This window comes from Castanea sativa, chromosome 5, assembly GCF_040712315.1.
Source record: "Castanea sativa cultivar Marrone di Chiusa Pesio chromosome 5, ASM4071231v1".
Taxonomy (NCBI): Eukaryota; Viridiplantae; Streptophyta; class Magnoliopsida; order Fagales; family Fagaceae; genus Castanea; species Castanea sativa.
This window is the reverse complement of record NC_134017.1, coordinates 51,629,261-51,701,349: the sequence shown is the minus strand read 5'-3', so window position 1 is coordinate 51,701,349 and position 72,089 is coordinate 51,629,261. Positions and strand designations below refer to the sequence as shown.

General features: G+C 33.4%; 2 protein-coding genes across 2 annotated transcripts; both read left to right on the top strand.

Annotated features, from left to right (window-relative positions):
* The first annotated feature begins 32,861 nt into the window (after positions 1-32,861).
* On the top strand, positions 32,862-53,058 carry LOC142636002 (uncharacterized). Its single transcript, XM_075810060.1, has 5 exons — positions 32,862-32,952; positions 34,425-34,530; positions 34,996-35,044; positions 52,085-52,636; positions 52,741-53,058. The coding sequence occupies exon 4, from the start codon at positions 52,102-52,104 to the stop codon at positions 52,594-52,596; it is 495 nt and encodes a 164-aa protein (XP_075666175.1). The 5' UTR covers positions 32,862-32,952; positions 34,425-34,530; positions 34,996-35,044; positions 52,085-52,101; the 3' UTR covers positions 52,597-52,636; positions 52,741-53,058.
* Positions 53,059-55,409: 2,351 nt separating this feature from the next.
* On the top strand, positions 55,410-64,487 carry LOC142635385 (cytochrome P450 71B26-like). Its single transcript, XM_075809549.1, has 2 exons — positions 55,410-55,505; positions 63,858-64,487. Exons 1-2 carry the CDS (start codon positions 55,410-55,412, stop codon positions 64,485-64,487), a joined length of 726 nt encoding a protein of 241 aa, XP_075665664.1.
* Positions 64,488-72,089: the final 7,602 nt, after the last annotated feature.

Below are 72,089 nucleotides of genomic sequence, written 5' to 3'. Positions count from 1 at the left end.
CATGCTTGTACCTCTGCCTCATATGCTTGCTTCCTATCACATGCTAGATTAGGGTTTTCTTTCATTTTGATACCATGCCATTCATTCACATGCCCATTCATCAATGCCATAGGTGTTGTACTGTTGAGAGGTAAGTAAAGGGTAAGTCATGCATTAGAAATGTCCATGCATTCGCATTTTGGTTTTATTTTGATGATATGATGAAACATGCTTAGATGTATGATTAGGGTTTCTAATGTGTTAATGCCTGGTTTATGATATATGTTGTGCTTAATGATATGCTTGCTGCCTTGTTTTAGATATATGATAGGGTTATCACATGCTAGATGAATGCTAGGGCTTCTTTTGTATGTTTGGCTCTCTTTTGTTTGGTGGATAGATAAATATGTTTGTTTGGGATGAAAGATGTCATATTGTATGCTAGATGCATATTAGCGTGTGTGTGAGTCTAGGATATAATTGTTGAGTTATTTTTTTAAAGGGTTAAGGTATTAGACAAAATGATGGGAGGCCAACCTTAGAGTTGGACGATTTTGGGTGCCTAACACCTTCCTAAGAGCGTACCTAAACTCTGAACCTATACTCTAGTAGTAAGATCAAAAGGTCTTTCCTTGAAGAGATGCTATATATATGGTTCTTAGACCATTGCCAAAATTAGGTGGTGACTCCCCCCTAGTGTCCACATTTGGTAACGACCTTAAAAATGAGCTTAAGAATATTTTTTGGTGTTTGGTATGCAATTTTAAAAAAAAATATTTTTTGTATAATTTCAAACATATGTATTATGTAAACCAACTAATGCAATCAATATAAATAAAAAAAACCAAGAATGAATTTGGTTTTCATACTAAAATTTTGAAAATAGATATAATCAAAATTAGTTGCCAAATTTTCATGATCTCTACCACTCATCTTGCTCAAATATACGGACAATAACGTACACACACACACACACACACACACACACACACACACACATATATATATATATCAACCATTTGTCTATAAATATAAAATTGATAGGGGAATACATCTTCAATAAGTACAAATAACAATAGCTTTTAATTATCTACTCTTTTTGCTGGTACCTTAATTGTCTACTATGGTCAACCACAAGTTTTCAATATTACTCTAAATTATGTATTTACATAATGTATTTGCTAACAAATGCAATTCCCCTATACAATTATTATTCATTATACAACAATATTATTAATTTACTGTAAAGATTGTCTTATGTAAAAGCAATTTAGAGCTATATTGGCACTATTCTTAAAATTTTTGTCTTTTACTTTATTCATTCTTTCTTCTTCTTCTTTTTAATTTTTTTTGTACTTTTATGTCCGAAAAAGAAGTAATTTCTGCTTGGAATCCATCAAACTGAAAATTTCTTAGAGAAAAAAGAAAATCAAGCTCGAAATTCAAAGCAAAGAATTGGGAGTTTAGTAGAGAGGAATGAAATAATTATCATTGCAAATCTATTTTCCTTTGTGATAGGCCAAGAATGTATTGACCCATTGTGATAAATTAACTAATTAATTAACCAAGTGAATTAATTAAATTAATTAACATGCAATATGCATGGTAGCACAAACAAATCACCAACTAAGTTAAATGCAGTGGAAAATAAAGTTGACACGGTGATTTGTTTACGAATGAAGAAAACCTCCAAGGCAAAAACCTCACCGAGTGATTTTAAGATCACCACTCCCGAGAATCTACTATTATCACAACAAGCGGTTATAAGTAAAGCAATTCCAGTATCTTATACCAACTTATAGTTGAACCCTTACTCCAATACAAAATTGGACTTATTCTGTAGTGACAATCTCTCATTTTCAATGCATGGCTCCAGTACGTGACTAACCAATCGATGCACGGATCCAAGTACGTGACTAACACATCAACTTGAGAAGGATGTTGGTTGCAAAGTTCTTCAGTTTATCAACACGATGAAGATCACTAAGCTCTTTGGTTACAAAACTTTATGGCGTAGAAACGCAGTAGTTTCTTCAAGAGCAAGATGAACTAGGGCATAAGTCTTCGGTCACAACATGCTTGAATAAAACCTTTGCATTCACTTGCATCAACTGAGACGACCCTTAAAATAATCCTTATATATGTTTAGGGTTGTGAGAAAAGAAAACCTAAACACATACACATGAATATGCATGAAATTTGATCTGAAAAACTGATTTTTGTAAATCTCGATAGATAGATTATTTATCGAGCAGCTGTCGAGCATCGGGCTAAAACTGCCTTCTAAACCTAGATAGATGCCATCTGTCGAGCTTTAAAATTCAATACTTCTTCACTTGTTTCTTGGACAGATTTGTATGGCTTTGACTCTTGACTTGAACAACATGTTTCTTGAAGACTTAAACCATTCTAGATTTACCCAATTACAAGTAAAGTACATTTTGTCAAAAGATTAGCCAATTCTAAATAACATGTTCTTAACATGATTCACATATGTCCCAACACTTTGCAAGTCAGAGCTATTGATCAATTAGTAAGGGGAAAAAAATCTAATCAGGGAGCGATGTTATAGATTGGAAGAGAAACATGGAGGAGAGAGAGAGAGAGAGAGATCTATGGGAAAAGGAGAGACTAGAGTTAGTGACTGTGAGGGTGTGAGGATAGAAAAAGTAAAAGGAAGAGAGAAAAAGTGAGAGAGCTAACCGTGAGAGAGGGAAATCGCCAAAAAATTATGTTTCTAACGGCTACAAACTAAGATAATATTTATAAGAGATGCAACACGTGAAATAGAGATTGTTTTCCAAAAAATAAATTTTGGAAAATAACGTATAGAAAATAAACCTTATTTTTATTAGGGTTTTCCATTGACTAAAAATAATTTTCCATTGACCATTTTTTTTTTGTGTTACCAAAAACTGAAAAATGTGAAAAACTATCTTTATATAAGGTTTTCCAGCGAAACAAGTTAAGTTCATATACCCAAGATTTCAAGGCACAAACAATTAGCATAAATCACACAATTTGGATTACAATAATTTACGAACAAATATGTAAACAACAACTAAATATTCTTTCTTTTTTTTTCTTTTTTAATTCATTTAAAGGTAATAGAATAATCCACTTGACAGATCTTGATTATGACATACATTCGGTTAATAGAATTATCATAGGGATTTCCTCCATAATTCTAGTCCCAAATTTTAAATTTTAAATTTGGCATGGCATCTGACATATTGGATAGCATCCCATGATTTTATAGCACAAATTCATGGGTAGAACTTACCTTTGATAACCGGCTCACAAGAGAAGAGTGCTCAAGAGCTTATATACACATGATTAAGCTAACACTTTATCCATGTGAGACACTAAGATCATAACATTTTAATCATTGAAATGTTTAATATGAATGTTTCGATACTAAACTAAGGTTAACTACCTTACTAGCAAATTTTTACTGGATCTCATCTGTGCCTACCACTAGCATCACTATTGTACTTGCTAATAACCACTCAACACATCCACACTTTATAAAAACATTTTCAGCTATTGCATTTTCATTGTTGTGAATGGTGTGCTATCATCTAATTATTACCAAGCAGCCAGCTAAACAAAGCCAAGGTGTCATATCAGCACTATACTCCAAGGTGCCACGTTAGAGTTGTGCTCATCAAAGATCATGTATTTGTACATGAAATCATAAAATGAGAATTTCTATTTATAATATGGCTTAAATTATTAATTTGGTCCCTCAACTATTTGTTAAAGTTCAATTTCACCTTTAACTCCCCTTTCCATTTAAATTTTAACAAGAATATGTTGCTGAAATTTATTTGATTTTGAAATTTTTACATTTTTCTGAATAACTTGTTTAAGATCTTTTCTATTTGTCAATGTGGCTGATTTTGTTAAAGTTCTAAAAAGGAGAAGATCAAATGACGAAATTGACTTGATTTTGAAAGGGTTAGGGATAAAATTAACACAATAAATTGTTCAAGAAAAAAATTGATATAAGTAATAGTTGAGGTACAAAATTGATATTAAGTCAGTAGTTGAAGGACCAAATTATTAATTTAACTTATAGTATACTGTCCTGGCTTTGTTAAATGGACATTCTCTTCTTATTTTTCAACACGTTTTACCAAATAAACGTAGTTAAGATTTCCATCCCAACTAATAAAAGAGTCTTCACGACACTATAAGTATATTAAATTAATAAATTAATCCTTTTTTTTTATAGAGTTTCAACCTATAACGTCCGCTTCTGATGATAGCTCTTTATTATTAGCCCAATACACCAATCGGTTTTTAGTGTAGGAGGGGATTGAATTCCAGATCTCTTATTTAACCATTATAGACTTTACTAGTTGAGCTAATTGGAACCCACAATTAAACTAATCTTATTCTACATGAAACTCTATTACCAAAATTTCAGGATGTTTAAATTATCATTTCTCATAAAATTCAATAAATAAAATTCCTATTTTAGTAATTTACAATGTATTTTTTTGAGAATCATTTTAGTAATCTGCTATAATTTACTGTTTTGAAAAAAGAAAAAGAAAAAATCTAACACAATAGTAATGGCTTCCATCATATATCTTAAAAGGAAAAGAAAAAAAAAATGATGTTAAATTGTAGGCTTCCATTATATTAGCTGATTTTTGTTATGAGTTTTATGGGTGTGAAAGCTCACTTAGTGTATAAAACACTTGTGAATGTTTAGACCCCCAAACACAAATTTCCAAAGCAAGCTTATATTCAAACAATATATGTGCAGAATAAGAAATATAAGCAACACCCAAATTATCAAACTACTCTAAGCCATATTTTAATCACAACTCAGGAGTAATTAAAAGCAAAGAGTAAGGGAAAGAGAGATGCAGACACAAGATAACACTGGCATGTGTTATCGAAGAGGAAACCGAAGAACTCGGCGAAAAACCTCTCTGCCGCCCTTAAAGTGGTAAATGATCCACTAGAAAATCAGTTGGGCTACATGAATAGCAATAGACCCTCCAAGCCTAATCTACCCAACGCACCTAAGCCCTCCAAGCTTCTTGCTCCAACAAGGTTACGCCAAACCATGTATTCTCTAGCTTACCAAATCCCGCAATTAGCCCATTGCATCAACCAATATGAATTGTTTCTCTCTTGAACTGCTTCCCAAACACCAAGAACCTTCTCTCTACACTAAATTTGGTGAGGTAATGATTTGATTTATGATCCTCTCATGGGTATGACAATGGAGAGGGTGAGAATAGAGGAATTTGGAGAATCAAATGTATAAGATTGTGGATGAATCAATCTTGTTTATCTCTAGGGTTTCTCTCTCAAAATTCTCTCTGGAAGCTCTTTACGTTTCGTGGGTATAAGGGTATTGATAGTAAGGTATGAGATGGAATGTGAAATGTCAGTTTTCAGCAAAATAGGGTACACTAGCGAGTCACTCGCGACTAGGATGAGTCGCGAGTTCTAGTCGCTAGTTAACAGAAAGGCCAGACTGTACTTTTTGTCCTATAGTGATCCAGTTGTCGTGACCCTTCAACTTCTTGCATGCTTCACACGTATGCCACATTTTGGTGGGTCGCTACTCATGAGTTAGTCACAAGTTCCAGTCGGCAGTTGCTTCTTGTTGCATACACTTGATCAATTCTTCACACTCTCTCACACTCTCTCACACACAACCCTTACATTATTCCACCTAAATACAGGGTTTCTAAATACTGAATTACAAACAAATTTGGCACGGAATAAAGTCAACACATAGTTGAATAAATTCAACTTTACAACCTCCCCCTTTGGCTATTTCATGACAAAACCTTAAAACAGACTCTAGGCTTAAAATATGAGTTGGGAACAGTTGCCAAAACTCACTCACACCTAATTCTAGATCTATGAAACTCTTGAACCATATGAACAAGTCTCTTGAAAACAATATCAGAAATTGCACTCATTAAGTTCATTGTAAATAGAAAACTTAGAATGCATATGTAGCAAGCACAATACAATCAAGCAAGTATGAATATGATAATGAAGCATAACTTGACCATACACGAATAATCACTATAACTAGTGACTACAATGAACATTCACACGGTGAATGAACATCTGGACATGCAAGCAAATAAGCTCAATGCAATTTATCATTTGCATGTCCAACACAGGCAAGAACACTAAAGCACGAAGCATTAGGTTTGAATTGCATCAAGGATACAAGATCCAATAAGGGCACAAGAGTACAAAAGGAAATGCAAAACATTAACTAATGTTATGTTTGGAAGTTTTGAGAGAGAGGAGAGTAGAGGGAAGTGGAGGGGAGTAGAGGGAAGAAGAGTAGTGGAAAGGAGAGTAGAGGGGAATGGTTATCCTTCACTTTATTTGGATGTTTTTAAAATTAAGTAAGGGGGTGGGGAGTAATTAGTCTTTTCATTTGTAATTTTGTTAATATGATAAGGGTAAATTTGATAATTCATTTGGTCAAGCATTTTTATGCTCCACTCTCCCTCCAAATCTCTCCAATTTGGGAGAATTAAAAATGAGGAGTTACAAGTAGTTCAAACCCTTCCAAACTCCTCAAAATCTCTCCCCATCTTTCCTTAAAAAATTCAATAAGGTAATTAATTATTTTCCCTCCCTCTACTCTACTCCCCCTCCTTCCCCTAACATGTAAGCCACATATGGAAAAGTGTGCATATAAAGGGCATGAAAACATGCAAGGGGTAAAGTGTAAAACATATAACCATTAGTTGTTCCAAATATGGAAACATGATTATCCCCTAATATTGTACTCAACAGAGTCCAACATTGCACATAAGAACATCTAAATAGACATTTTCTCAACAAGATGATATGCACATCACAACACAAAGTATTGTAATGCATGAGCATGTAGTAAAAACATGTAAAACAAGCATTATACCATCCGTTGGGTTCTAAGAATTTAGGTTTAAATGTATTAGAACTTCAATTTGTAATGTTGGCAAACCATGATTAAAACGTTTAGTCTTGTTTTAGACTTGCTCAAAGTATGTTTAAGTTGTAAAGTTGGAATTGAGTATTCTGCAGGATTTACTGTGTAAATTTGCCTGGCTCGATCAATCAAAAATTAGACTCAATCGATTGAAGCTCGTGCAGATTGTTTTTCTGCAAAATTTTTCAACTTAGCCCACGTCCATTTTATGTGTAGGGTTTTATGTTTTGTCCTAGGTATAAAAGGGAAAACCTTAGCCATGTTTTAAGTATGCTTTTTATGCTGTGTGTGTGAATCTTTTGTGAGCTCTAGAGGTGTTTGCCCTCACATACACTTAGGGTTATCAAGATCTAGATTGATGTCAAGAGCTTGGTGATCAATTCAGTTACAGATTCAAGAGCTTAAAGATATACAAGCAGGAGTGCTTGTGAAAGCACTCCATGCTGGGAATACAAGCAGGAGTGCTTTCACATGGTCGTGGTAGTAAGTTTCCTACTCGAGGTAACAATAGGATGCTAGTGGTCTAAGTCGCTATTATGTAAACTTCAATTCTTTCATAGCGGATTCAGTTTTACCTTTAGGATAACTAGGTTAAATCCTCCCCAGATTTTTTATCGGTTTGGTTTTCCTGGATTATCATATTGTTGTGTACTTTATTTTCCGCACTTTACAATGATATGATTTATAGGTGTTAGCCTAGATCTGTATAATTTACCTAAATTAATTACTTGGTTAAATAACTAGGTTAATCTAGTTGTATTTAAGGGGTTTAAAAACGAACAAGTGGTATCAGTGAAGGAAAATAACATATTTGTATCACATACAAAACATACGCAGCGGAAAAATAACGAATCTACTTCATTCATAAATGTTAACATGTACTATGTAAATTTCAGAATTTGAGAACAAGAGAGTGTACCTTGGAGCGGTGAATTTCAAAACCAAATATCAGAAGCACTTGGGAATACTTTCAATCTTCACTCCAATTCCACTAACACCCAAGATGTGTGGTCTCTCAGTCAATTTTCAAAGGGAGAATGTTAAAGTGTCTAACACTTCTTACACACCTTTTCACAATAGTGTTCTTGTTGTTCACAACAGAAAATTCTGTATGTTTCTCCCTTTGTGTCTAACTGATTATCTAATTGGGCTGGCCTTTTGGGTCTTTCCAATTGGGCTTAAGTGTGTGGCTTGGAGTGAGACCAAAAAGGACCAATAAGACACTAGCTCCAATGGGCCTTGGGCTTTTCTGTCAACTCTTGACAAGTCCAAAGTTACCATTAACTATATTTAATACTACTATATAAATATAGTTGCACTCTAGGCCTTATTTATTAATTATATCCCAAGACTTTATTGTACATGCAACCCCTTCATAAAATATTCATAGTAATACAAAGTCATGAAAGTAGACTGCCACTTTGTAAATTACTGCCACTTTGTAAATTACTGCCACTTTGTAGATTACTACATCTTAATTCCTTGAATATCCGATTTAAACCTTTAAATTATTCATCATATATTTATAAAATCCAATTCCATAAATATATACTTTAGTAACTTCTTACCAAAGTGGTTAGGCCTAACTCTCTGAATAACAAACCCATTAAACTTATCTCAAAGGAATATATTGTATCTCCGTTAAGAGACTATGAATTTCATCTTGAAAATATATGTTCCATCAACACTAAATGTGGTTGCCTAACATACTGAGGTTTTGACCGTAACTTTAAATCTCACTCCTGATATATCAAAGCAACCTACACGTCATGATCAGGTCCATTATTCTCTCAGGATTAAGAGTTCATGTAAATATAAGTCGTGAGTTTATTATTCATTTGACAGTCGTTAGGAGAATAGTAAATCTCACAGCGGTCCAGTTCAATATGTCTTAACTCTTAAAACATATCAACAAACCAACTAGAAATCTCCATTTCCATGATCAAGACAAATCATCTTCGTTGAAATGTTATAGTCTTCGCAGATGAAATGCCCAATTTCATCACCGACTATGAACTACAATTCTAAGTGTACAAAGAACTTGTGATTTATATCTTCTGTGACTTTTCACATAAATCACATACTATGCATCTCATGGACTATATGATAATGTCTCAATATTCATGTTACAATTATTTTTAGATAATAATTAAAACAACTTTATTAAACACAACATTAAGTCATAAATAATGTCATACATAATAACATACATAGCATCATATAATAGGATTTAAGGGCACTAATCCTAACAATCTCTTACTTTCCCTAAAGACTATTGTGCACTAATCTAACTCTCATCTTCTCCAAATGTGTCTCGAAAGTCCTTTGCGGCAAGGCTTTGGTAAAGGGATCCCCTAAATTCTTTGCACCATCAATCTTTGCTACAACCACATCTCCTTGAGCAACAATGTCTCGAATGATGTGGTACTTTCTTTCAATGTGCTTTCTTTTCTTGTGATTCTTTGGATCTTTGGATTGTGCAACCGCTCCACTATTGTCGCAGAACAATGTAATAGGAACTTTCTCAATTCTCACAACACCAAGATTAGAAAGAAATTTCTTGAGCCAAACAGCTTCCTTTGCTGCTTCACAAGTAACAACATATTCAGCTTCCATGGTGGAGTCAACAATACAAGATTGCTTAACACTCCTCCAACTTATGGCTTCACCTCCTAAGGTGAATACACAACCCGATGTGGATTTTCTGAAATCTAGATCCGATTGAAAATCTGAATCTGTATAGCCAATGGGAATCAAATCCTCACAACGGTGAACAAGTATATAATCTCTCGTTCTCTGTAAATACTTGAGAATATGCTTTACAGTTTGCCAATTTTTTGGTCCTGAATTTGATTGATATCGGCTGACCATGCCAACTAAATAACAAATATCCGGTCTAGTACAAAGCATGACATACATGAGACTTCCTACTGCAGAAGCATAAGGAACTTGTCTCATCATGTTTTTAATCTCAAGAGTCTTAGGCCTTTGGTCATCAGACAGAGAAACTCCATGTGTAAATTGAAGTAATCCTTTCTTGGAGTTTTGCATGCTAAACCATTCTAGAACCTTGTTTATATATCCAGCTTGTGACAAACCCAACATCCTATTCTTTCGATCACGCCAAAGCTTGATCCCTAGAATATAGTTAGCTTCGCCTAAGTCCTTCATATCAAATTAGCTTGACAACCAAACTTTAACCGATGACAGTACTCCTATATCATTTCCAATGAGTAGAATACCATCAACACAAAGCACTAGGAACATCACTACTTTGTCTCGATGTCTTTTGTACACACATGGTTCATCAAGATTTTGTTCAAAACCAAATGACTTGATTGCTTGATCAAATCTGATGTTCCATGACTTAGATGCTTGCTTAAGTCCATAAATGGACCTTTTCAACTTGCATACCATATGCTTTTGGTTCTTTGCTATGAAACATTTCGGTTGCATCATATAGATTTCTTCTTCAAGATTGCCATTAAGAAATGTAGTATTGACATCCATTTGCCAAATCTCATAATCATAATGAGCAGCAATGGATAAGAGAATTCTGATAGATTTAAGCATTGCTACTGGTGAAAAGGTTTCTTCATAATCAATACATTCTTTTTGTGTATACCCTTTCACCACTAGCCTTACTTTAAAGGTTTCAACATTTCTATCTATCCCTCTCTTCCTCTTGTAAACCCATTTGCAACCAACAGGTTTAATGCCGTTAAGCGCCTCTACAAGATCCCAAACTTGATTGGAATACATAGAATCTAATTCAAATTTCATAGCTAGGACCCAATGATATGCATCTTTATCATTTATTACCCCGTCATAAGTGTAGGGATCCGATTCAGCCTCTTCTAGGATAGCTTCATAAGTTTCTCCCAAACCTATAAATCTCATAGGAGGCCGAACAATTCTCCTACTACGACGAGGCACCTGTGTACTAGACATATCATGAGTAGTACCTTGTGGTGTATCTAATACAACCACAACATCCCTAGTTTCATCCATTGGTTATTTAACTACAGGTTCATTCATTTCAGCCAAGACAACTCTACTTTTAAGAGTAAAATTATTCATATAGTCATTTTAAACCTCCAATAGTTCCTTTTGGATACCCTACAAAAAATACTACTTCTGTTTTAGACTGTAACTTGTCAGACTTTCCTTTCAACACATGTGCTGGACAACCCCAAATGTGGAGATGTCTCATACTAGGCTTACGCCCATTCCACAAATCTACAAGTGTTTTAGGAATAGACTTCGAAGGTACTAAATTCAGAAGATACATTACAGTGCTTAAGGCATATCCCCAAAAGGAAATTGGTAGAATTGAATAACTCAACATAGATCAAACCATATCTAAAAGAGTCATATTCCTTCTTTTTGCTACATCATTTTGTTGTGGAGTTCTAGGTGCAGTCAACTGGGATATAATCCTATTTTCAGTCAAGTAATCCTTGAAATTCCCAAGAATGAATTTGCCACTTCGATCAGATCGAATGGCTTTTATGTGTCTACCCAATTTATTTTCAACTTCAACCTTAAACTCTTTGAACTTTTCAAAGGTTTCGGACTTCCGTTTCATTAGGTACACAACCAAATCTAGAGTAATCATCAGTGAAAGTAATGAAATACTCATAGCCACCTCTTACTTGGATTGACATAAGACCACATACATCTGAATGTACTAGTTCTAGTAAATCTTGGGCTCTTCTACCTTTTGCATTAAAAGGTCGTTTGGTCATTTTACCTTCCAAACAAGATTCACAAACTGAAAAACCATCAAAGTCCATGGGCCCTAAGAGTCCATCTTTGATAAGTCGTTGAATTCTGTTTGAATTGATATGACCTAAACACAAGTGCCAAAGATATGCTTCATTAGTAGAAGGACACTTTCTCTTTAATAATTTTACATGAGAGTTATTATCTAATTCAGAATTATATAATTCATGCTTATCAGGAGTTAAAATATAAAGACCATCCACAATATTGCCAAAACAGATAAAAACTTTACATTTCTTTATTACAACATTGTCTTTAAGGATAACACAATATCCATCTTTACCTAAATAAGTTATAGAAATTAAATTCCTACGAACATTAGGTACATAAAGACAGTCTTTCAATATTAAAACCCTAGACTCAAAGTACAAATTAACAACACCAACAGCTACAACCGAAATTCTGCTCCCATCAGCCAAAGTAAGAAACAATTCCCCTTCATTCAGCTTTCTGGTCTCCTAAAATCCCTACAAAGAATTGCAGATATGATTAGTACAACTTAAATCCACACACTAGGAATCCGTGGGATTCTGTACTAAACATATTTCAAGAAAAAATGAACTTTTCATACCTTTATTCTTGGCAGCTTTAAACTTTAGACAATTCCTCTTCCAATGTCCTCTCTCACCACAACGGAAACACTTTTTTTTGGTCTTCTTTTCTTTGTCAGCAACCCCTAAGGTAATTGTTTACCCTCTTGCTTAGTGAAGTTCTTCTTTTTCTTCTTCTTACCCTTGCCTTTCGACTTAGATTGAGAAGTAGAAGTTTCACCCACATTAGTTTCAACACTAGAAGTACCAAGGATGTCTTCCGCCGCTACTAATTCATTCATCAATTCAGACAAAGAATAAATCTTTTTGTTCATGTTATAATTAAGTCTGAATTCCTTGAATGATTTTGGTAGTGACTAGAGTATCATATCCACTTGGGATTCTTTATCAATGTTGGCACCTAAAACCTCCAATGTATTCAGATTAGAAATCATTGTAAAACAATGCTCCCTCACTGAAGTACCTTCAGCCATTTTGATATTATAAATTTGCCTCATGATTTCTTACCTTGCTAACGACCTTGCTCACCAAACATCTCCTTCAGACTTAGCATAATGTCCGAAGCTAGTTCTACATCCTGCATTTGATGCTGTAGAACATTTAAGATAGATGCTAGGATGTAGCATTTGACCATCTTATTAGATTTCTACCAACGATCATATTGCTATTTTTCCTCAAGAGGAGCATCTAATGAAAGAAAGCTAGGACATGGTTGAGTAAGCAGATATTTGTGCTCTTCAGCTGTAAGAACAATGTCAAAATTTCTTTTCTAGTCAACATAGTTGGATCCAGTCAATTTATTTTGATTAAGAATAGAAACAAATGGGCTAAAAGATGCCATGTTCAAATCTGAAAATAATACATGAATATGATAAGTAAACTAGACATTATCAATTTAGTATATAAACATATAGTATGGAACCTTAATAAAACCATAACATAATATATTCAACGACAATCCAATCACATATCCAATATCTCTCAGTATAGAGTGAACATTAAATACCATGATTGATTGAGAACTATTCTCATTATTAGTGCTATCATGATAACTCTTATCAAACATTAATAATATGTCGTTTTACATTTAGCCTCTAAATAATAATAGCAATAACTCAGCATAGAGGATACTATAATACTTAATCTAGTGTATACCATTATCTAGAATCATGTGTAGCCACATTTCATCCATTTAACAGACTTATTTTGTAGTATCATGATAAAAACACTATCCACTTGGAATGCAAACCTCAAGGCTAAAATAAGGTGTTTCATCAAACCACTATAAACCAAGAAATTCAATCTTGTAGGATTATCAAATAAATACTCTCCACATGAAATGCTAAGCTCGAGGCAAAGACAAAGTATGTATTTCACGCTACTATGAACCAATAATGGAGGCCGTGAGATGCAACCCTTGTATCTCTCTCCCACTAGATGTTTTAAAATAAAGGTTTTTATCAACTGAAACACGCATAAACAAATTACACATAGCCTTGCTCTTTATATATATGTAAAAAACACTTTAAGAAAATTCTGGATCCCTAGTCCTCAATCGATCGAGAATGTACCTCGATCGATTGAGAAAAGTTCTGGCTGCTCGATTGAACCTCGACAGATACTCGATCAATCGAGAAAAAATTCTGCGAAGCTCGATCAATGATCGCAGATCCTCGATCAATTAAGAAAACTTCTGTTAGCTCGATCAACTCTCGATAGATTCTTGATTGATCGAGCGTCACAAATTTCAAATATTCCAGAATTTTTTAAAGACAGTTTTTTAACGTTTTCATGAACAAAATAACCATCATATGATACTAATGGACATAAATTGATATCAAAATTGAATTTCATTGATACTATAGCCTTAAAGTTCAGTTTAACATACTTAAACTAAAATTTAAACAATATCATAACATCAATATCAGTTTTTATCAAACAATAATTTCAACAACCATGTAGAAAATTAATTTCTAACAACATGAAACTATTGTTAATAATTCCAAAACTCAAAACATGTTTAACAAATAAGAAATGAAGACCGCTCTAATACCATTTCAAGGAAAATAAAATGTTTGTATCGCATACAAAACATACGCAGTGAAAAAACAACAGATTTACTTCATTTATAAATATTAACATGTATTATGTAAGTTTCAGAATTTGAGAACAAGAGAGTATACCTTGGAGCGGTGAATTTCAAAACCAAATATCAGAAGCACTTGGGAACACTTTCAATCTTCACTCCAATTCCACTAACGCCCAAGATGTGTGGTCTCTCAATCAATTTTCAAAGGGAGAATGTTAAAATGTCTAACACTTCTTACACACCTTTTCACAATAGTGTTCTTATTGTTCACAACAGAAAATTCTGTGTGCTTCTCCCTTTGTATCTAACTGATTATCTAATTTGGCTGGCCTTTTGGGCCTTTCCAATTAGGCTTAAGTGTGTGGTTTGGAGTGGGACCAAAAGAGACCAATAAGACACTAGTTCCAATGGGCCTTAGGATTTTCTGTCAATTCTTGACAAATTCAAAGTTACCATTAACTATATTTAATACCACTGTATAAATATAGTTGCACTTTAGACCTTATTTATTAATTATATCCCAAGACTTTATTGTTCATGCAACCCCTTCATAAAATATTCGTAGTAATACAAAATCATAAAAGTAGACTGCCACTTTGTAGATTACTACATCTTAATTCTTTGAGTACCCGGTTTAAAGCTTTAAGTTATTCATCATATATTTATGAAATCTAATTCCATAAATATATACTTTAATAACTTCTTACCAAAGTGGTTAGGCCTAACTCTCTGAATAACAAACCCATTAAACCTATCTCAAGGGAATATTTTGTATCTCTGTTAAAATATTATGAATTTCATCTTGAGAATATATGTTCCATCAACACTAAATGTGGTTGCTCAACATACTGAGGTTTTGACCGTAACTTTAGATCTCACTCTTGATATATCAAAGCAACTTACACGTCATGATTAGGTCCATTATTCTCTTAGGATTAAGAGTTCATGTAAATATAAGTCGTAAGTTTATTATTCATTTGAAAGTCGTTAGGAGAATCATAAATCTCACAGCTGTCCAGTTCATTATATCTTAACTCTTAAAACATATTAACATATCAGCTAGAAATCTTCATTTCCATGATCAAGACAAATCATCTTAGTTGATATGTTATAGTCTTCGCAAATGAAATGCCCAATTTCATCACCGACTACGAACTACAATTCTGAGTTTACAAAGAACTAGTAATTTATATCTTCTATGACTTTTCACATAAATCACATACTATGCATCTCATGGACTATATAATAATATCCTAATATTCATGTTACCATTATTTTTAGATAATAATTAAAACAACTTTATTAAACATAATATTAAGTCATACATAACAACATACCTATCATACAATAGGATTTAATGGCACTAATCCTAACAATCAGAGTGGGTTAGCTCTAGTGTTTAGATCTTTTGATCTAAGAGTTGATCCTTGACCTCTGTTGTCATGGATTCTTGGAAGATCTTTTTACTAACATGCCAACTATTAGGATTAATGCCCTTAAATCCTATTGTATGATGCTATATATGTTATTATGTATGTTATTATGTATGACTTAAGGTATTGATTAATAAAGTTGTTTTATTATAATCTAAAATAATGGTAACATGAATATTCAGACATTATTATATAGTCCATGAGATACATAGTATGTGATTTATGTGATTTAGTCACAGAAGATATCAGTCACAAGTTCTTTGTAAACTCAGAATTTTAGTTCGTAGTCGGTAATGAAATTGTGCGTTTCATCTGCGAATACTATAACATATCAACTAAAATGATTTGTCTTGATCATGGAAGTGGAGACTTCTAGTTGATGTGTTGATATGTTTTAAGAGTTAAGACATATTGAACTGGACCGCTGTGAGATTTATTATTCTCCTAATGACTATCAAATGAATAATAAATCTCACGACTTCTATTTACATGAACTCTTAATCCTAAGAGGATAATTGACCTGATTATGAAGTGTAGGTTGCTTTGATATATCAGGAGTGAGATCTATCTTAACGGTCAAAACCTCAGTATGTTAGGTAGCCACATTTAGTGTTGATGGAACATATATTCTCAAGATGGAATTCATAGTCTCTTAATGGAGATATAAAATATTCCCTTGAGATAAGTTTAATGGGTTCAATTATTCAGAAATTTAGGCCTAACCACTTTAGTAAGGAGTTACTAAAGTATATATTTATAGAATTGAATTTCATAAATGTATAATGAATAACTTTAAAGGATTAATCCAGATACTCAATGAATTAAGATGTAGTAATCTACAAAGTGGCAGTCTACATTCATGACTTTGTATTACTACGAATATTTTATGAAGGAGTTGCATGTACAATAAAGTCTTGGGATATAATTTATAAATAAGACCTAGAGTGCAATTATATTTATATAGTGGTATTAAATATAATTAATGGTAATTTGGACTTGTCAAGAGTTGACAGAAAAGCCCAAGGCCCATTAGAGCTAGTGTCTTATTGGTCCTTTTTGGTCCCACTCCAAGCCAGACACTTAAGCCCAATTGGAAATGCCCAAAAGACCAGCCCAATTAGATAATTAGTTGGATACAAACGGAGAAACATACGGAATTTTCTGTAGGAATTTTTTTGTAAGAGAACACTATTGTGAAATGGTGTGTGTGTGTGAGAGTGAGACACTCTAACATTCTCCCTTGAGAACTGATTGAGAGACCACACATCTTAGGCGTTAGTGAAATTGGTGTGAAGATTGAAAGTATTCCCGAGAACTTCTAATCTTTGGTTTTGAATTTCATCGCTCCAAGGTACGCTCTCTTATTCTTAAATTCTGAAACTTACATAGTGCATGTTATCATTTGTGAATGAACTAGATCCATTAAATTTCCTCTGCGTATGTTTTGTATGAGATACAAACCATGTTTAATCCTACAATTGGTATCAGAGCGGTCTTCAATTTCCATTTTGTATAACATGTTGTGTGAGTTTTGGAATCAAGAATGATAGTTTCATGATGTTAGATATGCAATTGATTTTCTACTTAGTTGATTGAAACTATGGTTTGATAAAAACTGATATTGATGTTATGATATTGTTTAAATTTGAATTTAAGTATGTTAAATTGAATTTTAAGGCTATAACATCAATGGAATTTAGTTTTGATATCAATCTTTGTCTATCATGTTCATATGATGGTTGTTTGTTCATGAAAAACCGTTGAAAATGCTTCAGGAAAAATTTTGGAAATTCGAAGTTCACGAGTTTTGATCGATCGAAAATTGCTTTCGATCGATCGAGTGAATTGGTGGCCATTCTGCTTGATTCAATTGATGCCCGATTGCTAGTCAATCGATTAAATTTAATTTTTCGACCGATCGAGAAGCGATCGAGTACCGATCGAGCAAGGTAGACAGTTAGGTTTGAATTTTTTAATTTTTTCGATCAATCGAGGGGCACATTCGATCAATCGAAAGAAGGAAATTTAGAATTTTTTCTAAGTGTTTTCAAGCTTTTAAAAGTGTAAGGCTGTGTGTGATTAGATTACACATGATTTCCAATTAAAAACTTTTATTTTAAAACATCTAGTGGGAGACAGATACAAGGGTTGGATCTCACGGCCTCCATTGTCGGTTTATAGTAGTATGATCAAGCACCTCGCCTTGGCGTATATGCCTTGCTCCCTTCGGAGGGTGTTTAATTCATGGTACTACATGTTAAACTTCTTAATGATGGATAATATGTGTTTCTACATTAAGAACGACCACGCTACCATGGAGTTACTTAATGACTCACATAAAATTCAGTCAATAGTGTACACAAGACTAAGTCTAATGTTAACCTCCCTTCGGAGCTATGTCATTATTACTTAGAGGCTATAGGAAAAACGGCATATTATTAGTGTTCGATAAGAGTTATCATGATAGTACTAATAATGATTATAGTTCTCAATCAATCGTAGTGTTTATAGTTTACTTGCTTTCAAGGAATTTTAAACATGGGATTGGGTTGTCGTTGCATATATTATTTTATGGTTTTATTAAGGTTCTATATTATATGCTTATATACTAAATTGATAATGTTCAATTTACTTATTATATTCATGTTTATTATTTTCAAATTTCGTCATGGTATATTTTAGCCCACTTATTGCTATTCTTATTCAAAACAGACTGACTGGATCCAACTATGTTGACTGGAATAGAAATTTAGACATCGTTTTGACTACTAAAGAGCACAAATATGTGCTTACTCAACCATGTCCTAGCTTTCCTTCATTAGATGCTTATTTTGAGGAAAAACAACGATATGATCATTGGTAGAAATCTAATGAAATGGTCAAGTGCTTTATCCTAGCATTTATCTCAAATGTTCTATAGTATCAAATGTAGGATGTAGAACTAGCTTCGGATATTATGCAAAGTCTGAAGAAGATGTTTGGTGAGTAAGGCCGTTCAGCAAGGCAAGAAACCATGAGGCAAATTTATAATACCAAAATGGCTGAAGGTAGTTCAGTGAGGGAGCATTGTCTTACAATGATCTCTAATCTGAATACATTGGAGGTTTTAGGTGCCGATATTGATGGAGAATCCTAAGTGGATATGATACTCCAGTCACTACCAGAATCATTCAAGGAATTTAGACTTAATTATAACATGAACAAAAAGATTTATTCTTTGTTTGAATTAATGAATGAGTTAGTGGTGGCGAAAGGCATCCTTGGTACTTCTAGTGTTGAAGCCAATGTGGGTAAAGCTTTTACTTCTCAACCTAAGTCGAAAGGTAAGGGTAAGAAGAAGAAGAAGAATGACTTCACTAAGCAAGAGGGTAAGCAAATTGCCTTAAGGGGTGCCGACAAAGGAAATAAGAACAAAAGAAAGTGTTTCCATTGTGGTAAGAAAGGACATTGGAAGAGGACTTGTCCAAAATTTAAAGTTGCCAAGAACAAGGGTATGAAAAGTTCATTTCTTCTTGAAATATATTTGGTACAGAATCTCACGGATTCCTGGTGTGTGGATTCAAGTTGTACTAATCATATCTACAATTCTTTGCAAGGGTTTTAGGAGACCAGAAAGCTGAATGAAGGGAAATTGTGTCTTACTTTGGCTGATGGGAGCAAGATTCCGATTATAGCTGTTGGTGTTGTTAATTTATGATTTGAGTCTAGGGTTTTAATATTGGAAGGCTGTCTATTTCTATCTAATGTTCGTAGGAATTTAATTTCTACAACTTATTTAGGTAAACATGGGTATTGTGTTATCCTAAAGGACAATGTTGTAATAAAGAATGATAAAATGTTTATCTGTTCTGGGAATATTGTGAATGGTCTTTAAATTTTAACTCCTGATAAGCATGAATTATATAATTTTGAATTAGATAGTAGCTCTTATGTAAAATCATTAAAGAGAAAGTTTCATTCTACAAATGATGCATATCTTTAGCACTTGCGTTTGGATCATATTAATTCAAATAGGATTCAAAGACTAATCCAGATGGACTTTTACAGCCCATGGACTTTGATGAACTTCCTTTTTGCGAATCTTGTTTGGAAGGTAAAATGACTAAACGATCTTTTAATGCAAAAGGTAGAAGAGTCCAAGAGTTGCTTAAATTAGTTCATACAGATGTGTGTAGTCCTATGTCAACCCAAGCAAAAGGAGGTTATGAGTACTTCATCACATTCACTGATGATTATTCAAGATATAGTTATGTGTACCTAATGAGATGGAATTCCGAAGCCTTTGAAAAGCTCAAAGAGTTTAGGGCTAAAGTTGAGAATCAATTGGGTAAACGCATACAGGCCATTCGATTTGATCAAGGTGGCGAATACCTTATTGGGGATTTCAAGGATTACCTAATTCAAAATGGAATAGTATCCCAATTGACTGCACCTGAAACTTCTTAACAAAATGGTGTAGTGGAAAGAAGAAATAGGACTCTTTTGGAAATGGTTAGGTCCATGATGAGTTACTCAACTTTACCAATTTTTTTTGGGGGGTATGCCTTAGATATAGCAATACATCTTTTGAATTTAATTTCCTCAAAATCTGTTCCCAAAACACCCATGGAATTGTGGAGTGGGCGTAAGCCTAGTATGAGATATCTCCAAATTTGGGGTTGTGCAACACATGGGTTAAAAGGGAAGCCAGATAAATTGGAACAAAAATCGAAAGTGTGTTTGCTTGTGGGTTATCCAAAAGAAACTAGCGGTTATTTATTCTATAGTTGTAAGGATAACAAAGTTTTTGTTAGTTCAAATGTTAAGTTTTTAGAAAATGACTATATGAATAATTTTACTCCTAGAAGTAGAGTTGTATTGGCTGAAATGAATGAATTTGTAAATAAACAACCATTGGATGAAACTAGGGATGATGTGGCTGTATTAGATACACCACTAGACATTACTCATGAGATGCCTAATACACAAGTGCCTCGTCGTAGTGGGAGAATTGTTCTGCCTCCTATAAGATTCATAAGTTTGAAAGAAACTTATGAAGCTCTCTTCGAAGAGGCTGAATCAGATCCTTACACTTATGATGAAGCAATGAATGATATAGATGCACATCATTGGGTTCAAGCTATGAAATCAGAATTAGATTCTATGTATTCCAATCAAGTTTGGGATCTTGTAGATGCGCCTAATGGCATTAAACTTGTTGGTTGCAAATGGGTTTACAAGAGAAAGAGAGGAATAGATGGAAAGGTTGAAACCTTTAAAGTAAGGCTAGTGGCGAAAGGGTATACACGAAAAGAAGGTATTGATTATGAAGAAACCTTTTCACCAGTAGTAATGCTTAAATCTATCAGAATTCTCTTATCCATTGCTGCTCATTACGATTATGAGATTTGACAAATGGATGTCAAGACTGCATTTCTTAATGGCAATCTTGAAGAAGAAATCTACATGTTGCAACCGGAAGGTTTCATAGCAAAGAACCAAGAGCATATGGTTTGCAAGTTGAAAAGGTCTATTTATGGACTTAAGCAAGCATCTAGGTCATTTGATTTTGAACAAAATCTTGATGAACCATGTGTATACAAAAGACATCAAGACAAAGCAGTAATGTTCCTAGTACTTTATGTAGATGATATTCTATTGATTGAAAATGATGTAGGAGTAATGTCATCGGTTAAAGTTTGGTTGTCGAGCCAATTTGATATGAAGGACTTGGACGAAGCTAACTATATTCTAGGGATCAAACTTTGGCGAGATCGAAAGAATAAGATGTTAGGCTTGTCACAAGCTGGATATATAGATAAGGTTCTAGAACGGTTTAACATGCAAAACTCCAAGAAATGATTACTTCCTTTTAGACATGGAGTTCCTCTGTCTGATGACCAAAGGCCTAAGACTCAAGAGGAAGAAAATATGATGAGACAAGTTCCTTATGCTTCTGCCGTAGAAAGTCTCATGTATGCCTTACTTTGTACTAGACCGGATATTTGTTATTCAGTTGGCATGGTCAGCCGATATCAATCAAATTCAGGACCTAAACGTTGACAAGCTGTAAAACATATTCTCAAGTATCTTAGGAGAATGAGAGATTATATGCTTGTTTACCGTTGTGAGGATTTGATTCCCATTGGCTATACAGATTCAGATTTTCAGTCAGATCTAGATTTCAAATCTACGTCGGGTTGTGTTTTCACCTTGGGAGGTGGAGCCATAAGTTGGAGGAGTGTTAAGTAATCTTGTATTGCTGACTCCACCATGGAAGCCGAATATGTCGCTGCTTGTAAGGCGGCAAAGGAGGCTATTTGGCTCAAGAAATTCCTTTTTGATCTTGATGTTGTGAGAATTGAGCAAGTTCCTATTACATTGTTCTGCGACAATAGTGGAGCGGTTGCACAATCCAAGGATCCAATAAATCACAAGAAATGAAAGCATATTGAGAGGAAGTACCACATCATTTGAGACATTGTTGCTCGAGGAGATGTGGTTGTAGCAAAAATTGATGGTGCAAAGAATCTAGCGGATCCCTTTACCAAAGCTTTGCCCCAAAGGACTTTCGAGTCACGTTTGGAGGAGATGAGAGTTAGATTAGTGCATAATAGTCTTTAGGGCAAGTGGGGGATTATTAGGATTAGTGCCATTAAATTCTATTGTATAATACTATGTATGTTATTATGTATGACATTATGTATGACTTAATGTTAGGATTAATAAAGTTGTTTTATTATAATCTAAAATAATGGTAACATGAATATTCGGACATTATCATATAGTCCATGAGATGCATAGTATGTGATTTATGTGATTTAGTCACAGAAGATATAAGTCACAAGTTCTTCGTAAAATCAGAATTTTAGTTCGTAGTCGGTAATAAAATTGGACGTTTCATCTGCGAAAACTATAACATATCAACTAAAATGATTTGTCTTGATCATGGAAGTGGAGACTTCTAGTTGATGTGTTGATATGTTTTAAGAGTTAAGACATATTTAACTGGACCGCTGTGAGATTTATTATTCTCCTAATGATTGTCAAATGAATAATAAATCTCACGACTTCTATTTACATGAACTCTTAATCCTGAGAGGATAATGGACATGATCATTAAGTGTAGGTTGCTTTGATATATCGAAAGTGAGATCTATTCTAATGGTCAAAACCTTAGTATGTTGGGTAGTCACATTTAGTGTTAATGGAACATATATTCTCAAGATGAAATTCATAGTTTCTTAACGGAGATATAAAATATTACATTAAGATAAGTTTAATGGGTTCAGTTATTCATAGAGTTAGGCCTAACCACTTTAGTAAGAAGTTACTAAAGTATATATTTATGGAATTGGATTTCATAAATATATAATGAATAACTTTAAAGGATTAAACCGAGTACTCTAGGAATTAAGATGTAGTAATCTACAAAGTAGCAGTCTACATTCATGACTTTGTATTACTACGAGTATTTTATGAAGTGGTTGCATGTACAATACAGTCTTGAGATATAATTTATAAATAAGACCTAGAGTGCAATTATATTTATATAGTGGTATTAAATATAATTAATGGTAACTTTGGATTTGTCAAGAGTTGACAGAAAAGCCCAAGACTCATTGGAGCTAGTGTCTTATTGGTCCCTTTTGATCCCACTCCAAGCCACACACTTAAGCCCAATTGGAAAGGCTCAAAAGGCCAGCCCAATTAGATAATCAATTAGATACAAAGGGAGAAACATATAGTATTTCCTGTAGGAATTTTTTGTAAGAGAACACTATTTTTAAATGGTGTGTGTGTGAGAGAGTGGGACACTCTAACATTCTCCCTTGAGAACTGATTGAGAAACCACCCATCTTGGGCATTAGTGGAATTGGAGTGAAGATTGAAAGTGTTCCCGAGAACTTCTAATCTTTGGTTTTGAATTTCATCGCTCCAAGATACACTCTCTTGTTCTTGAATTCTGAAACTTACATAGTGCATGTTATCGATTGTGAATGAAGTAGATTCGTTAAATTTCCGCTGCGTATGTTTTGTATGAGATACAAACCATGTTTAGTCCTACACCAACTTGTCTACTTGTTGTTTTTGTCTCTTGTTGCTTGTGTTAAATCTTTCCTTGAGCATCTTGGTATAATTACATGTGATGGTAATTATTTGTGTTATATTGTTTTAACTGCCTTAAAGGCACGTGATTCTTGTCTTTGGTATTTGGATAGTGGTTGTTCTAGGCATATGACAGGAAATAAAGCTTTATTCAAGACACTTTTTGAAGGAAAGATTGGGACAATCATATTTGAAGATGGAAGCAAATCTATAAGCAGAGGCATTGGAACTGTGGACATTCTAGGGTTGCCGATTTTTGAAGATGTCTGGTATCTTGATGGGTTGAAGGCTAACTTACTCAGCATCAGTCAGATTTGTTACAATGGACTGAATGTTCTCTTCACCAAGTATGAATGTGAGATACTTGATGGAGGAGGTCACTGTATGTGTATTGGTGTGAGGACAGCTGACAACTGTTATGGTATAACACCAAGTATAAGCAACAAATGTTTCAGTGCAAAAATAATCAAGTTGACTTATGGCATCAACGGTTGGGACATGCAAGTCACAAACAATTAGAGAAGATTTCCAAGTGTGATGCTGTTATTGGTTTGCTCAAGTTTGAGAAGATAAAAAAGTGCATTTGTGGACCATGTCAAATGGGTAAACAAGTGAAGTCCAAGCATTCATCTGTAACTGAAGTTCAAACTTCCAGACCTCTAAAGTTGTTGCACATTGATCTCATGGGTCCTGCTAGAGTTTAATGTTTAGGTGGAAAGAAGTATATTCTAGTTGTTGTGGATGATTTTACTAGATACACTTGGGTTGTACTTTTGAAAGATAAAGCCGAGGCTCTTGAAAATATGATACATTTATGCAAGAAATTGCAAGTTGAGAAAGGTACCGTGATAGCCAGAATCAGAAGTGATCATGGAAGAGAATTTGATAACACAAAGCTGGCTACCTTCTGCAATGATCAGAGCACACATCAAGAGTTCTCTTCATCCAAGACACCACAACAGAATGGAATAGTGGAACGAAAGAATAGGGTTATTCAAGAGATGGCACGTGTCATGCTACACAATAAGAAGATGCTTAAATCCTTCTAGGAAAAGCAGTTAACACTGCTTGTCATACACTCAATCGGGTGTATTTCAGACCTGATTCCAAGCAAACTCCCTATGAACTTTGGATAGGAAAGAAGCTTGTTGTTAAATACTTCTGGATATTTGGTAGTGACTGTTACATTCTACCTGATAGAGAGAACCTAGAAAAGTTTGATGCAAAGAGCGACAATTGATACTTTTTGGGATACTCTTCCACTAGTAGAGCATATAGAGTGTACAATTTGAGAACCAAAACAGTCATGGAATCTTCCAATGTTGTGAGCAATGATGAATTAAGCTCAGATAGTCATTTAGAAAATACTTCTCCTATTCAAGAAAAGATTATGAAAGTTGATGATTCACTACCTAATGATTATGTGGGCAAGCATAGTGAGGAAGAGCTACTATTGTTGAATGATATAGTTTCAGTACCATCAAGTTCAGAACTATCCACACTGGTTCATGACACTCAACAAGAACAAAGTGAGCTTAGTCCTCCACCAGAACAGAAAAGTGCCTCCACATCTCTGGTTAAAGGTCTATCTTCTAGAGTTAAGTTGAATCATTCTGCCACAAATATATTGGGTAGTCTGAATGATAACATGAGATTGAGATTCAAGGCCTTGAATGTGATTACTCACTCATGCTATCTGTCCCAATTTGAATCGAAAAAGGTGGATGAAGCACTTCAAGATGCTGATTGGGTTAATTTAATGCATGAAGAACTTCATCAATTTGTTCAAAATGATGTGTGGGAATTAGTTCCTAAACCAAAGGGAATCAATGTGATTGGAACTAAGTGAATATTTAAGAACAAGTTAGATAAACATGGTATTGTTATAAGAAATAAATCAAGACTTGTTGCTTAGGGTTACACATAAGTAGAAGGGATTGATTTTGATGAGATTTTTGCACCAGTAGCAAGACTGGAATCCATTAGGATACTTTTGGCCATAGCAAGTCATCTGAATTTCAAGCTGTATCAAATGGATATTAAGAGTGCTTTCTTGAATGGCATGTTGCAAGAAGAGGTATATGTTGAACAACCGAAAGGTTTTATTGATCCTCACAGATCGGATGATGTCTACAAGTTGAAGAGAGCCCTCTATGGTTTGAAACAAGCTCCAAGGGCTTGGTATGATAGGTTAACTGCATATCTCACTAAGCATGGCTTCAAAAAAGGATTTGTAGATACTACTCTCTTTATACGAAAGGATAAGAATTACTTTGTAGTAGCTCAAATTTATGTTGATGATATTGTTTTTGGTACTACTAATGACTCTCTTGCTCAATCTTTTGCAGATGAAATGAAGGCAATGATCGAAATGAGTATGGTTGGTGAACTAACTTATATCTTGGGATTGCAAGTGAAACAAATGGATTCTGAAATTTACATTAACCAAGCAAAATATGGAAGAAATCTAGTCAAGAGATTTGGACTTGACAAGGCTGCACATGCTAGAACACCAATGGCTGCAAATGCAAAATTAACCAATGATCCAGCAGGTGAGTCTGTTGATGTTACATTATACAGAAGCATGATTGGTTGACTTTTGTATTTAACTGCTAGTCGGCCTGATATTGCTTTTAGTGTTGGTGTCTGTTCTAGATTTCAATCTAATCCTAAGGTTTCACATTTGAAAGTTGTTAAAAGAATCATTAAATATGTTGGTGGAACTTGTGATTATGGATTGTTTTATAGTAAAGAGTCAAATCTACCTCTTGCTGGATTCTTTGATTCTAATTGGGCTGGTAATGTCGATGATAGAAAAAGTACCACTGGTGGGTGTTTTTATGTAGGAGCCAATCTTGTTGCTTGGATGAGTAAGAAGCAAAATTCTGTATCTTTGTCTATTGCAGAGGCAGAATATATTGCTGCTGAAAGTTGTTGTTCACAGCTTCTTTGAATGAAAAAGCTTTTGAGTGATTATGGAATATCATAAGACACCATGGTTATTTACTGTGATAATTCTAGTGCTATCAATATCTCTAAGAATCCTGTTCAACACTCTAAGACTTAGCACATAAAGACTAGATATCACTTTATTAGGGATTTGGTTGAAAGAAAGATTGTTGCTCTTGAGTATATCCTTACTAAACGTCAGAATGCTAACATTATCACCAAACCACTTGATATAAGTAAGTTTGAGACACTTCGTCAAGTAATTGGTGTGATCACTACAAGAAAACTAGCCTATTGCGGCGGGCCTATTGCGACGGGCCTATTGCGGCGGGCCTATTGCGGTAGGTGCGAAAACTGCCTCTATAAGTCGCCTATTGCTGCGCTTTTTTGGCCCACTGCTATACATGAGATCTATTGCGGCGTACTATTGCGGCGGGTCAGTGACCCGCTGTAATAGACCTACTTTAGCGGCCTTCGGCTTAGATATAGCAGCGGGTCAATGACTCGCCGCAATAGACCCTAAAATTGTAGCGGGCCTATTGCGGCGAGTGCAAAAACTGCCGCTATATATCGCCTATTGCAGCGTGTTTTTGGCCCGCCCCTGTAGATGAGATCTATTGCGGTGTTTTTGTGACCGCCGCTATAGGTAAGGCTTTTGTATAAAATCAAGTTTTTGTAGTTTACAATAACGCATAAAAGATGAGTTTTAAGATCAAATGGTAAATTACATTCGATTGGCATGAAAATTGGCATGCATGTTAAGGACATATAGAAAATGTGATCTAACGGTTGGATTTCCAAAATACAAATTCAACAATAACTTATTGGTTGGTGTAACAGTTTTTAGAGTTACATTAAGTGTAACTTGAACCCAACCCTATATTTCTTAATTCAATGTGAATTTTGACAAATCTATGGTTAGATTACATTATATTCATATATTTTTCATGCTTGCAAAATTTCAAGGTGATCAAAGATTAATAGTCATTAATCAATTGTTTAAATTCAAGTTTCTGTAGTTTAAAATAACGCATAAAAGATGAGTTTTAAGATCAAATGGTAAATTACATCCGATTGGCATGAAAATTAGCATGCATGTTAAGAACATATTATTTTTTAGAGTTACATTAAGTGTAACTTGAATCCAATCCTATATTTCTTAATTCAATGTGAATTTTGACAAATCTACCGTTAAATTACATTATCTTCATATATTTTTCATGCTTGCAAAATTTCAAGGTGATCAAAGATAAATAGTCATTAATCAATTGTTTAAATTCAAGTTTTTGTAATTTAAAATAAAGCATAAAAGATGAGTTTCAAGATCAAATGGTAAATTACATCTGATTGGCATGAAAATTGGCATGCATGTTAAGGACATATAGAAAATGTGATCCAACGGTTGGATTTTCAAAATACGAATTCAACAATAACTTATTGGTTGGTGTAACAGTTTTTAGAGTTACATCAAGTGTAACCTGAACCCAACCCTATATTTTTTAATTCAACGTGAATTTTGACAAATCTACCGTTAGATTACATTATCTTCATATATTTTTCATGCTTGCAAAATATCAAGGTGATCAAAGATTAATAGTCATCAATCAATTGTTTAAATTCAAGTTTTTGTAGTTTAAAATAACGCATAAAAGATGAGTTTTAAGATCAAATGGTAAATTACATCCGATTGACATGAAAATTAGCATGCATGTTAAGAACATATAGAAAATGTGATCCAACGGTTGTATTTTTAAAATTTGAATTAAACAATAACTTATTGGTTGGAGTAACATTTTTTAGAGTTACATTAAGTATAACTTAAATCCAATCCTATATTTTCTTAATTCAATGTAAATTTTGACAAATCTACCGTTAGATTACATTATCTTCATATATTTTTTATGCTTGCAAAATTTCAAGGTGATCAAAGATTAATAGCCATATCATTAATCAATTGTTTAAATTTAAGTTTTTGTTGTTTAAAATAACGCATGAAAGATGAGTTTAAAGATCAAATGGTAAATTACATCCGATTGGCATGAAAATTGGCATGCATGTTAAGAACATATAGAAAATGTGATCCAACGGTTGGATATTCAAAATATGAATTCAACAATAACTTATTGGTTGGTGTAACATTTTTTTGAGTTACATCAAGTATAACTTGAACTCAACCCTATATTTTTTAATTCGATGTGAATTTTGATAAATTTACCGCTAGATTACATTATCTTCATATATTTTTCATGCTTGCAAAATTTCAAGGTGATCCAAGATTAATAGTCATCAATCAATTGTTTAAATTCAAGTTTTTGTAGTTTAAAATAACGCATAAAAGATGAGTTTTGAGATCAAATGGTAAATTACATCCGATTGGCATAAAAATTAGCATGCATGTTAAGAATATATAGAAAATGTGATCCAACGGTTGGATTTTTAAAATATAAATTAAACAATAACTTATTGGTTGGTGTAACATTTTTTAAAGTTACATTAAGTGTAACTTGAATCCAATCCTATATTTCTTAATTCAATGTGAATTTTGACAAATTTACCGTTAGATTAAATTATCTTCATATATTTTTCATGCTTGCAAAATTTCAAGGTGATCAAAAATTAATAGTTATCAATCAATTGTTTAAATTCAAGTTTTTGTAGTTTAAAATAACACATAAAAGATGAGTTTTAAGATCAAATGGTAAATTACATCCGATTGGCATGAAAATTGGCATGCATGTTAAGGACATATAGAAAATGTGATCCAACGGTTGGATTTTCAAAATACGAATTTAACAATAACTTATTGGTTGGTGTAACAGTTTTTTGAGTTATATCAAGTGTAACTTGAACCCAACCCTATATTTCTTAATTCAATGTGAATTTTGACAAATTTACCGCTAGATTACATTATTTTCATACATTTTTAAAGTTTTTTGATTTTAAATTTTATTTCACAGCTCATTAATAAAATGACCAAGTGACTTCACCATATTGCAGATTTAAAAAAAAAAAAAAATATATATATATATATAATTTTTGAGTTTTTATTTTATTTTCCTATAATTTATAAGTTGATAAAAATATTAATTTAACTGCAATCCAAAGTCTTCATCTAATCATTTTTTCCACGTCATCATTTTAATTTTTAAAACTAAATAGTGTGAGAGTTTTAATAGGAGTCTCTCTCTTTTTTCCATAATCTTAAAGTTTTTTTTTTTTTTTAAATTTTTACGTGAGTCTTTCTTCTTCTTCTTTTTAAAAAAAAAAAAAAAACCTTAAGTGAGTCATTTAAAAAAAAAAATTTATGACAAGTAGTATTTTTAAACTAAATAGTGAGAGAGTCCTAACATAAGTCTCTTTCTCTTTTTTCCTTCATCCTAAAGTTTTTTTATTTTTATTATTATTATTTTTTATACGTGAGTCTTTCTTTTTTCTTTTTCTTTTTTTGTATTGAAACCTAATGTGAGTCCTTTTTATATGTATAAAAAAAAAAATCTAAAGTAAAATATTACTTTATTTTTTTAAAAATAGAGTAAAAGATTACTTTATTGTTATTATGAATTTTATTTTATTTAAAATAATTTTTTTTCATTAATTTACACATGATTCTTAATTAAGATAAATATAAATATTAAATATTACTATTTATAAGATATTTATGTCTTAAATACATTATCATTTTTTAGAGAAAGAAAAAGAAGTTAACCTAAACAAACTACCAAAAAAAAAAAAGTTTTGGTTTTAAAGTTTTATAATCATATATAATTTTCAATATTTTTAACAAAACCATTATTTAATTTAAAAAATATTTATCTATGTTAATATAATTTCACATCTAAATATTTTTTCTAAAAATATTGTATTTATTATAAAAATATTTTATACTTGTGTTGAATATTGCAATAACTTTACTAGAATAAGAACTAAGAAGTGCCATTAATTCTTTGGTTGATTGACCAGTCAAACCCACTTAAGCCATATCACAAAGACACAAACGTATTTGATATTTCCCAAAAAAAAAAAAAAAAAAAAAAACTTGTCTGCCTCCCCCACCTAACCCTCAACGTGGCAAGTATCCAACCACATTTAAAAAAGCTGAATCCCCTCTCCTTATCTAAAAAGTCCAAAACAAATAATCAAACTCAAATCTCTATCTCTCCCCCTGAACTGTTTCTCACTTTCTCTGTTTCCTTTTTTTTCTTTCGCCTCCTCCACGTGGATGCCTCGAGAGCAGAGGAGATCGCCGATACGGTTATGGCTCTCTTCCTTGAGTTGTTGAGAAGGACTCATCTGCTCTCGCGGCATGCTCTCTCCGCCGCCGGTTGGCTCGGGTCGGTTCAGCCGCTTTGTATAGGAATGCGACGGTGCCGTGGCTTGGTTTTGGGGATTATTGGTAGATCTGCTTCGGCTAGGTCTTTGGCTACGAGAAGCTTAGCCTTCAAGATCAGCGTGCTCTATTTTGATGTTCACGAGGTTTTTTTTTTTTTTTTTTTTTTTTTTTTTTCAAATTTCCTATTATTCACTTCTCTTTTTCACTGTGATTTGTCTTTGATTTTTGTGAGAGTTGGATTTGAGCACATTTTTGCTTGTTTTTTTTTTTTTTTTTTGGATTTCATGATTAGCATTTGAGTACTGAGGTGATGCGTGGGTGAAAAAAAATGTGCTTCGCTTTGATATGAGTGAGTACATTTTGTTCAAATCGAATATATTCGCAGCTCAAAATGTGTTTATCTTTTATGTTTATCATCTAAGAATCAGTAAGGTATTTTTTCCCGAGTTGACTTTTTTTTTTTAACTGTATAAATGTGAATTGTTTATATGTTTTGTGAGTAGGATTTGAGTAATGATAGGAATATGTGAATGCGCTGTGAATCTGATAGAAATGAGTACATTTTGTTCGTATCAAATTTATATTTGCAGCTTGAAATCTGCTTTTATTGTATTTTTTTAAGAAGTAAGAACCAGATAGGCTTTTGTTTTTTTTTTTTTTCCGAGCTCAAAGCGATGTATTTTTGGTTGCTAAAAATGTGCTCATTTTAGATGTTGAGGAGGTACAAATTTCGGATAGAACAACGTTGGGTTATAATTGGTTGAGTTTAAATGGCAAAGAAAACTTTAGAATGATTTACTCTACTGACTGTTGAGGCCTATGGAAAAACTTAGTTATAGTTCTTTAGGTGTTGTATCTCAAGCTATGCAGCACAAAATGTGTTTCCTTGTGTATAGATATAGCTTCTAGAGTTGCATGCTTTTAGTTTGGGATTTAGGCAAGTTGAAATCGCAAGTTCTAAACAACATTTTAATTTTGCTCTCATCTTGTGATATAGTTTTAATTACTCAGATTTCTATATTTTGAAAATAAGTTCATTATTATATAATATTTGTCTTGCTCTTTAATGGTCATGATTCTAAATGTTTATGTTTCCACTGAGAAATTTGATTAATTACTTGATGTGCTGGGGGTCAAATCTCCTTCTTCTTCTTCTTTTTCCTCTTTGGAAAAACTTGCAGAGGAAAATCCATAGGAATGGAACTACATTGATCTTCTACTTTCCTTTACACTTTAATTTTACATTTCATGTGTTCTCTCACATTCTCCAAAAAGGGGTTTCTTGTAGGTTCATTTGGATTGACATGGGCCTTGAAGAACCCTAGCAAGAAAGCTCTCAATTTCAAACGGTCCGTTGATGGTTTGATTCCTATCCCTGGATTGTTTCAAAAGCTAAGGTTCGGTTCTTATATTAACCATAACTGAATTGAGATTTTAAGTTGGGTATTAGAGTTTTGAGGGTATTGTATTGAATGAGCTTTTAATTTGCATATTCTTTATATTTTTTTAATTAAATGAATGTTTTTTTACTTACTCAGATGCTAATAAAATATTAATAGTGGGGAAATAATAAAATATTGTATTGTATATATATTTAATGGAGATGTTCATCGAGATGGAGATTACCATCGAGCAGTTCACATGTGGATTTTTGCTGAAAATACTCAACAACTGCCTCTCCAGTGACGCGCTGACTGCAAAGATTCATGGCCAAGGTTATGGGATATATCCAGTGCTGGTCACATATCTGCTGGCGATTCATCGCTTGTAACAGCTCGGTAAAAGTATTTTATACCCTTGGCCTTTAGAATTTTTTTTTTTTTTTTCTCTCCATGTTTTCCTGTTACTAATTTTTAGTTAAAACATCAGTTATAAACTCTACACTATCCCTTGCTTAATTGGAAATTGTCTACATTAATTATGCTGTTGGGTTGCAACTGAAAAGCAACATTTAGATAATAGTTAGTAAATGATCGAGAGCTTGATGTTGATGGCACCTCAATATTTTATATCCGTGTTTGAGCACTCTCATTGGATATATGTTCCATGTGGTGGGATGTTTTTTTGATGAGTAATAATGCTTCGTTGAAAAAGTAAATAATGAAATTGGACTTAAGTACACAGGCCATGTTCAACGAGTCAATCAAAATTTTACTTAAATCCTCTAAAGACGAGAGAGAATGGCTACTATAAGCAGCCAACCACTCAAACATAAAAGTGATAGGATGATTTTAGATTGTCTGATTCATAGTTTTTGGTTAAGCCTTGTTCCACTAAATATTTCAGAACCTAGCTGTTCACAAATTAGCTTTCTTAGGGGATATATCAATTGATGAACGTGAATTTCTTGTTTCATTAGTGAGTGCATGTGTGATTTATGGGATTGCTTGATGCTGGATGTAAGCTTGAATGGGATCTGATACCAATTTTAGCACTCTCTTGATGAGATCTTGAAGGGTTTTGAGTAAGGATTGATGTTTAATGGTCTTGGTAAAGAAATATTGAATCTTGAGTATGTTGATGGCTGTTTGGTGTTGAAATAATGAATAGAACTTGAAATAAGATAGATGAAACACTAGGCAATTACACCTAGGCTTTCCTAGGCAATTACACCTAGGTTGGTGAAGGAAATCACACCCTTAAATCTTAAAAGAAGCTGCCAAATTTTATTAGAATCAATCTCACTATGAATGACTAGGGCTCTAACTAATCTATTCCTCAAATGACCAGGTTTACTAAAAAAAAAAAGGGCTTAAGAACTTCTAAACGAATTAGGAAAGGACTCAAAATATAAAATAAAACTCATGGCTCCCTAGGGCAGCCCTTTACAGCCCATTCCAGAAAATCTGGAAATTACTAAAATACCCTATTTTATGAAAAATTTATTAATGCTAAACCAACAACTTTCTAACCTTAATAACCTAGGGCCTGTTTGGGCTAATTCTTATCTACTCCACTCCACTCTAACCTTAATAACCTAGGTACTGATAATGATTATATTGACTTTCATTGGCTTGTCACTAAAGGTTCTCATTCATACAATGAACATAAAAATCTTCGTATTGAAAATTTGCTGTCTTAAATTTGAGTAAAATTAATTGATAAAATTGTAAACGTGAATGGTGCCTATTTATATGAGAAACAATGTTACATGTTTTTTTTACCTGTGCCTGACATGTATATCATATTCATTATAGAAAATTGTGCTTCCATGGTTTCCTGACTTTTCAATGTTTTCATAATGTTGAAGCTTGCAAGCAGGTTTACCTTTTGTTATATACCCCATTTTCTCAGCAGTTGACCTTTTCGGAATATATCAGGGGCTTGAGCATGTCCATCTGCAGACACTAACAAAGGTGGGTAAGTGTTAGTAAGTTTTATAGAACTGGGGAGTGTTTAAGGGATTGAATTGACTGGTTACGTTAATAATTTTTTGCTTCTGGGAAACTTTGTAGGTACACGGTATTTTTTTTCCACTTGTCATGTTCATTTGCCAATTTTATTTTAATTTATATTATATAGTTTAAGAAGTTAATTGTATATTTTTTATTGTTCCACTTGATTTTATTTTAGGTCTTAATAGTTAATTAGGTTATTAGTATTTTTTTTTATTCAATTTTCTAGAGTTGAGGTTATTTTTGTGATACAATAATGGGGCTTTCTTAAGTCAATTAAATATTGTGATACAATAATGGGGCTTTCTATAATTACATGTTTGATAATGTTGCATTAAAGTTAATAATTTAACTTGAGATGGAAAATATTATTCTTTTAATATTGTTTAGTTTAATATTCTAATTATTTCTTATTCTTTTTTTTAGGGGGACATAGTGTTTTTAGCACCACCATGGGGAGGTCCATCATACAAAGGTATTGAAAATTTTACACTTGATTTTCTCAAGCCAAGAGTTGGGTTTGTGGTAGATGTGTTTGTTCCCCAAACATGAGTAGATTATAAATATATTTTGGCTAGTCTAGAGAATATGGTGCTAATATATTAGTACGTCTGAAACTCTTAAGAAATAAAAATAGGAAGTTTCTTATTATATGTGTGGCTTTTCCTCTTTCATTCATGGTCAATGTTGAACTTGAGTTTCATCTTTCAATTACTTTGACTTTAATTTATAAAAACTTAACATTGTTTCGTGCAAGAAAAAAGAAAAAAAAAAAGATATATATAATATATAGAATTAAGAAGAAATCACTACTAAGTTATGTTTGGTTTACTTCTTGTTGGTGTTACGAAAATAATGTAATCAATATAGCATTCTCCCATCTGGATACCCTTTTGATGCCACTAGTTAACCTAATTAGGAATTACTGATATGCATACCTGCAGCCATAGTAGGGAAGATATATGAATGGATTACATTATGTGCCTCTGATACAAAGTTGTCTAAAAGAAAATGTGGTTCATTGTTGCTGCAGTTAGTCTATGTGATACATTGTCTTACAAAGAAAATATCTTCTTTGAATATGCTAATCTAATGGTAATTAGTATTAGGGATTCTTCATTACCATCTAGTCGGGAAAATAAAAAATAAAAAAGAACCATAGCCGCGTTTATAAAAACACGGCTATAGCCAAATTCCAAAAAAACAAAAGGCTTATAGCGGCGGGCGAAACCGCCGCTAAAAGGTACATAAGGTATGTTGTACATGAAGCCCTATAGCGGCGCTTATTGACCGCCGCTATAGGTGACAACCTATAGCGGCGGGCCTATCCCACCACTAGAAGGCCACTTGACCCGAATGGCAATTTCATATGGCGGCGGTTTCATGCCCGCCGCAATAGACCAAAACCGTCGCTAAAAGGTGTATCTACAGCGGCGGGTTTTTGTACCGCCGCAATAGAGATACTGCGTCGCGACAAGGCTAGCGGGTAGAACCGCCGCAATAGCCCCCGCTGCAATATGTGAAATGTACCTATAGCGGCGGTTTTTGGGGCTTTAGCGGTGGTTTTGGCCCGCCGCAGTAGGCCAGTTTTTTTGTAGTGGATTTTGTGTCCCTAGTCATCCTTGGCTTTCTTGGTCCATGTGCTTCATCGCTCTTCTCTTTGTGGCCATTCTCCTTTGTTGTTCTTGTTTTCTTTGTCTTGCTAGGATTCGCATTTCATAACATTCATGCATTTCATTCTAGGTTGTTTTTGTTATTTCTTTTCAAAAATAAAAATAAAAAAAAGGGAAGGAAAAGGGAAGCAAAGTGTGTTTTGCATTATTTTTCTTGGATTTGAAATCAAGGTTGGCCAATTTATTTTTACATAACATGTTTTATGTACCTTGTTTAGCTTGGGTGAGCTTATTTTATTGCACTTTACTAGTTTGAGCTTTGTAGTGCATGTTGTGAGGGAAGATGTTTATAGTTTTTGATCACTTGATCTTAATCTTGAAGTCACATGTCCTTGATTGTCGGACTTGATCTTAATGAGAAATGCATAAATAACCATCTCACCACTGTTTACTAGCCAATCATGAACACCTTAGTGCATATCATAGGATTGTGTGCTTGAGAAAGTGTAGCACATGCACAAAAAGAACATAAGGTGTAGCTTCAATTTAAATGATAAAATTGGTGTGTATATTGTTGGACCATAATTAAATCAATCAAATAAAATTGGTATGTACATTATCTCGGCTAATACTGAATAAGTTTCTGATCAAATAAAATTGGTGTGTACATTATGAGGCAACTCAAGAAACTTACATGATTGCAAGCTTTTATTCTAGGAGATGTGAGAGTTATATGATGTAACTCTTTAAGGGATAGTATCTTTTAAGTGTATGAGATGAATTTTGTAGAAATTGTGCTTAATTACTATTCACATATCACAACACGTGTATCTCAAGCTTTTACTAGTTGCACACACTACACAAGTTACTCTTTGCTATACTTTGTACATGTTATTGTGTGTGATTTTGGTTTGGCCAACCAAGTTTGAGAATTTCTTGAGTTTTATGCAAAATGTTTTTGAAGTTTAAAAAATTTAAGGTGAGTTGATTGAAAATCTTAATTTTTGGAAAACTGGGTTCAAACAAGTGTTTTTGAAAAGCATTTCATCTTATACTCATGCCTCTTATTCATTATTTAATATGCTTTGAGGAGTTTTTGCATAAAAATGCTTTGTTTTTCAAAAAATTGGTTTTTCCAGAATTTCGATCTATCGAACCTGTTTCTCGACCGATCGAAATTGCGATTAAAATTTTGGTTTGGTTCTGTGTGTTTCGATCGGTGCTCGATTGATGTTTGATCAATTGAAGGCATTTTCGATCGATCAAATCTATTTTTCGATCGATCGAAAATTGTATAGAGTTTTTTAAAAAACTAAGTTTTTCACGTGTTCTTTCATTATTTCAAAATTTTCAAAACTCTTTCTCCCTCTATTCGATCGGTCTAAGGGTCAAAGCAAGATTTTTGTCGTTTTCCCTCAAATTTCTTCAAAGGTTTTTGTCATCTAAGGCCGGTAAGACCTTTATACCCCTGCTTTTTCTTTTATTTTCATGTTTCGTGCATTTTTGTCATGCATTTTGGGCATATTTCGAACGTTAAGAAAATTGAGATTTTTGTTGATTCAAGCTTTCTCTTTGGAAATTGATCAATGGGTTTTTGTTGTGGGATAATATACAATAGTTCTTGATGACTTAATTTGATCAATTTGATAGATTTTGAAAAATGGAAATTTCTAGGGCTTGAATGTACCCGAATTGGGGATTTTGTTCAAATGGGTTTAATTGGATGAAATTGGCTTGTTGGATTGATTAATTTGATCATTATAATGTGTTATCTATCTTGCTTAATGATTAATTGGTCAATTTCGTTCAAATTGTATAAGTGGTTTTTCAAAATTTTGGAGTTTTTGATATAAACTATATGCTTAAGCCAATTTTGTGATTTTAAAGTTAAATTGAACTTATTTTCACTGCATTAGATCATGCATCATTTGATTATTCTGTTCATGCGTCATATAGATTGTCTTTTTTCTATGTTGTTTTGTGCTAACTTGCAGTCTGCCCTTGGTTTTTGTTTTTGTTTTTTTTTTTTGGTTCTGTCTGTGTATCTTGTCCTATCCTTAGCATCATGCCTAGGAAAACTAGAGCCAATAGGAAAGCCTCCTCTTCTTCTGCATCATCCTTTGTGAGTGATGGGTTTCTGAGTGAGAAAAACTAGGAAACGTATGAGACTGAACCTTTTGAGAACCGTTTGGGTTGAGAGAAAGGTTGTTTTAGATGAGCTTGATCCTGAGATTAGGAGAAATTTTGAGCGTAGGGGTTGGTTACCGTTGCTGGATATTTCACATCCCCCTCCAGCTACCTTGATCAGAGAGTTCTACTCAAACCTCTCGGTCCACTCCTATGATTTCAACACTCTTGTAAGGGGTTGGATACGGGGTGACAAGTGCACCATTACTTCTTCAGTAGTGGTTGCTGCTTTTCGGGTGCCACTGCTCCAGCATCCTGTTTATCCTTATGATGAGTCGCCAGCCCTTGATGACATCATGTCATATCTTACTCGGTCTTCTATCCAGTGGGGTTCTGATCCTAAGATCACTACTCACGAGTTGACTGAGATTCATTATCTCTTTTTCTGGATTTCGTGTCATTCCATCTGGCCTATCTCTCATTTACACACCATCCCTATCAAGAGATGTGCATTTTTGTATGCCCTTGTTACCGATGCTCCTATGAGTTTCCTCATCTTTCATGGCATCATTGAGGTTCATCAGAGTAATTCTGTTTCTCATGCTCTTTTCTTTCCTATTTTTATACATCAGATTCTTTTGCATTTAGGTTTAGAAAACCCTCCCGCGTCTGAGCCTGTCCATATAGTTGCTCTTATAGGTGCCACCTTTCTTAGGCAGAGGGATGCTTAGATGAGAGCCAGCTCTAAACGTCCTAGGGTTGAGACTTCTGGTGTCGCTCCTCCTCTTCCCTCCACTACAGGTAATACTTCTACTGAGGCGTCTATTGATCCGTTTGCTACTGCTGCTGTTCCTCCACCTTCTACTTTGGATGATCTAGACATTTGTCGTATGTTGGAGACTATCATAACCGTTCAAGCGGCTCATGGTTCGCTTTTGGTGGACATGCTTGATGAGCTTCATGCTCTGCGAGTGGATTTGGAGAGTATTAGATCGCCACCTCCTTTTGATGACGAGTGAATGCCCTTTGGCAATTCGTCACAAAAAGGGGGAGTACATATGTTGTAGAGATGGGTTTTTGATGTTAGGGGGAGTTTTTGAAGTTTTTGGAGCTATGGAGTTTTTAGATTGTATCTAGGTGCTTCATTTTGTATTTACATTTTTTGGCTCATGATGTATTTTGTTTGGGTTGTCCATGATAGAGGGAGATTATTTATATATGTTTCTTGTTTCACATTGTTTATTGATTTATATTTACGAGGTTATTCATGATATATGTCTTTATTTTGTGTTTTGTGAAATCAAGAAGTTATATTTGATTACTTGTATTTTCCACGCATGCCTTTATGTGTTTGTTAAGTATTACAGGAATATACAGGTTGATTTAGTCGTACTACTGTCTACACTTGCAACTGATAAATAGTAGTTAGGTTGAATTTGTTTTTTGTTGGGCAATGTTTTGTAACGGGCTGTTTTTGTAACTTTGAGCATTTTGTTTAGTTTGAGTTTTGTCACAGATTGCCAAAGGGGGAGTTTGTTAGGTTCTAAGAATTTAGGTTTAAATGTATTAGAACTTTAATTTGTAATGTTGGCAAATCATGATCAAAACGTCTAGTCTTGTTTTAGACTTGCTCAAAGTATGTTTAAGTTGTAAAGTTGGAATCGAGTGTTCTGCAGGATTTACTGTGTAAATTTGCCTAGCTCGAATGATCGAAAATTAGACTCGATCGATCGAAGCTTGTGCAAATTGTTTTTCTACAAAATTTTTCAATTAAGCCCAAGCCTGTTTTAGATGTAGGGTTTTATGTTTTGCCCTAGGTATAAAAAGGAAAACTCTAGCCACATTTTAAGTATGCTCTTTATGCTGTGTGTGTGAATCTTTTGTAAGATTTAAAGGTGTTTGCTTTCATATATACTTAGGGTTATTAAGATCTAGATTGATGTCAAGAGCTTGGTGATCAATTCAGTTGCAAATTTAAGAGTTTAAAGATATACAAGCAAGAGTGCTTGTGCTTGCTGGGAATTTAAGAAAGAAGTAGTCTGTGGACTCGGAGCTGTCACGTGGTCGTGGTAGTAAGTTTCCTACTCGAAGTAGCAATAAGATGTTAGTGGTTTAAGTCGCTATTGTGTAAACTTCAATTCTTTCATAGTGGATTCAGTTTTACCTTGAGGATAGCTAGGCTAAATCCTCCCTAGGTTTTTTACCAGTTTGGTTTTCCTAAGTTATCATATTGTTGTGTTCTTTATTTTTCGAACTTTACAATGATATGATTTATACTTCCTCCGTCTCACTTTGTTTGTCTTCTATTCCATTTTGGGATGTCCCAAAATATTATCCTATTTCTAAAAATAAAAGTTATTAGTTTACTAATGTTCTTATTATACCCCTATTTTATTTTCAAAACCATTTGAAAAGAAAACTAACTAATATATATATATATATATATTTTTTTTTTAAAAATCAATCTAATTGGGGAACCTTTTTAGTTGCCTCATTAAGAATAACCATTTTTTTTTAAAAAATTGATAAATTTATTTAAGGGTAGTTTTGTAAACTTATACAATTTTATAAGACAGACAAGACAATAAATGATGTTCCTTGAAAAAGTTTGACTTTTTAAACAAGACAAACAGAGTGGGACGGAAGGAGTATGTGTTAACCTAGATTTGCATAATTTACCTAAGTTAATTACTTGGCTAAATAACTAGGTTAATCTGGTTGTGTTTAAGGGGTCTAAAAACGAACATCATCATTCTCAACAAAACCCATACGACAATTTCATCAAACACAACAAAATCCCATGTTCATCAACAATATTTCAATATCTCAACAAAAACAACAAATCCATGAAATATAAAACTTTAAACTTGAAATAAAGTAGAAAGGAGTGAAGACCCATACCTTTTCTTGGATTTTGGAGTGAAGATTGAAGAGAAAAAATGGAGGTTTTTGGAGAGAAAATGTTGGTTTTGAGAGAGGGAGATGCAAAGAAGACGAAGAAGCATGCACGTGATGCGAGGAAAATGAAAATTTTTGAAAAAATGTCTAATTTTTAACCTTATTTTTGCAAAACACACATTTTTCGTAACTCAACTGACTCGCGAATGAGTTGCCAAAATCCCTTAAATCCAGATTTTGAAAAATTTTTGTAAGTCTCTTTCACGACTGGACTTACACTCGCCAGTGAGTCGTGCACGCCTCTGGATGACCTCGTGACTCGCGAATGAGTCGCCAAAATGAGTCACCAAAAATTCAGATTTTGAAAAAATTTCTAATTCTTTTTCTCAACTTGAGTTCTCACTCACTAGTAAGTCGCGAAAACCTTCAAGTTGAGCTTGTGACTTGAGCTTGAAAACTTGCGACCTGCGAGTGAGTGGCCAAAATACATAGTTGCAAATTTTTGAATTTTTGTGATACTTTTCAAAATAAAATACTTTCTAAAACAACTAAAATACTCAAAAATCTTTTTGGGTTTGATCAACAGATGCTTGAGTATGTACATCACATTTAATCAAGTACAATCACACAAATGAATAAGGCATTCATTGAACATAGACATGTGGATGTGGGTGGGTATCAAATATGAGATAGTCCTTAGTCTAATGTGAAGTTTCAATGATCGATTCAATCATGTCATACACAACTAGCACTAAGTAGAGTGACCTATCTTAATTGTAGAAATGAACATATATGACCTCCCACATAAACTTAATTATATTAAGTTAAAAGCTTTTCATTTAGCTTCTTTTCTTTTGATCTTTACATTTATTTTTGAGATCGATGCTTGAAATTTTTGATATTTCAATTTGATTAGTAAGCCTTTGGCTTTTGGCACCATACATTTTAAATACATGTTGCTTTCTCTTTTTCCTAGTCAAATACTAGTTTGTGTGACGACTTTTTAAGCTCTATATCTCTTTTTGAGATTTGACTCTGGTTGAGCTTTTAAGCAAAAAAAAAAAAGTGTGAAGAAATATAGGCACAAGTCTACGTATGTTTCAAGATCAACAAAACTATTGACTAATCATTTATGAAAAATTTGAAGATCTATTTACAACAATCACATAGATGTCAAGACATTCCCACAAAGATACAAGTGTATAGAGAACAAGCTAAGCTCATTAATGCACAAAGCCATTAGTATGGAGGTACAAGGCTAAACATGCATGTGACAATGTATAACACCGCCTATCAAATTTTTTGGATTTTATACTTTTATGTGTTTTTGAATTTTTGACACAAAGCAAGTAAAGAATGATCAAAACAAAAAAAAACAAACAACCAAAGCTTTTAAACATCAAAAACAATAAAAACATGCTAGAATGTAAAACAAGTAAACAACCAACTATGTCATATTATATAGAAAGAATTAATCAAGTACAATCACACAAATGAATAAGGCATTCATTGAACATAGACATGTGGATGTGGGTGGGTATCAAATATGAGATAGTCCTTAGTCTAATGTGAAGTTTCAATGATCGATTCAATCATGTCATACACAACTAGCACTAAGTAGAGTGACCTATCTTAATTGTAGAAATGAACATATATGACCTCCCACATAAACTTAATTATATTAAGTTAAAAGCTTTTCATTTAGCTTCTTTTCTTTTGATCTTTACATTTATTTTTGAGATCGATGCCTGAAATTTTTGATATTTCAATTTGATTAGTAAGCCTTTGGCTTTTGGCACCATACATTTTAAATACATGTTGCTTTCTCTTTTTCCTAGTCAAATACTAGTTTGTGTGACGACTTTTTAAGCTCTATATCTCTTTTTGAGATTTGACTCTGGTTGAGCTTTTAAGCAAAAAAAAAAAGTGTGAAGAAATATAGGTACAAGTCTACGTATGTTTCAAGATCAACAAAACTATTGACTAATCATTTATGAAAAATTTGAAGATCTATTTACAACAATCACATAGATGTCAAGACATTCCCACAAAGATACAAGTGTATAGAGAACAAGCTAAGCTCATTAATGCACAAAGCCATTAGTATGGAGGTACAAGGCTAAACATGCATGTGACAATGTATAACACCGCCTATCAAATTTTTTGGATTTTATACTTTTATGTGTTTTTGAATTTTTGACACAAAGCAAGTAAAGAATGATCAAAACAAAAAAAACAAACAACCAAAGCTTTTAAACATAAAAAACAATAAAAACATGCTAGAATGTAAAACAAGTAAACAACCAACTATGTCATATTATATAGAAAGAATTAATCAAGTACAATCACACAAATGAATAAGGCATTCATTGAACATAGACATGTGGATGTGGGTGGGTATCAAATATGAGATAGTCCTTAGTCTAATGTGAAGTTTCAATGATCGATTCAATCATGTCATACACAACTAGCACTAAGTAGAGTGGCCTATCTTAATTGTAGAAATGAACATATATGACCTCCCACATAAACTTAATTATATTAAGTTAAAAGCTTTTCATTTAGCTTCTTTTCTTTTGATCTTTACATTTATTTTTGAGATCGATGCCTGAAATTTTTGATATTTCAATTTGATTAGTAAGCCTTTGGCTTTTGGCACCATACATTTTAAATACATGTTGCTTTCTCTTTTTCCTAGTCAAATACTAGTTTGTGTGACGACTTTTTAAGCTCTATATCTCTTTTTGAGATTTGACTCTGGTTGAGCTTTTAAGCAAAAAAAAAAGTGTGAAGAAATATAGGCACAAGTCTACGTATGTTTCAAGATCAACAAAACTATTGACTAATCATTTATGAAAAATTTGAAGATCTATTTACAACAATCACATAGATGTCAAGACATTCCCACAAAGATACAAGTGTATAGAGAACAAGCTAAGCTCATTAATGCACAAAGCCATTAGTATGGAGGTACAAGGCTAAACATGCATGTGACAATGTATAACACCGCCTATCAAATTTTTTGGATTTTATACTTTTATGTGTTTTTGAATTTTTGACACAAAGCAAGTAAAGAATGATCAAAACAAAAAAAAACAAACAACCAAAGCTTTTAAACATCAAAAACAATAAAAACATGCTAGAATGTAAAACAAGTAAACAACCAACTATGTCATATTATATAGAAAGAATTAATCAAGTACAATCACACAAATGAATAAGGCATTCATTGAACATAGACATGTGGATGTGGGTGGGTATCAAATATGAGATAGTCCTTAGTCTAATGTGAAGTTTCAATGATCGATTCAATCATGTCATACACAACTAGCACTAAGTAGAGTGACCTATCTTAATTGTAGAAATGAACATATATGACCTCCCACATAAACTTAATTATATTAAGTTAAAAGCTTTTCATTTAGCTTCTTTTCTTTTGATCTTTACATTTATTTTTGAGATCGATGCCTCGAAATTTTTGATATTTCAATTTGATTAGTAAGCCTTTGGCTTTTGGCACCATACATTTTAAATACATGTTGCTTTCTCTTTTTCCTAGTCAAATACTAGTTTGTGTGACGACTTTTTAAGCTCTATATCTCTTTTTGAGATTTGACTCTGGTTGAGCTTTTAAGCAAAAAAAAAAAAGTGTGAAGAAATATAGGCACAAGTCTACGTATGTTTCAAGATCAACAAAACTATTGACTAATCATTTATGAAAAATTTGAAGATCTATTTACAACAATCACATAGATGTCAAGACATTCCCACAAAGATACAAGTGTATAGAGAACAAGCTAAGCTCATTAATGCACAAAGCCATTAGTATGGAGGTACAAGGCTAAACATGCATGTGACAATGTATAACACCGCCTATCAAATTTTTTGGATTTTATACTTTTATGTGTTTTTGAATTTTTGACACAAAGCAAGTAAAGAATGATCAAAACAAAAAAAACAAACAACCAAAGCTTTTAAACATAAAAAACAATAAAAACATGCTAGAATGTAAAACAAGTAAACAACCAACTATGTCATATTATATAGAAAGAATTAATCAAGTACAATCACACAAATGAATAAGGCATTCATTGAACATAGACATGTGGATGTGGGTGGGTATCAAATATGAGATAGTCCTTAGTCTAATGTGAAGTTTCAATGATCGATTCAATCATGTCATACACAACTAGCACTAAGTAGAGTGGCCTATCTTAATTGTAGAAATGAACATATATGACCTCCCACATAAACTTAATTATATTAAGTTAAAAGCTTTTCATTTAGCTTCTTTTCTTTTGATCTTTACATTTATTTTTGAGATCGATGCCTGAAATTTTTGATATTTCAATTTGATTAGTAAGCCTTTGGCTTTTGGCACCATACATTTTAAATACATGTTGCTTTCTCTTTTTCCTAGTCAAATACTAGTTTGTGTGACGACTTTTTAAGCTCTATATCTCTTTTTGAGATTTGACTCTGGTTGAGCTTTTAAGCAAAAAAAAAAAGTGTGAAGAAATATAGGCACAAGTCTACGTATGTTTCAAGATCAACAAAACTATTGACTAATCATTTATGAAAAATTTGAAGATCTATTTACAACAATCACATAGATGTCAAGACATTCCCACAAAGATACAAGTGTATAGAGAACAAGCTAAGCTCATTAATGCACAAAGCCATTAGTATGGAGGTACAAGGCTAAACATGCATGTGACAATGTATAACACCGCCTATCAAATTTTTTGGATTTTATACTTTTATGTGTTTTTGAATTTTTGACACAAAGCAAGTAAAGAATGATCAAAACAAAAAAAAACAAATAACCAAAGCTTTTAAACATCAAAAACAATAAAAACATGCTAGAATGTAAAACAAGTAAACAACCAACTATGTCATATTATATAGAAAGAATTAATGCAAGGACATGTTATAATGCTTATGCATAAGTACCCTTCTTCACCCATATGACACGTGCATTTGGGGTGATATCCTTTGGGGATTGGGTACTTGAGCCATGATTCTCAAACCTTAAGGTGAAGTTGGCCAAACATGAGGTGATGGTGTCAATCATCTTGATCACATCACTCATAACGGGTTCTCCTTCTTGCCCTTTTGGTTACTTGGGTTTCCCATTGCCTTTTCCTTGTCTTCTTGTCTTTTGAAGATTCGCATTCTTCAATGCTTGGAGCTTGTAGCAATTTGGTTTGGTGAGCCCTCGAATTCCACAGTGATGGTAATAGTGTTGAGATTGTGGACCTTTTTGTGTCTTAGGAAGAGACTCTCCTCTTGCCTTAGAGTTAGTGACAATTGGCTTGGGAGACTTCATCAAAACCATTTGATTCACCACATTTGGTTTCTTTTCAGATTTTATAATCCTTTTCGGCTTTCTTCATCTTTCTAATGGTTGCCTTAACCACTCTTGCATATTCTCTACTCTTTTCAGGAAACGCATTATAGGATTCTCGCAATCTATTTGTTCCTTTATAGATACACTTTTCTTCATCATCATTGGATTCAACTCCAACACCAATAGATTCCACTTCGATATGCTCACCAAGTTCTTCCATTAGATTGCTCAAACCTTCCGAAGAATCTACGGGTGCAATGGCCATGAAAGCGGAGTAGTTTCCTCCTTCATCACAACGTTCTTCAGAATCGGAGTTTGAGCTATCTAAATCACTAAGGGTTGTAGCAAGTGCTCTACCCTTTGCCTTCATATAGGTGGGTCATTCTTTCTTCAAATGGCTATTTACACTCATAACAAGTGATTACTTGAGAAGAAGAAGAGTCTTTGGAATCATTTCTTTTGAAGTCCTTCTTGTCTTTCTTGAAATTGGAGAATTTTCCTTTCTCAAAGAACTTCCCTTCCTTTTTGAAGTTCAAGAACTTATGAAAGTTCTGTGTTAGGATTAGTGCCTTTAAATCCTATTGTATGATGCTATGTATGTTATTATGTATGACATTATATATGACTTAATGTTGTGATTAATAAAGTTGTTTTATTATAATCTAAAATAATGATAACATGAATATTCAGACATTATCACATAGTCCATGAGATGCATAGTATATGATTTAGTCACAAAAGATATAAATCACAAGTTCTTTGTAAACTCAGAATTTTAGTTCATAGTCGGTGATGAAATTGGGCATTTCATCTGCGAAGACTATAACATATCAACTAAGATGATTTGTCTTGATCCTAGAAATGGAGATTTCTAGTTGGTATGTTGATATGTTTTAAGAGTTAAGACATATTGAATTGGACTGGTGTGAGATTTATTATTCTCTTAACGACTATCAAATGAATAATAAACTCACGACTTATATTTACATGAGCTCTTAATCCTGAAAGGATAATAGACCTAATCATGAAGTGTATGTTGCTTTGATATATCAGGAGTGAGTCAAAGCCTCAATATGTTGGGTAACCACATTTAGTGTTGACGGAACATATATTCTCAAGATGGAATTTATTGTCTCTTAACGGAGATACAAAATATTCCCTTGAGATAAGTTTAATGGGTTTGTTATTCAGAATGTTAGGCCTAACTACTTTAGTAAATAGTTACTAGAGTATATATTTATGAAATTGGATTTCATAAACATATGATGAATAACTCAAATGATTAAATTGGGTACTCAAGGATTAAGATGTAATATACAAAATGACAGTCTATATTCATGACTTTGTATTACTACGAACATTTTATGAAGGGATTGCATGTATAATAAAGTCTTGGGATATAATTTATAAATAAGGCCTATAATGCAATTATATTTATATAGTGGTATTAAATATAATTAATGATAACTTTGGACTTGTTAAGAGTTGACAAAAAAATCCAAGGCCCATTGGAGCTAGTGTCTTATTGGTCTCTTTTGGTCCCACTCCAAGCCACCCATTTAAGCCCAATTGGAAAGGCCCAAAAGGCTAGCCCAATTAGATAATCAGTTAGATACAAAGGGAGAAAGACACCGAATTTTCTTTAGAGAATTGCAAGAACATCATTGTGAAGTGGTGTATATGCAAGTGTAAGACATTTTGACATTCTCCCTTTGTAAACTGATTGAGAGACCATACATCTTGGGCGTTAGTGGAATTGGAGTGAAGATTGAAAGTGTTCCCAAGTACTTCGAATCTTCGGTTTTGAAATTCACCGCTCCAAGGTACACGCTCTTGTTCTTATATTCTAAAACTTACATGGTGCATGTTAACATTTATGAATGAAGTAGATCCGTTGTTTTTCCGCTGCGTATATGCATATTTCCATCACTTTTCAAGGTATGCTACCTCTTTTTCAACCTTGTCCTTATCTGAGGAATCTTGAGCTTCAATTCTCTTATTGATTGTCTTAAGAGCAAGGGTTTTGCTCTTCCTTTGAGATGGTAGAGATAGCTCATATGTTTGAAGAGAGCTGATAAGTTCTTGGACCTTTATCTCATTAAGATCCTTGGTCAACTCAATGGCGATCACCTTGGATCGGAAGCTCTTCGGCAATGATCTGAGAATCTTTCTTACTACTTTGGAGTCTTTAGTCTTCTCACTCAAGTTCAATTTCCCGATTACCACTTCATTCAACTTTCCAATAGAATGAGCCGAATGATTCATCTTTGCTCATCTTCAGTTCTTCAAACCGAGTGGTAAGCATTTGAAGCTTGGTATCCTTCACCTTCTTGGTGCCTTTGAAGGTAGTCTCCATAATTTTCCATGTCTTCTTAGCAATTGACACATGAGATATCTTGTGAAATTCATTCAGTGAGACACCACAAAATATAGCATTAAGTGCTTTGCTATTAGCATTAGCCATTGTGAGAGCTACCTTATCCCAAGTAGATTTGGCAGCCTTCGGCCTTGTCCAACCAATTTCTACAGCATCCCACACACTCTCATCAATGGAGCACAAAAATGCACGCATACACACTTTCCATAGTCTCAATCAGTCGAACCATAGTCTCGATTAGTTAAACCTGGCATGTTTCAAATTTCTTGAACCTGTAGCTTCCTTTTTTTTGGATTTTGACTTGCAGCACCTTGAGCATTGTCTAATCATACCTGTAGACTCTAAGATCTATATCTTAAAAATTTTGTGCTCACTGTTTGCCAATTGTTCTAAACTTTTAGTGTTAGGATGTGTGTCCTTAAATCCTATTGTATGATGCTATGTAAGATATTATGTATGACTTAATGTTATGATTAATAAAGTTTTTTTTTTATCTAAAATAATGGTAACATAAATATTTGGACATTATCATATAGTCCATGAGATACATAGTATGTGATTTATGTGATTTAGTCACAGAAGACATAAATCACAAGTTCTTTGTAAACTCAAAATTTATAGTTCATAGTCGGTGATGAAATTGGGCATTTTATCTGCGAAGACTATAACGTATCAACTAAGATGATTTTTCTTGATCATGGAAGTGGAGACTTCCAGTTGATATGTTGATATGTTTTAAGAGTTAAGACATATTGAACTGGACCGCTGTGAGATTTATTATTCTCCTAACGACTGTCAAATGAATAATAAATCTCACGACCTTTATTTGCATGAACTCTTAATCCTGAGAGAATAATGGACCTGATCATGACGTGTAAGTTACTTTGATATATCAGAAGTGAGATCTAAAGTAACGGTCAAAACCTCAGTATATTGGGCAACCACATTTAGTGTTGATGGAACATATATTTCTCAAGATGGAATTCATAGTCTCTTGATGGAGATATAAAATATTTCCTTGAGATAAGTTTAATGGGATCAGTTATTCAGAGAGTTAGGCCTAACCACTTTGGTAAGAAATTACTAAAGTATATATTTATAAAATTGGATTTCATAAATATATAATGAATCAAAGGATTAAACCGGGTACTCAATGATAAAATGTAGCAATTTGCAAAGTGGCAGTCTACATTCATGACTTTGTGATACTACAAATATTTTATGAAAGGGTTGCATGTATAATAAAGTCTTGAGATATAATTTATTAATAAGGCCTAGAGTGCAATTATATTTATATAGTGATATTAAATATATTTAATGGTAACTTTGGACTTGTCAAGAGTTGACGGAAAAGCCCAAGGCCTATTGGAGCTAGTGTCTTATTGGTCCCTTTTGGTCCCACTCCAAGCCACACTCTAAAGCCCAATTGGAAAGGTCCAATAGGCCAGCTCAATTAGATAATTAGTTAGTTATAAAGGGAGAAATATATAGAATTTTTATTTTAGTGATATAAGAAACGGTGTGTATGTGAGAGAGAGACACTTTCTTTCTCCCTTTGAAAACTGATTGAGAGACCACACATCTTGAGCGTAAAGTAGAATTGGAATGAAGATTAAAAGTTTTTCCAAGTGCTTCTAATCTTTGTTTTGAATTTTTCCACACCAAGGTACGCTATTTTGTTCTTAAATTTTGAAATTTACATAGTGCATGTTATCGATCATGAATGAAATAGATCATTGTTTGTTACTTCCGCTATGTATTTTGTATGAGATACAAAACCAGTTTTTCCTACAATTGGTATTAGAGCCAGGTTTTCATCTCATGATTGTATAACATGTGATTGAATTTTAGAATTTAAGAAAACCATCATCTTTGTGTTGACATGGTTTGATAATTATTGTTTTATGAATTTACGTTATTAGCGTTGGAATTCATATGCCATGATTGTTTAATGTGATATATGGATTGAAGTTTCATAAACTTCAAAATGATTTATATGTATAGAGCCATTACAATTTTGTACGGCAACATTCAATATGATTACTACATATTACATTCAATATATGTTCCATTCGAATGGGGTAGTTATTGAAATGGGGTGGTTATTGAATGTAATTGTTTGTAATGGCACTGTTTCGGGATTGAAAGTTTTTTGTTTCATGGCCCATGGTTACATTAATGATCTTTAAGGAAGTAATATAAGGATTCTCTTGAATTCTTGTCATATACATTAGATCGAATGGTCTAATTGTTTTAAGATATCACTTTCTTGTATGCATGGATATATATATATATATATATATATATATATATATATATATATATATATATATATATATATATATATATATATAATGTAATAATTATATATTACATATATTAATTTGTATATTATATTATATATAATATAATATGGATTTTTATATGTAATAAGGATTTTTATTACGTTATATATATATATATATTTATTTATATATGTTAATGCTAATTTAATGAAATTTATTTCTAATGAGATTATGATTATGTTTTCAAAGTGTCTAGCATTATTATAATTCTTGATCTTAAAAACTTTTAATTTAAAATATCTAGTGGGAGAGAGATACAAGAGTTAGATCTCACGGCCTCTATTATCGGTTCATAGTAGTGTGGGTAAACACCTCGTCTTGGCGTATATGCCTCGTGATCCTAAAGGAGGGTGTTTATTTCATAGTACTACAAGATTGAACTTACCCGTTTAAAGTAGTGTGGACAAGCATCGTCTTGGCATATATGCCTCGCGATCCCAAAGGAGGGTGTTTTGTTTCATGGTACTACAAGTTTAAACACTATAAAAGAGAGATGAAATGTGGCTGTACATGACTCTAGATAATGGTGTATACTAGACTAAGTATAATGTTAACCTCCCAAAGGAACTATGTCATTATTACTTAGAGGTTAAAGGCAATACAGCATATTGTTAGTGTTTGATAAGAGTTATCATAATAGCACTAATAATGAGATTAATTCTCAACCAATTAATGTGTTTATAATAAACTTGCTACCAAGGAATTATAGATATGGATTGGGTTGTCGTTGTATATATTATTTTATGGTTTTGTTAAGGTTCCATATTATATGCTTATGTTCTACAACATTAAATGCAAGATGTAGAACTCGCTTCGGACATAATGCATAGTCTGAAGGAGATGTTTGGTGAGCAAGGTCGTTCTGCAAGGCAAGAAATCATGAGGCAAATTTATAATACCAAAATGGCTGAAGGAAGTTCAGTAAGGGAGCATTGTCTTTGGACGATTGCTAATCTGAATACGTTAGAAGTTTTAGGTGCCGACATTGATGGAGAATCCCAAGTGGATATGATACTTTATTCACTACCGGACTCATTCAAGGAATTCAAACTCAATTATAATATGAACAAAAAGATTTATTCTTTGTCTGAATTAATGAATGAGTTAGTGGCGGCGGAAGGCATCCTTGGTACTTCTAATGTTGAAGCCAATGTGAGTGAAGCTTCTACTTCTCAACCTAAGTCGAAAGGCAAGGGTAAGAAGAAGAAGAAGAAGGACTTCACTAAGAAAGATGGTAAAAAAATTGCCTTAGGAGTTGCCAACAAAGGAAAGAAAACCCAAAGAAAGTGTTTCCATTGTGGTGAGAAAGGACATTAGAAGAGGAATTGTCCAACATTTAAAGCTGCCAAGAATAAGGGTATGAAAAGTTCATTTCTTTTTGAAATATGTTTGGTACAGAATCCAACAGATTTCTGGTGTGTGGATTCAAGTTGTACTAATCATATATGCAATTCTTTGCAGGGGTTCCAGGAGACTAGAAAGTTGAATGAGGGAGAACTATTTCTTACTTTGGCTAATGGGAGCAGGATTCCGATTGTAGCTGTTGGAGTGTTTAATTTATGCTTTGAGTCTAGAGTTTTAATATTAGAAGACTGTTTGTATGTACCTAATGTTCGTAGGAATTTAATTTTTGCAACTTACTTAGGTAAACATGGATATTGTGTTATCCTGAAAGACAGTGTTGTAATAAAGAAGGATAAAGTGTTTATCTGTTCTGGCAATATTGTGGATGATCTTTATATTTTAACTTCTGATAAGTATGAATTATACAATTCTGAATTAGATAGTAGCTCTCATGTAAAATCATTAAAGAGAAAGTTTCCTTCTATAATTGATGCATATCTATGGCACTTGCGTTTGGGTCATATTAATTCAAATAGGATTCAAAGACTAATCAAAGATGGACTTTTACAGCCCATGGACTTTGATGAATTTACAATTTGTGATTCTTGTTTGGAAGGTAAAATGACCAAACGACCTTTTAATGCAAAAGGTAGAAGAGCCCAAAAGTTGATTGAATTAGTTCATACGGATGTATGTGGTCTTATGTCAACCAAAGCAAAAGGAGGTTATGAGTACTTTATCACTTTCACGGATCATTACTCAAGATATGGTTATGTGTACCTAATGAGATGGAAGTCTGAAGCCTTTGAAAAGTTCAAAGAATTTAGGGCTGAAGTTGAGAATCAATTGGGTAGACACATAAAGGCCATTCGATCTGATCGAGGTGGCGAATACCTTCTTGGGGATTTCAAGGATTATCTAATTTAGAATAGGATTGTATCCCAATTGACTGCACCTGGAATTCCTCAATAAAATGGTGTGGCGGAAAGAAGGAATAAGACTCTTTTGGGAATGGTTAGGTCCATGATGAGTTACTCAACTTTACCAGTTTCTTTTTGGGGTTATGCACTAAAAACTGCTAGGCATATTTTGAATTTGGTTTCATCAAAATCTGTTCCCAACACATCCAAGGAATTGTGGAGTGGGCGCAAGCTTAGTATGAAATATCTCCACATTTGGGGATGTCTAGTACATGTGTTGAAAGGGAAGTCTGATAAGTTGGAAGCTAAAACAGAAGTATGCACGTTTTTAGGGTATTCAAAGGAAACCAAGAGTTATTTATTCTATAATCATAAGGATAACAAAGTGTTTGTTAGCACTCATGCCAAATTTTTGGAAGATGATTATGTGAATAATTTTAATCCTAGAAGTAAAGTTGTATTGGCTGAATTAAATGAACCTGTAGTTGAACAACCAATGGATGATACTAGGGATGATGTGACTGTATTAGATACACCACAAGGTACTACTCATGAGATGTCTAGTACACAGGTGCCTCGTCGTAGTGGGAGAATTGTTCGGCCTCCTATAAGATTCATAGGTTTAGGAGAAACTTATGAAGCTATCTCAGAAGAGGCTGAATCGGATCCTTATACTTATGATGAAGCAATGAATGATATAGATGCACATCATTGGGCCCAAGCTATGAAATTTGAATTGGATTCCATGTATTCTAATCATGTATGAGATCTTGTAAAGGCGCCTAACGGCATTAAACCTGTTGGTTGCAAATGAGTTTACAAGAGGAAGAGAGGGATAGATGGAAAGGTTGAAACTTTTAAAGCAAGGCTAGTGGCGAAAGGGTATACACAAAAAGAAGGTATTGATTATGATGAAACTTTTTCGCCAGTAGCCATGCTTAAGTCTATCAGAATTCTCTTATCCATTGCTGCTCATTATGATTATGAGATTTGGAAAATAGATGTCAAGACTGCATTTCTCAATGGCAATGTTGAAGAAGAAATATACATGTTGCAACCAGAATGTTTCTTAGCAAAGAACCAAGAGCATATGGTATGCAAGTTGAAAATGTCCATTTATGGACTTTAGTAAGCATCTAGGTCATGGAACATTAGATTTGATCAAGCAATCAAGTCATTTGGTTTTGAACAAAATCTTGATAAACCATGTGTGTACAAAAGACATCAAGATAAAGTAGTAATGTTCCTAGTACTTTATGTTGATGATATTCTACTCATTGGGAATGATGTAGGGATAATGTCATCAGTAAAGGTTTGGTTATCAAGCCAATTTGATATGAAGGACTTGGGTGAGACCAACTTTAATTTAGGGATCAAGCTTTGGCGAGATCACAAGAATAAGATGTTAGGCTTATCACAAGCTGGATATATAGATAAGGTTCTAGAACGGTTTAGTATGCAAAACTCCAAGAAAGGATTGCTTCCTTTTAGACATGGAGTTCCTCTGTCTAATGACCAAAGGCCTAAGACTCAAGAGGAAGAAAATATGATGAGGTAAGTTTCTTATGCTTCTGCAGTGGGAAGTCTTATGTATGCCATGCTTTGTACTAGACCAGATATATGTTATTCAGTTGGCATGGTCAGCCAATATCAATCAAATCCAGGACCAAAACATTGGCAAGCTGTAAAGCATATTCTCAAGTATCTTAGGAGAACGAGAGATTATATGCTTGTTTACCGGTGTGAGGATTTAATTTCCATTGGCTATACAGATTCAGATTTTCAATCAGATCTAGATTTTAGAAAGTCCATTTCAAGATGTGATTTCACCTTGGGAGGTGGAGCTATAAGTTGAAGGACTCCACTATGGAAATTGAGTACGTTGTTGCTTGTGAAGCAGCAAAGGAAGCTATTTGGCTCAAGAAATTCCTTACTGATCTTGGTATTATGAGAATGGAGCAAGTTCCTATCACATTGTTTTACGACAATAGTGGAGCAGTTGCACAATCCAAATATCCAAGGAATCACAAGAAAGAAAAGCACATTGAGAGGAAGTACCACATCATTCGAGACATTGTTGCTCATAGAGATGTTGTGGTAGCAAATATTGAAAGTACAAATAATCTAGCAGATCCTTTTACCAAAGTCTTCCCTCAAAGGACTTTTGAGTCACATTTGGAGGGAATAAGAGTTAGATTAGTGCACAATAGTCTTTAGGGCAAGTGAGTGATTGTTAGAATGTGTACTCTTAAATCCTATTGTATGATGCTATGTATGACATTATGTATGACTTAATGTTATGATTAATAAAGTTGTTTTATTTTTATCTAAAATAATGGTAACATGAATATTTGGACATTATCATATAGTCCATGAGATGCATAGTATGTGATTTATGTAATTTATTCACAGAAAATATAAATCACAAGTTCTTTGTAAACTCAAAATTTATAGTTCGTAGTTGGTGATGAAATTTGGTATTTCATCTGCGAAGACTATAACGTATCAACTAAGATGATTTGTCTTGATCATGGAAGTGGAGACTTCCAGTTGATATGTTGATATATTTTAAGAGTTAAGACATATTGAACTAGACCGCTGTGAGATTTATTATTCTCCTAACGACTGTCAAATGAATAATAAATCTCACAACTTTTATTTGCATGAACTTTTAATCCTGAGAGAATAATGGATCTGATCATGACGTGTAGGTTGCTTTGATATATCAGGAGTGAGATCTAAAGTAACGGTCAAAACCTCAGTATGTTGAGCAACTACATTTAGTGTTGATGGAACATATATTTTCAAGATGGAATTCATAATCTTTTGATGAAGATATAAAATATTCCCTTGAGATAAGTTTAATGGGATCAATTATTCAGAGAGTTAGGCCTAACCACTTTAGTAAGAAATTACTAAAGTATATATTTATGAAATTGGATTTCATAAATATATAATGAATAATTTTAAAGGATTAAATCGGGTACTCAAGGATAAGATGTAGTAATTTACAAAGTGGCAGTCTACATTCATGACTTTGTGTTACTACGAATATTTTATGAAGGGATTGCATGTATAATAAAGTCTTGGGATATAATTTATTAATAAGGCCTAAAGTGCAATTATATTTATATAGTGATATTAAATATAATTAGTGGTAACTTTGGACTTGTCAGGAGTTGGCGGAAAAGCCCAAGGCCCATTGGAGCTAGTGTCTTATTGGTCCCTTTTGGTCCTACTCTAAGTCACACACTAAAACCCAATTGGAAAGGCCCAATAGGGCAGCCCAATTAGATAATTAGTTAGTTATAAAGGGAGAAACATACAGAATTTTCATTTTAGTGATATAATAAATGGTGTGTATGTGAGAGTGAGACACACTTTCTTTCTCACTTTGAAAACTGATTGAGAGGCCACACATCTTGGGCGTAAAGTGGAATTGGAGTGAATATTAAAAGTGTTCCCAAGTACTTCTAATCTTTGTTTTGAATTTCTCCACACCAAGGTACGCTATTTTGTTCTTAAATTCTAAAATTTAAATAGTGCATGTTATCAATCATGAATGAAATAGATCCTTATTTGTTGCTTCCGCTATGTGTTTTGTATGAGATACAAAACCAGTTTTTCCTACATTTAGAACCTAAGATATTTAATTAAAATCAAACAATCATGAGACAAGATTGACAAAATGATTTAATATCTTTAATCAACTATGAAATGTTAATACAAATGTATATACTATATATTTTAATCAACTAATCAAATACATATATAATTTATAATGCCATTTGGTATATAATATATTGATTATTATACTAATAAACAGTATATTGTAAGGAATATAAAAAAGAAAGCAAATGAAATGTAAAGTTAAAAAATCAAAAGAAAGCAAATGCAAAGTACCTAGGAAAGAGTTAAAAACAAGGGGTCAACTGGTCAGCTGGGGCATAGAGTACTGCATAATTAGGGGATGAGGGGCCTAAGGAAACTTCAATCTTTCACTCTTTCTTGCCTAGTTTAGTCACATAGTACAAAACTTTTACTTTTTATATTGTAAACAAACTACAGTAGCAGTGGGAGGGAAAATGAGAGAACTGAAATGAAAAAAAAAAATAATAATAAAGGACGGAAGAAGAAGAAGGCAAAAGCCAAGTCGCCAATAGAGACAGAGAGAGCGAGAGAGAGAGTCACCTATGTGAGGCAAAATGTTTTTACAACTATGTGGGGGACTTGGTGGTGTGACACATCAACAAAACTTCTAACTCTTCAATTTTTCTACTGCTGTGTTACAAGTAAGTCCTAGATATGTTGGGATGAAAACTTGAATTTTTTTTCCCTTTTATTTGTTGAGGTAATTGTTAAAATACCTATGTGTTCATTTTAAAGATGCTAAATGTTTGATTATTGTAATTTGTTGGCATATGTATTTATAGATTGTATTTTATTTAAATGAAAATTATGTTTATTTTTAGACTTTATTAAATATGTATATTATCAAGTATGGGGTGGCCAAAATGATAAGATTATTTAAAAAATTTCAAATTATTTAAGATATTTCCAAAAAATATTTTATTTTATTTTTAATTTTTTTCAAAAATTTGGGGGGGGGGGGGGGAAGGCCCCACGTAGTCTTCAAATGGCTTCACCACTAGTTTGACTTCTTTATCTCATGCTAAGCTAAATAAGAGAAGTTAAGAGACAGTTTTCCTTTAAGCTATTTTTTATGCTACCAAACACGAGAAAAAAAGGTGAAAAATTATAGGAAGACAACTATATCTCAAGCTAAACTAAGGGTCTATTTGGTTAGAAGGGTGGATAAATGAGAGGATAGAAAATGGTGGGAGGGTGGAAAAGTGGGAGAATAGAAAATATTTTAATTTCCCTTCATTTTGTTTGGTTAGGAGTGAAAAAGTGGAGGGATGAAAGAGTGAATTTGTATAAATTTACTCATATACTCTTATTGAAACAAAAAGATGACAAAAACCAAAAAAAAAAAAAAAAAACTGTATGAGCCCCTAAAAGGATAAGTCTACTTAGAATAGTGGAATTATGTATAAAAGGCCCAATGCAATTAATTTGTTAGAGTATGGGCTTTTGAGGTCAATTTTAATGCAATTTTATGGTTTAATTGCTAGGTCAACGGAGAAAAAATAGGATGAATCATAAAAGAGAAACTAAATCAGGGATTAACACTACCTTGGATCTGGCAGAGGAGCAAATGTTCATAAAAAATTTCAAGTCTCGAATACAGGATTGTTCTACACAGTTTTTATGTTTTCTTCTAATTCTTTGTCCCCCCATTTGAAGAGGTTTTCTTTCCTTATATAGTCAGTAAAATTGCATCTTAATCCTCCACTTGTACAGCGAAAGGCCTTAGTTTGGATGCTTGTCCCATTAGGGCTTTGCTAGAGGTGGTGGACTGTTCAAAGGTCATTCCTTCATTAATACGGGAAGCTCAGTTGGTTTAGTGCATTGAATGCAGATGTGATAGCTACTTTACCTAGATATTCCTTTTTTCTTTACTTGCATGTCTCTATTGCCTTCCTCGGTATTCTATCCTTTGGTGCAAGTGGCCTACTTAATGCTTCTCGAGGTAGGCTTCCCATCGGGCTCCTCGGGGTGTTGGCCTCTTCGTCCTTCCTTCTTGGACCATGGGTTGGGTTAGAACTTAAGTGTGGATGGCCCTTTCCATCCCATAGGCCATGTTCCGTGCTCGAATTTTACCCAACCCACAAATACAATCACCCAAATTTATTAAAAAATAAAAATCATATCCTGAAAAAGAAATCAAGGCTAAACAAAAAAACAAAACAAAAGAAACACTTTCACACTCACAGCCCAGGAAAAAAAAAAAGAAATAAAAAAGAAGAAGAAAAAGGATGTCCAGTGGAACAGAAAAAAAAAAAAGAATGATTACAGAAAGCAAACATTTATTACAACTAGGATTGAAAAAGGAAAAAGAAGAAAAAAAAAAAGCAACGTACAAGCCCATGTGTAACTTGCTCATGAGCATTTTTGTCATTAGCCATTAGATTTTTCCCATCAAGTTTTCTCCACATTTTAGGGAGAACTTTTTGGTGGGTATAGGGAGAAAACACCCAGGCTCCACTATCATTTTCCCCTCTTTCCCTCTCCCAACCAAACACCCTTCAAAAAGTTTTACCTCCTCTTTCTTTCTCATTATTACATCCATCCTCCCTGAAATTAATTCTACCAAACACACCCTAAATAGGGGAATTCAAGAGATAGATTTTCTCTGATTCATTTTTCACAAATACTACCAAAAACAGAAAAATAAGAAAAAAAAAACTATAAAAAGGAATCATCATCTTCAGTATTTCACCGTCAAGACATAAAACATCACGGAATTGTTCTTTCTTTCCTCACAATGGCTTCCAAGCAACCATCTTTCTTATACTCTCTCCCATCCTCTCTTTGTCACTACTACAAAAACAAAGAAAAGTCAAGAAAGCAACCAACCCTCCCCCAGGCCCTCCGAAGGTCAACCATAGATCCCTATGGAAACTGTCTAAAAAATATGGCCCTACCATGTTCCTACAACTTAGCCAAATCCAAACTATTGTCATCTCATCTTCACAAATGGCCAAAGAGTTGTTAAAAACCCATGACACTGAATGTTGAACCAGGCCTCTCTCAGTTGCCCAAGAAAAGCTCACTTACAATTATTTAACCCTGACATTTTGTCCCTACAATGATTCTTGGAAAAGCATGCAAAAGATTTTTAGGATGAAGCTTCTCTTTAAAACCAGAGTGCAATGAATACAAAAGGAAAGCCAAGATTGCTAAATTGGTTAACTCTATCACTCAGGCTTCACCAAATCCAATTGAGCTCAGCGAGAAGGACCTCTCTTTGACATACTCAGTTATTTGTCAAATAGCATTCAATAAAAACTATGATGAAATTGAGGGAAGTAAATTTAAAGCCTTCGTTCAAGAATCCATGAAACTATTTGGCACCGTTGCGACCTCGGACATTATTCCATGGTTTGGGGGGATTGTAGATGCATTAATTGGGCTTCCACAACAAATTGAGTATTGCCATTGTAGATTTGATTCTTTTTTTGAAAAGTTGATTGAGGACCATCTAGATCCAACCAAAACAGAGGTCAGAGCAGGACATTATTGATGTTATGCTAAGCTTGTCAAATGATGAAAAAGCTCAATTTAATCCCACATAAGAACACATCAAAGCAGTTCTCATGGTAAATCATGTCTCTTGTTTACCACTTTTTTTCCTTTTATGGAATGCTATCATCAACCAAACATTTATTAGGATTTAGGCCACTTAAAAGGGGTTTTAAATTTTCATAAAACTTATCTATATATATATATATATATATATATATAATCGAAACCTCTGAAACTTTCACAATTTTTCACGATAGCATTATTAAAAATAAAAAATAAAAAACTATTTCTAACCAAAAAATTTCAGCGAAACGGTTTTGTAATATCAGGCTTCAGAAGCCGATAGTTCTCTAATATCACAAACTTCACCTCCAACCTCTCTCTCCCTCCCGCACAATCTGTCTCTCTCTTTGTGTTGAGTTTTCTCTCTCCCATGGCAAACCCAAGTACAAACCTCATTTCTAGAAACTCATACCCAAAGCAATCTATGGTTTCATTGTTAACCCGACCTCCAACTCTCCAACTCTCACCATTTATGAAGTTCCAAAAACGTCCCAAAGCCATCACCTCTCTCACCACTTCTCATCCAAATCCCAAGCAAAAATTCTAGAAATTTCATGAGTTAAGGTCATTAAAGACTTTGAATTGAGGAAAATTTTATAATTTATGTTTCTAGGGTAGTGAATAGAACATCTGTAGTGTCTTTAATTGATGGTGGCTTTTTGTTATCATGAATAAATTCATTTACTTAAGTTATTCGCAACTTTATGAAGGAAGCGTTGGGTTCTAGTGTGAATGGCACATGTTGCTAGTATTGCCAGTCAAAGGATGTTTTCGGTGCATTGGTTTGTTGTGAAGGGGAAAAGTTTGGTTCCTAGAACTCAATCATCCCCAAAGTGTTTGATGAAATGTCTGAGTTATGCTCTCCATTGTCAAACTCAAAACTCATAATATTATTTTGTAACAGAAAATATCCCATATCCATTAAATAGGATTATGTATATATTTTCTTTGGATTTTACCTTGATTTCCACTATTGAGTTGTTTTCCTATCCTATCTGTAGCAACCTTGCTGCAAAAATTAATACCAACTTGAAACATTGAGCATTCTTTTTGGCATGTTAGAATTTTTGTGAATGAATCAAGAAAACAGAGGGCCAATTCTTAACCAAGATTTTTGTGAACTCCAAGACTAAACAGACTTCTCATAAGCTCATCTCTTATTTATTCAACCCTGGGTTTAAGACGAAAATAGGAATTATCATCATGTATTAAACTCAGATATTACTCGGGGTTGGCCTCAGAAATTACTTTTGTCAATTTGATCTATAAAGGATCGTATTTAGTTCAATCCATTAAAAATATTATAATTTTTTTATTTAATAATTTTTTCCTAAAAATTAGTCAATGTTTCTTTTCCAATTATTTATGTAATTATTAAACAAAGACTTGAAGAGTGAAATTCCTTAGCCTCAAGTCAAATCATTATGTCATGTGACCATAAAATTTGTGTTCGTATAACTATGCTAGAGTAAATCTTCAATGGTATTTAAGCTTGAGTTAGAATATCTAAACCTATTCCAGGCCTATAATTTATGAAGTAAAACATGTCATATCAAGAACAAATAAGACATGTATAATGAGTTCATAAAAAAAAAAAAAAAGACACGTATAATGACATATTTTCAAGTGTAGATTAGGAATTGTACATTAAGAATTATGTTCCGCCATCATTTCAAATATAATAATACTTTCATAGTATGCTTTGAGCCATAGTATGTAGAAGATGAAATCTTATTCTTTCCAAGTGATTATTAATTTGAGCAAGTAAATATATATAATTATCTCTAAAACAATCGCGTGCATCGTATGGGTTAGCGACTAGTTTAGAGAATAACGATACACAATTTTTGTGTGTGTGTCATACCTATCTAATCTAAATGGTTAACATAAAGTATTATGTTATTTAATAAATATTATATAATAATATAATAATAATTAAAATTAGGTACTACAGTATACTTAAAAAAATGTGTACCACATGAACATTCGAGTTGTATTTTAAACATGACCTCTTTCCAGAGATAAAGAAATGAAATTCAATCCCTCAAAGTGAGAGTGGGAATTATACGGTTTGAGTTTATTTCACATTTCAAAATGCATGTTTGTCTAGATACAAACCTAATTGCTGATTTAGCATCAGATTGGCATTCTAATACTAACATGAACCACATAATACTCTATGTTAGTACGTTCTAAAATTCCCATAATTTATTTATAGGGATTTATAGAAATGAGATATAATACACAGTAATCTACTAACCAAAGATCTCAAACAACTTAAAAGTTAAAATAATAATTATTACTATTATATAATCTCCCTAAATTAATTATATAATTTGGTTTAGTGAAAAATATGTGACAAATCTTGATGTTATGTTAGCACTAATGGACTTCCTCATTGGTAAAAATTTCTCTCCAAATGAATTTAGAAATGAACCCTTCAAACTTCTCTTACATCTTTTCAACATATGTGAAGTTCAAAAATTTAATTGTTAGATTCCATGTTTTTTATATTCTTGACACATATATATATTTTTTTTTGAAATAAGAATTTATTTACTATTTGATCATTAAATTTATATTTTACGTATAATTTTAGATCACACAAACTTGACATTTAAACATTTTATTAATAATATAGTTATTGGCCTTTGATCTTCTTGAATGTTTGCAAGCGTGAGGATATAATGAGAACATGTAATTCAATAGTTAGATTCTTAAAATTCACATCCAATAAAAAAAAATATAGAAAGTTTTTGAATAGTTTCTCACCAAAACTAGTTTGGAGAGACATTTATTGCTCAAAACTAGTTTGGTGCTACCTGTTCCAAATGTTTGCTTTTGAGTAGACACCTATGAGTGCATGTGAACCTACAAGAGATATGCTCTTTTAATAGTTTGTTTGTTTTTCCAAAAAAAAAAAATTATTAAACATGAGTTGCTTAGTAACTCGTTGTTAAACAGTCTGTCTGCACCACCTACAATTCCAAATGCTTAGTAACTTTCTACCTTATTCTTTTCATTTCACAAAGTGTACACACGAGTTGCATGTTCCACGCACAGCTAATTTAGAATTTTGTTTTTTCATGTGTGTATATGTAGGACATTGTTCTCGGTAGAGTAGACAGAAGTGCTATTACAATTACGTGGGTAATGACAGAGCTTGTTAGGAATCCAAGAGTAATGAAAAAAGTCCAGGCAGAAATCAGAAGCTATATTGGAACGAAACCGTATGTAGATGAAAGTGAGTTAGAAAATCTTCAATACCTAAAAATGGTGCTGAAGGAGACTTTTGGGTTGCATCCACCACTTGCACTTTTGATTCCTCTTGAGGCAATTTCACATTTTAGGATCGGTGGTTATGATATTAACCTAAAAAAAAGAATTATGATTAATGCTTGGGCTATTGGGAGAAACCCAAACACTTGGAAGAATCCAGATAAGTTTTATCCTGAGAGGTTTGAGGACAATGCCATTGATTTTAGGAGTCAAAATTTTGAACTCCTATCATTTGGGTCCGGTAGGAGGATGTGTCCGGGCATTACAATGGGGTCCATTGAAGTTATGGTTACATTGGCAAACCTATTGTACCGTTTTTATTGGAACCTGCCAAACGAGATGAAGAGAGAAGATGTAAGTGTGGAAGAGGGTATTGGCCTTACCATTTATAGGAAGTTACCTCTTTACCTTGTGCCTATTATTTATGATTGTGAAAAGACTCTAGAACAATGAAGTTCTAGATTTCAGATTGAATCCATTTTTATTTTTCGAACCCCTTATATGTAACTTCATGTATTCAATCATAAAGGTGGGGACATGTTGGCTATGTAATAGGGAAAAGATTAACTCTATTTCATGATTCTAGTTAAATATTACAAATTTTAAATGGCATTACAAAATGGATTCATCCTGGGTTGTATGGATCCTATCTAATTCTACCTGGTGTTTTATTCTCTCTCAAATTCCGATCATTACTATTTACAACCATAAATATTGAACTACCTTTTTTGATGTGAATAACTGATTACACATAAAAGTAAAAACATTGCAGCCCACCCAATCTAAATTGCAGAGTTCATGTGTCTTGGCATTGGAGGCATTTCAATGTTCAAAGCAACTTAGATTAGTATCTTGCAGTTTAATAAGGCTTTTATGAACATCATATATATTATATATGGTATTCAAAAAAGCCTGGACACTAGGTACTATGATAGATTTTACAAAGTTAACTTCTGTTCGTGACTCCATAGTCAAGGATTAAAGCTGAAGCAACTTCTTCTAGGCTTATTTGAAAGTAGAAATGAGATAGAGAACAAAGAGAATTTCCGCTGTACCTTAAAATTTCTCGAAGTCAAAACATATTTTGATTTACAGTTTTTAGTATTTAAACATTGAAAATTTTGGGTCAAAAAAATAAAATAACACGTTTAGTAAAGATGTTTTTTTACTAGAGCGTAACTAGCTGACCAATGGTCTCATTGGACGTATATTCTTATTTATTATATCAGGTCAAATTGAAAATTGGAGAAAGATGCCTTAGGTTGTGTTTGGTTTTGACGAAAAATATTTTCTTAACTGCAAAATATTTAAATATTTTCTAATTGTAAAATATTTTTAGGTGGAAATATTTTTTGAAAAATAAATTAGTTTTAAGTGTCTAGTTGTGTTCCTGAAAATACCCTGAAAATATTTTCTAGTGTTTGGTTGTGTTCTAAAAAATGTTATGGAAAATATATTTTCTATTATTTTCTCACATTTTATTATCTCCCGACCCAAGCACATATATAATAATAAAATAAAATTAAAAACTTTAGATAAAAATTTGTGATTGGGGACTCATAGTGGCAGCTGTGGTTGACAATTGGACACCAAGAACGTTAGTGGAGGGGTGGTGGTTGGTTAGCAAACAGGAGGGTATAGGTGAGGTTCAGTTGAAATGTTCTGAGTGAGGTGGAAAATGATTTATGAAAAATGAAAGTGTAAATCAATTTCCACCATATGTTATTCTATTTTAAGGTCAACCGGAAAATTTTTTTTGGTTGACCAACATTTTCTGTCATCCCAAACACCCATAAAAGCAAAAAATATTTTTTGAAAATCAATTTCCTTCCAACTAAACATAGCCTAAGATGCCTTTGAAATTTGTTAATACATCACTAAACTAATCTAAAAAGGTAGAGTTTTAGACCATGCATTCTGCAAAGGATTTCATTCAAATTGAATCCAAAATACCACTAAAGTCCCAAAATCAAAGTCAATTGGAGAATTGGTTTGCATTTGGTAAGCTCAATTGGAAGCCTATCCGTGAAAAAGAAACATTATATGCCCAAACTCTTCCGAAAGACTACAATTTGGAAGGTTATCAACCTGGGCCCTCATGAGTCATGTCTTCAAATGGCCTAAGATGGGTTGGTTTTAAGAAGAGGATCCCTGTCAAATATTGGTCGTAGCCGTGGTCCACATTGGGCCGCATCAGGAACCTGATCCATAGTGCCATTGGCCCAAACAAGATGCATCGGTTGGTGTAGGATGTCTTCATAGGTGCAATAGCAATACCCCCTTTTTTATTTTCCTAGCTTGCTTGAGGGGCAGGACAGAATGAAATGGATTGATTTTTTTTTTTTTTTGGGATTATTACATTTATTCTCTTATTTTGAATTTTTTTGAAGGATATTTTTCGAGAGATTAATGTTAGGAGTGGTAAAATCCGACACAATCCGTAAACACAATAAGAAGTTAACAAACTATGGGTTGAAGTATAAAGGGTCTTTGTTATATTCAGGTTGAAACGTGACCCATTTAATAAACATGTTGTACGTGTTCTTGTCTAATCTACGGAACCCATTTGACCCATTTAATAAAATATCATTTTACCAATATACCCTTTAAAACCCTAGGTATATAAACATATTAGTCATTGTGGTTTATTTGTTCGATCTATTGTGATTGATTATTTGTGATATTGAGATATGATTTAGTTTTGAATGTTTATTTGTGATACAATTACTTATTAGTTCTAAATTTTATATTTTAATTAATTAATTAATTAAAATTTTGTTTTCATAGTTTAGATCAATTGGGTTAATACTAAAATTTTTATTATTTTTTTCACTTTGATAAAATCTAATACAAGGGTTGACATAGCTGACCCGTTTAGTAAACAAGTTGTGTTAGGGTTAATGAATCCTGACCCGTTTAATAAATGTATTAGGTTAGTGTCAACTTATATAGTCGAATACTCATGAGTCAACATGACATGAACTCAACATGTGAACATGAATAGTCACTCCTAATTAATGCGAAGAGAAAGAATGGCATATTTGTCTTGTTAGGCTATGTGGAGCCTAGTTGCATTTGATTCGGATTATGACTTAACCCGAAATAATATTTTTACAATTTTTAATGATAGATTTTTTGAGGCTTACTCCATGGAGCTAAGGCTTGGGCTGTTTTTGTAGCCCATTGTGAATCCTGTGCACAAGATATAAAACTGTTGTTTTGGAGATTAGAGTTTGATGTTTTTGAGAGAGAGAAAATTGTACTTCCGCACTCTATATTTTTCCCTGAGAATAGTGAAATTCCTGCAATTTCGTGGACGTAGGCAAATTGTTGAACCATGTAAATACTGTCTTGTGTGTGATTATATTTCTTTGGCATATATTTTTCTCTATTTTTGCATCTCACAGATTTGAGAATTTCGTACATATTCCCATCAATTGGTATCAGAGCCTAGGGTTAGGTATGAGTGGGAGCAATGGCAGTGGAAATAGGAAAGACGTTTGGAATAGAAAAATTTGATGGCACAGATTTTGGATTCTAGAGGATGCAAATCAAGGACTACCTCTATGGGAAGAAGTTGCACCTGACACTTTTAGGAGAGAAACCTGCAACTATGAAAGATGATGAATGGACTCTTCTTGTTAGACAGATACTGGGATTTATCAGATTAACTCTGTTAAGGTTTTTTGCATACAATGTCGTGAAGGAGAAGACCATAGCAGATCTGATGAAAGTTTTGTCTGGTATGTATGAAAAGCCGTCAGCAAACAACAAGGTGCATCTGATGAAGAAACTATTCAATTTGAAGATGGCTAAGAATGCATCAGTAGCACAACATCTGAATGAATTTAACAACATCACAAATCAACTGTCTTTTGTAGAAATTGATTTTGATGATGAGATCTATGCATTGATCATTTTGGCTTCGTTGCCAAATAGTTGGGAGGCCATAAGAATGGCAGTGAGCAATTCTACTGGAAAAGAAAAGCTGAAGTACAATGACATATGTGATCAAGTTCTAGCTAAGGAGATTCGCAGAAGAGATGTAGGTGAAACCTTAGGGTTTGGTTCTGTCCTAAACCTTGAGACAAGAGGTAGATGTAATGACAAAAATTCAAATTAGAGCAGATCAAAATCCAAAAATTCTAATCGGAACTAAAGTAAATCTAGATCTGGCCAACAGGTACAATGTTGGAACTATGGCAATGCTTGCCACTTTAAGAGACACTATAAAAGCCCTAAGAAGAAGAATGATGATGATTTTGCTTATGTTGTAACAGATGAGGTACAAGATGCACTGCTTCTTGCTGTTGATAGTCCACTTGATGATTGGGTTTTAGACTCAAGAGCTTCGTTTCATACCACTTCACACCAAGAAAATCACACAAAACTATGTTGAAGGTGATTTTGGTAATGTGTATTTGGGTGATGGAGAAGCCTTGGATGTTCTGGGTATGGGAGACATCCGTATTATATTGCCCAATGGGTCTGTCTGGTTATTGCAGAAGGTTCAACATATTCCTGACCTGAGGAGGAATATGATTTTTGTAGGACAACTAATACTATTTGTTGGTGGTACCTAGAAGGTATTGGTTTGTCAAAAAAAAATTGGTACTCTGTATATGACCTTAGGTCCAAGAGACATAATTGTAGTTGCTGAAGCAAGTACTGATGCAAGTCTATGGCATTGTAGACTTGGTCACATGAGTGAGAAAGGGATAAAGATGCTATTGTCAAAAGGGAAACTACCAGAATTGAAGTCTATTAATCTTGACATGTGTGAAAGTTGCTTCTTAGGAAAGCAGAAAAATGTGAGCTTCTTGAAAATTGGCAGGGCACTAAATGCTGGAAAATTGAAGTTAGTACACACTGATTTGTGGGAGCCTTCTCCAGTTACATCCCTTGGAGGTTCAATCTACTACATCAATTTCATTGATGACTCAAGCAAAAAAGTATGGGTTTATTTTTTTTTAAAAAAATCTAATGTATTTGAGACTTTTAAGAAGTGGAAGGCCATGGTTGAGACAGAAACAGATTTGAAAGTAAAATGCCTAATGTCAGACAATGGAGGAGAATAAATAGATGGAGGGTTCAATGAGTATTGTGCTGCACATGGAATTAGGATGGAGAAGACCATTCCTAGGGCACCACAGTAGAATGATGTGGTTGGTGCATGAACAGAACTCTCAATGAGCGTGATAGGAGTATGAGGTTGCATGCTGGATTATCAAAAAGTTTCTAGGTTGATGCTGTTAGTACTACAGCTTACCTGATAAACCAAGGACCATCAGTTCCCATGGAGTTCAAAATTCCTAAAGAGATTTAGAGCGGTAAAAAGGTAAAATTTTCCCATTTAAAAGTTTTTTATTGTGTTTCTTATGTTCATATTGATTCTGATGCTCATAGTAAACTTGATGCAAAGTCTAAAATATGTTTTTTTTTATTGGCTATGGTGATGAAATATTTGGCTATTGGTTTTGCGATGAAAACTGAAAAATCATCAGAAGCAGTAATGTGATATTTAATGAACATGTTATGTACAAGGACAGATCAACTGTAGTGTCAAATGTTATAGAGATAGATAAAAAGAAATCTGAGTTTGTAAACTTAGATGAATTGATTGAAAATACTGTCCAAAAAAGGGATGAAGAAGAAAATTAAAATGTAAATTCACAAGTAGATTAGAGTACACCTATAGCTGAAGTCCGTAGATCTTCTAAGATCATCAGACCTCCACAGCGCTATTCACTCCCTTTAAATTATCTCCTGTTGACTGATGGTGGTGAGCCAAAGTGTTATGATGAAGCCTTGCAAGATGAAAATTCAAGCAAGTGGAAGTTAGTCCTGAAGGATGAGGTGGACTCTTTGTTGGGGAATCAAACATGGGAACTAACCGAATTGCCAGAAGGATAGAAGGCTCTGCATAACAAGTGGGTATATGGAGTAAAGAATGAGCATGATGGTAGCAAACGCTACAAGACCAGATTAGTTGTCAAAGGGTTCCAATAGAAGAAGGGCATCAGCTACTCAGAAATATTTTCTCTAGTTGTGTAGATGTCAACAATTAGACTGATACTGGGAATGGTGGCTATAGAGAATCTACATCTTGAGCAGTTAGATGTGAAGACAACATTCCTTCATGGTGACTTGGAGGAAGACATTTACATGAGTTAGCCAGAAGGGTTTATTGTTCAGGGTCAAGAGAATCTAGTTTGCAAATTGAGAAAGAGCTTGTATGGCCTAAAACAAGCTCTAAGACAGTGGTACAAGATATTTGATAGTTTTATGAATAGAACTGGGTTAAAGAGATGTGAAGCTAATCATTGTTGCTATGTTAAGTTCTTTGACAATTCTTATATCATTTTACTGTTGTATGTGGATGATATGCTCATTGCAAGGTCTAGCATTGAGGAGATTAATAATCTAAAGAAGTGATTGTCAAAAAAATTTGCAATGAAGGATTTGGGAGCTGCAAAACAAATTCTAGGTATGCGAATCATTAGAGACAAGGCTAATGGTACATTGAAGCTTTCACATGCAGAATATGTGAAGAAGATTCTCAGCAGGTTCAAGTTGTATGAAGTTAAACCAATGAGCACACTTTTAGGTAGTCATTTCAGACTAAGTAAAGAACAGTCACCGAAGACAAAAGAAGAAAGGGACCATATAAGCAAGGTGCCCTATGCATATGAGAAAGGGACCGAGTGCAATCTTTCTTGTTGAAAAGTTGAAGCATATACGGATGAGATACCATTTTATCCATTACCTTGTTGAAGATAAATTGGTAATACTTAAGAAGATTTGTGGATCTAAGAACTTGGCAAACATGTTAGCTAAGGGTGTCACTATTGAGAAGCTAAAGTTGTGTGAAGTTTCAGTTGGTCTTCTAGCTTGAGGACAGAAGGATGAGTTGCAGTGATGAACGGTTGTCTTTGGAGGATTGCGGTTGATGTTGGTGATTGAACTAGTCTCTAAGTGGGAGATTTGTTGGGCTTTACAAAGCCTAGTTGTGTTTAATTCGGATTATGACCCGATTCAAAATAATATTGTTACAATTTTTAATGGGAGATTTTCTGAGGCTTAGTACATGGAGTGGAGGCTTGGGCCAATAAGCAATGTGTGTGATTATTTTTTTTGGTGTATATTTTTCTCTATTTTTGCATCTCATAGATTTGAGGATTTCATAAATGTTCCTATCATGTTTCCATTAATTCCATTCAAAATTCCCAAATGTAGCCAAGAACTTCGTAACACAACTGACACATTTTAATATTTCCAACAAAGACATTCAGGATTCAATATCTCTCAACCTCCAGCTACCGAATATAAAAAATAATTTTAAAAATCGCAAATATAATGCTATATAACTTTACACTTTCAAAATTTTGAAAAATTAAACTCTAAAAATTTTAAAGGTTTCAAATTAATCTTCGATCTATTTAGTTTTCCTCATATTGTTAATTGAAAACAACATCATTATAATTTGAAGTCCAGCAAAATCAATGTCGAGTTCCATCAACAATAATAGTAGAAACTAACAGATAAGTTAATCTGAAACTTTTAAAAATTTATAGAGTTTATTAATTTGAAAATTTTAAAGTGCAGAGTTAAAATTGAAACTCATTGGCAATTATAGGACAACATAATTCAAAAGTAGTCATGTAAGTCAATAAATATGAATGGAAATCAACTACTTGTGTTAATCAAAGAGAATAATAAAAGGACTCCAAGAGTATCTTTATAAAAAATCCAACTAATTATCTAATGCATAAGATTTGAAAAATAATATCGATCAAAATCTAATGAAATTGAATAAGAGTTTTCTTAAGTTATAACTTATACATGTTGATGCATCTTTTGGTCATCCACTCAATAAAAAACCCAAAACCCACCATCAAACCCTAGCTTCCAAGTTATCCCACGCCAGTGGCAAAATCTACTATTGCACAGGTTATCCCACACTAGGCTTGAGTTAGGTTTAAGTATAGGCTAAGGGCAGTAATCATACCTACGAGTACCTTTTTTTTATCCATAAAAATAAAATTGAAAAAAAAT

Excerpts from the sequence above, each read along its gene's own strand:
- LOC142635385 (XM_075809549.1), top strand. The coding sequence starts at position 55,410 with ATGGAAATTGAGTACGTTGTTGCTTGTGAAGCAGCAAAGGAAGCTATT. Across the intron at positions 55,506-63,857 it reads GTATTATGAGAATGGAGCAA|GACATTGTTCTCGGTAGAGT; the intron begins GTTCCTATCACA and ends GTGTATATGTAG.
- LOC142636002 (XM_075810060.1), top strand. The coding sequence starts at position 52,102 with ATGCATAGTCTGAAGGAGATGTTTGGTGAGCAAGGTCGTTCTGCAAGG.